The sequence below is a fragment of the Bufo bufo genome, chromosome 10, assembly GCF_905171765.1.
Source record: "Bufo bufo chromosome 10, aBufBuf1.1, whole genome shotgun sequence".
In the NCBI taxonomy this organism is placed as follows: Eukaryota; Metazoa; Chordata; class Amphibia; order Anura; family Bufonidae; genus Bufo; species Bufo bufo.
This window is the reverse complement of record NC_053398.1, coordinates 15,784,727-15,851,988: the sequence shown is the minus strand read 5'-3', so window position 1 is coordinate 15,851,988 and position 67,262 is coordinate 15,784,727. Positions and strand designations below refer to the sequence as shown.

The 67,262-nt window shown below is 44.6% G+C and overlaps 3 protein-coding genes across 5 annotated transcripts; 2 read left to right on the top strand and 1 right to left on the bottom strand.

Moving 5' to 3' along the window:
• The first annotated feature begins 9,104 nt into the window (after positions 1-9,104).
• Positions 9,105-17,943, top strand: RAG1 (recombination activating 1). Its single transcript, XM_040410397.1, has 2 exons — positions 9,105-9,189; positions 14,801-17,943. The coding sequence occupies exon 2, from the start codon at positions 14,812-14,814 to the stop codon at positions 17,941-17,943; it is 3,132 nt and encodes a 1,043-aa protein (XP_040266331.1). The 5' UTR covers positions 9,105-9,189; positions 14,801-14,811.
• An 11,692-nt stretch (positions 17,944-29,635) lies between these two features.
• Positions 29,636-31,201, bottom strand: RAG2 (recombination activating 2). The gene has a single exon (XM_040410340.1). The coding sequence runs from the start codon at positions 31,199-31,201 to the stop codon at positions 29,636-29,638; it is 1,566 nt and encodes a 521-aa protein (XP_040266274.1).
• Positions 31,202-33,541: 2,340 nt separating this feature from the next.
• LOC120980865 (intraflagellar transport associated protein) lies at positions 33,542-64,559 on the top strand. 3 transcript variants are annotated; one of them, XM_040410214.1, is made up of 7 exons: positions 33,542-33,613; positions 39,265-39,400; positions 46,739-46,857; positions 47,627-47,692; positions 48,611-48,680; positions 58,518-58,630; positions 63,013-64,559. In XM_040410214.1, exons 2-7 carry the CDS (start codon positions 39,283-39,285, stop codon positions 63,166-63,168), a joined length of 642 nt encoding a protein of 213 aa, XP_040266148.1. In that variant the 5' UTR covers positions 33,542-33,613; positions 39,265-39,282; the 3' UTR covers positions 63,169-64,559. The 3 variants fall into 3 exon arrangements, with proteins under 3 accessions (XP_040266148.1, XP_040266149.1, XP_040266147.1); XM_040410215.1 differs by having other exon boundaries at positions 33,570-33,613; positions 39,268-39,400; XM_040410213.1 differs by lacking the exon at positions 33,542-33,613 and adding an exon at positions 33,670-33,767 and having other exon boundaries at positions 39,268-39,400.
• The last annotated feature ends 2,703 nt before the right edge of the window (positions 64,560-67,262 follow it).

Here is a 67,262-nt window from a genome sequence, read left to right as displayed (position 1 = left end):
TCTTGTACATAGGAGGCAGTATTATAGTAGTTATAGTCTTGTACATAGGAGCAGTATTATAGTAGTTATATTCTTGTACATAGGAGGCAGTATTATAGTAGTTATATTCTTGTACATAGGAGGCAGTATTATAGTAGTTATACTCTTGTACATAGGAGGCAGTATTATAGCAGTTATATTCTTGTACATAGGAGCAGTATTATAGTAGTTATATTCTTGTACATAGGGGCAGTATTATAGTAGTTATATTCTTGTACATAGGAGCAGTATTATAGTAGTTATATTCTTGTACATAGGAGCAGTATTATAGTAGTTATATTCCTGTACATAGGAGGCAGTATTATAGTAGTTATACTCTTGTACATAGGAGGCAGTATTATAGCAGTTATATTCTTGTACATAGGAGCAGTATTATAGTAGTTATATTCCTGTACATAGGAGGCAGTATTATAGTAGTTATACTCTTGTACATAGGGGCAGTATTATAGTAGTTATATTCTTGTACATAGGAGCAGTATTATAGTAGTTATATTCCTGTACATAGGAGGCAGTATTATAGTAGTTATACTCTTGTACATAGGAGGCAGTATTATAGCAGTTGTGGGAGGAGCTGAGCGAGGAACAGAATAGGCATGCCTACATACCGTCCTGACCTAACTGGCTGGAGTGTGCCCGACGCCAGTGACGAGGTAAGGCCTGAATAAGTGGGCCACCCAAGAGGAGAGTAAGAAGAAGGGGATGGGAGGGAGGGGCAAGAACCGGGCGCCCTCCTGCTTGTAGGAGGGGGTTTAAATAGGCTAAGTGCGCTCCTCCCACAATTACAGGCTGCAAGCAGCCTTCAACATTTGTGGGAGGAGCTGAGCGAGGAACAGAATAGGCATGCCTACATACCGTCCTGACCTAACTGGCTGGAGTGTGCCCGACGCCAGTGACGAGGTAAGGCCTGAATAAGTGGGCAAAAAGAGAACTGGCACGTTGCAGGGTATGGAATATTTATTGAAGCATTGTGCCTACAATGCCAAGGAACAAAAGGCTCTGGATAGCTCAGCTCGTGGATTCGGTATGTACCTTGCGAAGCAGGACAACCTCCAATGGCCCATCTTGCGGATGATGTGCGCCGGTACCTGGTGACTAGAAGCTGCGGACGCGGCCCCTAAACGAAAGGAGAGCCCGGATATTGTGCTAGGGTTGGAACCCAACCCTGCGGCCAGGGTGCGGATGTTGGAGATGAACAGGGTTGAAGACAGGGGCTTCCGTTAACCGGGAGCAACGGGTCGTCTAAGTGGGAGATAGAGGGAGGTCAGGAGCTCCTGGAGCACCTTGATAGGACACCAACAGTTGGCCGTAGGGTAAAATTCCACCTCCATGGGAGGACCGGCTTGATTGGTCCTGGAGGACGGAATGGACAGGATGAAGTGGTCGGAGTGCCAGGCGAGATGTCGCCTGAGCAAGGTTGCCCGGGAGATGGCGCTGTAGGTGAACTTCCCGGGTCGGAGGAACCCATAGAACCCGAGGTACATGGCCGCTTGTAATGATGCTTGCTGATTGGCCAAAAGGGAGACCGTCTAGGCCTACAGACAATCTGTGAAACTCGCCTAACACTGGTTGCCTACGCACCCGGACCGCCGTGCTAACGCTAAGGGCTTGAGCGAAAAGCTGGAGCAACTAGCCCAGCCCGAGGGGACGCCCTGAAGTCCCCTGATCAGGAATCAGGGTGCAGACCGCCCAGGTGAGATTGAGCAAACCATGATGTAGCAAAGAACACAAGAATGCCGTTTGAGTGGGAGCAGAGTACAATACCTGATGTAACCATAGTTGTCGAGATAATGGATGACCATGCCCAAACCCCCGTGATGACCCGGATCCAATGCAATCAGGGATCCAAAATGCGGAACCCGAACCGGATAACAGAAACCACTGGATACTGCTGGAAACCCAGAGCGTCTCAGGCCAATGTATCGGATCCCGAACGATTCAGGCAAATGTGTACCAGCAGCGGGAAGAGACCTGAGTGATTTCAGGCAAATGCGAACCACCTGCGGGAAAAAGAGCTGAGAGAATCATGCAGATGCGAACAGCCTGTGGGCAAAAAGACCTGAGCGATTCAGGGAATACGTAACCTGGGTGAATCAGGAAAACATACGACCTGGAAATACTGCCAACCTGAAAGAGACAGGAAAATACAGAACCTGAGTGATTCCGGGAATACGTAACCTGGGGAAATCAGGAAAACATACGACCTGGAAATACCGGCAACATGAAAGAGACAGGAAAAATACAAAACCTGAGCGATTCAGGGAAACCTAAACCTGAGCGATTCAGGAAAATACCTGACCTGAGCGATTCAGGGAAAACACCTGACCTGAGTGAATCGGGGAAAACGTAACCTGAGTGACTTGGGCACATACACAACCCGAACGATCCAGAACATGAACCTGGGCGACTCTGGAACATGGACCCGAGCGATCCAGGAAACACGCAACCCGCGCGACTCCGGGGAATCAGACCTGGGTGAAAGGGTAATACGTGAATTTTGAGCTGATCTGGGAAATACATGGCCATGTCCAAACCCCCGAACCTGAGAATCATAAGGAAACAGGAATGAACATGGTATAGAAAGGATCGCAACCCAACCGAATCAACGGACAGCGCTGCCAACTCCCCGGCGATACCGGAGACCTAGGAATGGAGGTTCGTGATGAATAAAGGAAGGCTCTGAGCTGCGGAGAAGCGTCATGCCGCCACTCGGCTGGAACTTACCTAAACCCGGCACCGTGGAGTGACCGGGCATGGAGGAGCCCTGCGATATAACTGAGGATGGATCGACATTCCGGTGGCCTGAGGCCCTGCTTACAGGAAATAATAAGCTTGCGTCGGTACGAGACCCGGAGAGAGGTGTGATCTGGTGGCACTGGAAAGAGGCGATGGAGAATCGGGATGCAACCTGGGCATCATGGCCAACTGCTGGGTGACCCTGGACGGCCAGAATCAGAGCCTGAAGTCGCGCTGCATGCAATAAACCTGCGGAAACAGAAATCCAGAAACACAGGACACGAATCGAGTAACCAGGAACCAACCGGACGCTGCTGAACAAATCCCTGAGCGTTACAGGTTGATGCATAGAACCTGCGTCATTCGGGCGATGCACTGACTCCTGAGCGGTTCAGGCGACATGGAATCCTAAGCAACGCAGGCAATTACACGCACCTTCATGAAGATGACGGATACCCGGGAGGGTCGGGCAGTACCTTGAATCTGGTTGGACCTGGCCACTACCTACTCCCTGGGAGACCAGGGAAAACAGAGACCTGCGTGAATCAGGGGAATACATAACCAGACTTTTCAGGAAAATATGCAACCTGGGAACAACTGACCTGGAAGAGGAAGGAAAACAAAACCCGAATCAGGGAAAACATGGCACCTGAGCGATTTCGGGGAAATACATGACACCCGAGCGATTCAGGGAACACACCCCACCTGAGCGATTCAGGGAACACACAAGACCTGAGCGATTCAGGGAACACGCAAGACCTGAGCGATTCAGGGAACACGCAAGACCTGAGCGATTCAGGGAACACGCAAGACCTGAGCGATTCAGGGAACACGCAAGACCTGAGCGATTCAGGGAACACGCAAGACCTGAGCGATTCAGGGAACACGCAAGACCTGAGCGATTCAGGGAACACGCAAGACCTGAGCGATTCAGGGAACACGCAAGACCTGAGCGATTCAGGGAACACGCAAGACCTGAGCGATTCAGGGAACACGCAAGACCTGAGCGATTCAGGGAACACACCAGACCTGAGCGATTCAGGGAACCTCACCCCTTACTGACTAAGGGAGGCAAAACACCAGAGCGATTCAGGGACCTGACCCCTGAGTCACTTAGGGAAGAAATGGCACATGCGATTTTTGGGAACATGACACCTGTGAATTGGAGAAAACATAACCCTGAGTGATTCCGGGAAGACATGACACATGCGGTTCTTGGGTAAAATGACACCTGTAATTTGGAGAAAATCACGACGCCTGAGCGAATCAGGGAAGACAAAACCTGAATGATTCAGGGAAGACATGACACTTGTGACTCCGGGAACATGACACCTGAGCGATCTGAGGAAAACATGACACCTGAGCGGTTCAGGGACGACATCACACCTGAGCGATTTCAGGGAGGACATTACCCCTGAGTGATTCAGGGAAGACATTACACTAGAGCGATTCAGGGAAGACATTACACTAGAGCGATTCAGGGAAGACATTACACTAGAGCGATTCAGGGAAGACATTACACTAGAGCGATTCAGGGAAGACATTACACTAGTGACTCCGGGAAGACATTTACACTTGAGCGATTCAGGGAGGACATTACCTGAGTGACTTTTAGGGAAGACATTACACCTGAGTGACTTTAGGGAAGACATTACACCTGAGCGATTCAGGGAAGACATTACACTATTGAATCAGGGAAAATTTATTTATTTATTTATTTTATTTTTTCTTAGCAGTGCGGGCAGCATGCCAACAGCCGGCGACTCGCCCACACGGAGAAGCGGCGCCCACTGGACAGTGGCGGCTGTGCTGCTAGTCCTGCCGCCCGGACCTCCGCACTGGGTAACATGAGCAGGAAGGCACGACTGCCACAGACAATTTTGGGAACATGACACCTGTGAATGGAGAAACATCTGAGCGAAACAGGGAACAAAACCTGAGCGATTCAGGGAAGCCAGAGCACCGGCGTGCTTCAAGAAATACCACAAAACACAAGTGCCTGAGCGGTTCAGGGGACGTACGGCCCCTGACTGGTTCCAGGAATTCGCAGACTGAAAGAACCCTGGACTGAAACCACCTGCTTGGGTTGAGGCCGCAGCCGGCCGGCAGAACCCACCCCCTGATCTATGGGGGACAGAGGAACGGCGCCCGCCGGGGGCCGGCTGGCAGAGGACTGTGACTCGACGTGCCGCCTGCCAGCCACCCCAAGCTCCCCGGGAACAGCCTGCCCCCCCCCCCACGACCCCAGGTGACAGGACAGCCGAGGTGCTTGTGGGAGGACCAGGCATGGCCAGCAGGAGCGGCGCAAGCCCAGGAAGACAGGGATTGACCGGGACCCCGCCACCTGACTGGATAGTTAGGCCATATTTACAGAGAACCTGTCCCTCATTTGAGGACCGCGGCGTCGACTAGTGCCCCAGTGCTGCCGTATGCAGGAGACGCCGCGCGGGTCCCACGACCAGACCTGCTCTAGTCTGCAGGGAGAGAAGCGGGGTGAGTCCGCACTGCCAACAGGGCTCGGCTACCCAGCCGGGACCACTTACCGGAGGCGCCGCGGTCTGGATTCCACGAGGACGCGAAACCGGAAGTAACGTCACGGAAGGTATCGAAACCGGAAGTGGCGTCACGGACGGGCGGAACTTCACAGGCCCTGCTGGCATCTGTCGACCTATTGGAAAAAAACAAAAAAAAACATAGTGCTACAGCCCCCAGCCGCACAGGGACGCCGGCCGGGTGATACAAACAGCCGGGAGTAATGCGGGAGGAGGCCGCGGAAGCCAGGGCCTCAATTAGTGGCGTCCCCGGCGGCGCCCCGGACCGGAGAAGTTGCGCCAACACTGAAGGGCCTCTGGAGCAGCTGCCACCAGGCAGACCAACCCGCCGCCGACCCGCAGGGATCGAGGAGCGGTGCATGCTGCCGGCCTAAGAACGGGCCCCCCTTTTTTTTTTCTGGAAGCCAGGCGGTGGTCAGGACCCGAGATGACGACCGAAGACGCGACCGGAAGTGACGTCAGGTGCTGGTAAGGCAAGAACCGGGCGCCCTCCTGCTGGTAGGAGGGGGTTTAAATAGGCTAAGTGCGCTCCTCCCACAATTACAGGCTGCAAGCAGCCTTCAACATTTATATTCTTGTACATAGGAGGCAGTATTATAGTAGTTATATTCTTGTACATAGGAGCAGTATTATAGTAGTTATATTCTTGTACATAGGAGCAGTATTATAGTAATTATATTCTTGTATATAGGAGCAGTATTTTAGTAGTTATATTCTTGTACATAGGGGCAGTATTATAGTAGTTATATTCTTGTACATAGGAGCAGTATTATAGTAGTTATATTCTTGTACATAGGAGGTAGTATTATAGTAGTTATATTCTTGTACATAGGAGCAGTATTATAGTAGTTATATTCTTGTACATAGGAGCAGTATTATAGTAGTTATATTCTTGTACATAGGGGCAGTATTATAGTAGTTATATTCTTGTACATAGGAGCAGTATTATAGTAGTTATATTCTTGTACATAGGAGCAGTATTATAGTCGTTATATTCTTGTACATAGGAGGCAGTATTATAGTAGTTATATTCTTGTACATAGGAGGCAGTATTATTGTAGTTATATTCCTGTACATAGGAGCAGTATTATAGTAGTTATATTCTTGTACATAGGAGTAGTATTATAGTAGTTATATTCTTGTACATAGGAGCAGTATTATAGTAGTTATATTCTTGTACATAGGAGGCAGTATTATAGTAGTTATATTCTTGTATATAGGAGCAGTATTATAGTAGTTATATTCTTATACATAGGAGCAGTATTATAGTAGTTATATTCTTGTATATAGGAGCAGTATTATAGTAGTTATATTCTTGTACATAGGAGCAGTATTATAGTAGTTATATCCTTGTACATAGGAGCAGTATTATAGTAGTTATATTCTTGTACATAGGAGCAGTATTATAGTAGTTATATCCTTGTACATAGGAGGCAGTATTATAGTAGTTATATCCTTGTACATAAGAGGCAGTATTATAGTAGTTATATTCTTGTACATAGGAGCAGTATTATAGTAGTTATATCCTTGTACATAGGAGGCAGTATTATAGTAGTTATATTCTTGTACATAGGAGGAAGTATTATAGTAGTTATATTCTTGTACATAGGAGGCAGTATTACAGTAGTTATATTCTTGTACATAGGTGGTAGTATTATAGTAGTTATATTCCTGTACATAGGAGCAGTATTATAGTAGTTATATTCTTATACATAGGTTGTAGTATTATAGTAGTTATATTCTTGTACATAGGAGCAGTATTATAGTAGTTATATTCTTGTACATAGGAGCAGTATTATAGTAGTTATATCCTTGTACATAGGAGCAGTATTATAGTAGTTATATTCTTGTACATAGGAGCAGTATTATAGTAGTTATATTCTTGTACATTGGAGGCAGTATTATAGTAGTTATATTCTTGTACATAGGAGCAGTATTATAGTAGTTATATTCTTGTACATAAGAGGCAGTATTATAGTAGTTATATTCCTGTACATAGGAGCAGTATTATAGTAGTTATATTCTTGTACATTGGAGGCAGTATTGTTGTACAGTAATTCTATTCTTTGACAGTAGTTATGTTTTTGCACACTGAGGACAGTTTTATAGTAGTTGCACATACTGATCCTCACCTATCAGACTTTTATTTTTTTTCATTGAGGGGAAGCTTTTTAGCACAAATCTTCAGTAAACAAGAGAATAGCTATATCACTATATGCTGTGCGGGAGCTATGTATTCTCTATAAGAGTCAGCTTTGGCATTCTCCTATCTGTCTTTGTATACAAAAGATCAGGCTTGTTTCAATCCAAACTGCTCAAGGCTTTCAGGAACAGTGATGGCCAGTTCGCCAGCGAACACATGCGGGCTGCCATATTAACTCACAAGTCCGGCGATGCACAGGTAAGTCCTTACCTGTGCACGAGCCGGTCTGAAATCAAATGCGGTCTCCGGGAGCAGGCAGTTCCGAGAACAGCCCGGTGAAGGTCCCCGGCGGCTGTTCTCGGAACTGCCTGCCCCCGGAGACCGCATTTGATTTCAGACCGGCTCGTGCACAGGTAAGGACTTACCTGTGCATCGCCGGACTTGTGAGTTAAGATGGCAGCCCGCATGTGTTCGCTGGCGAACTGGCTATCACTGTTCAGGAACATTCAGGGGGCGCTCCATACTTATTAGATTAGCGTCAGCGGTTGTAAAACTGCAACACTACACACTTGCTTGTCGGTTCTCAGGGATCCCATACAAGTGAATGGAGCGAGGTGTGTGATTTGTAGGTTCACAGCAGCTGGAGTGCCGGAGGTCGCTGACCCCTGCATTAGAGGACTGGCCGGTCCCTCTGAAATCTAATCCTTCATCTAATATGCATTGCCACTAGTGATTAGCAAAGTATTAAAAAAATATTGATTTGGCTGCTTCGCCGAATTTAAAAAAAAATTCCGCTTTGTGACAAATTACTTTGTCATTTATTTGTAAGTAGCGGGTGTGGGTGCGATGAGAGAGATTGGCGATAGTGCCTCTACCCGTCATCTAATATAAATAAGATAGTGTACAATAAAAAAATAAATAATACTTGATCCATTTGCCTGCAACCGCATCTTGCTTGAAGGTCTGGCGAGAAATCTCGCGTGGCCTGAGATGACGTCATCATGCCGGCCGGAGTGATGACGTCATACATCACCGTGCACGGGATTTGAGCCGAGATCTTCAAGCAAGATGGCGGCGGCCAGCTCATCGAGAGCAAATGGATCAGGTAGGTATTATGTATGTTTTTTTTTTTTTTTACACTATTTCAGTTTAATTCGACTGACAAGGAAATTCGGCTTTGCGGCGAATCGCTAATTGCCGCCGTTAGTTAACTGTGCAGTGTTATCACATTCACATGCTACATGAGTGCCGTATACGCCATTAAATGCATTTACAGTACCTGGTGACAGCGGCGTTCTCTTGTTTGTCCTGACATGCTGAGGTCTGTTGACCCACAAAAACAGAAAACACAGAAATGTATATTTTTTTTTGAAGTGGCACGGAATAACACAGCTGTGCCAGTCATGCTCTGCCTGTCTCCAGCCCTATGAGAACCCGGCTCCGTAAAACCTCTGTGGCTAAACCACTGAGATTCTGCAAAACAGGGCGTCCCAGGTGCAGAGAGGAGGGACGGGCCTGGCCCCAGCTGTGGTAAAGGGGGTCAGCCGGCCTTTCTTCTTATTGGCTGCCAGGGCCATGTGCAATAATTGGAACCCTGGCATGAAATGATATATAGAGGCACAGAGAGCTCGCCATGCCAAGCAGAAAAGGCTGGCGCTCATCATCCAAGGTCGGGGATCTGACTGACACTTGTGTGCGTGGGCACTGACGAGCTGGCATCAGGTATGGTATCTACAGCTCTGTATAGTCCATTAGTCCTAGGCTTGTCTGTCATAACCTGGCCACATCCCGGGCCTATTATCTGACCAACACAAGGCTCATCATCGCCTTGCCTGCTCCTTTCTACAGGGACCTGCATTTCAGATTTTCCCATTCGAAATCCTGGCCAGGGGTGAGCATCTGTCACATTAGCAGGCATTAAGAGCGTGTGACAACCCTTGGCCGGGGATCTCCTGGGCACTGGTTTGCTGAAGTGTATTAAGTCTGCAGCTGGATATCTGTGCCGCCCCCGCACCGGCCCCGAGGGTCTGCTTTATATCCGACATTTCATAGAGTTTGGAGAAAAGTAGCCCCCGTCACATTTCTTGGAGCTGGATGGCGCGAACCCTCCCGCTGAATGCTTAAATTACACCCTCCAACATTTACTAAAAAGTCACGTTTTTTCCTAAATTTACCCGATCTCCGCTATATTTTTTTGCTGAATATTTTAAATGTCAGGCAATTCTTTCCAAGCCTGGACACAAAAATAAAAATGTTTCTAGACTTTGCGTTATGTGCAGGTTGTTATCCGGAGCTGTGAACTTTTCACGGAGCGCGAGGATACGCTTCCAAATCTTATGGCTGCGATGTTTTAAAATGAGGCTAAAAGAACCGTCTTTGATGCTTTCGGCCATAGGGAGAATGTGTTACCTGAGGGGTTTATGTGCCTATCACTGATATATGTGTTTATATTGTATTACGATTACTTTATTTTAACATTTTGTATTTATTTTTCTTTGTTTCCCTGATTAGGGGGCTCGGAGTGTTATATATTGTGGGGCTAGAGGAATGCATGGCCTACACAGTGAAACGAGGGTTATTTAATAATAATAATAATGAAAAATATATGATAATTGAAACAATGATAATATGTTATGTGGTAGTAATATGGTTCTTATCATAAATTGTATTATAGTAATGGAATGTATAGTATACTATCTATGGGCTCATGCACATAAACTTAGTTTTTGTCCGCATCCGATCCTCATTTTTTGCGGGTTGGACCCGGACCAATTCACTTCACTGGGGCCGTAAAAAAAAGAGGACACCATATCCATATGCCTGTTTTGTGGCATCCGCAAAAATATAGAACATGCCCTATTCTTGTCTGCGTTACGGACAAGGATAGGACTGTTCTATTAGGGGCGGCTGTTCCGTTCTGCAAAATACAGAATACACGCGGTGTCTGTGTTTTGAGGATCCACAATTTACAGACCGCAAAATATCCAACGGTTGTGTGCATGAGAAAACCCCTTTACCATTTGGACACCACTGATCAGATTAACCAATCACATTCTACTATTCCATTTACTATCTATCTCCATCAACGAGCTATTTACCATCTATCCAACATTGGAGTCACATCAGGAGCACATTTCACCTTAATTCAATACTGTTTCCGGTCACTGTGTAGCACCAGCCTTAGATTGTAATATGTTGGTTATTTTAGTGAGAATCGAATAATTCATCATTCAGTAATCCCGAATATCTGATAAACATCTCACTTGACACACGGCAACGTAATTTACAATTTCACAAGCCTGATCAGAAGGAACGAATTAGTGCAAAGTGAGGGGTTAATTTGCATATCATTGATGTCTGTCTTTATATTATGATCAGTGTTCAATCTAAGCCTCGGCGGCTGCTGAGCGAGGTCGGCCTCAGAGGTGGGCGATAGGAAAACCTAAGATAAATAGATAGATAGGAGATAGATATAATATGGATAGATAGATATAAGAGATAGATAGATAGATAGATAGATAGATAGATAATAGATAGATAATAGATAGATAATAGATAGATAGATAGATAGATGGTAGATAGATAGATAGATAGATAATAGATATATAGATAATAGATAGATAGATAGATAGATAGATAGATAGATAGATAGATGGTAGATAGATAGATAGATAATAGATATATAGATAATAGATAGATAGATAGATAGATAGATAGATAGATAGATGATAGATAGATGATAGATAGATAGATAGATAATAGATAGATAGATAGATAGATAGATAGATAATAGATAGATAGATAGATAGATAGATAGATAGATAGATAGATAGATAGATAATAGATAGATAGATAGATAGATAGATAGATAGATAATAGATAGATAGATAGATAAATAGATAATAGATAGATAGATAGATAGAGCAGTAGAAAAAAGTTACAAGGCAGCACTCTGGTCTTCAGTGGATCATTTATTCAACCCATGCCAAGCACTGAAGACCAGAGGGCTGCCTTGTAACTTTTTTCTACTGCTCTATCTATCTATCTATCTATCTATCTATCTATCTATCTATCTATCTATAATCTATCTATCTATCTATCTATCTATCTATCTATTATCTATTATCTATCTATCTATCTATTATCTATCTCATATCTATCTATCTATCTATCTATCATCTATCTATCTATCTATCACTGCTTGAGAAAAATCCCATTGAGAGGATTGAAACGTCGCATGCTTGGTGAATAAAGCTTCTTTTACTTCTTCACTACCTGGATGTGCTGCGGAGTTCATTTATTCTATACTGTTTGGAGGTGGATCGCCGACTCAGCCGCTGGCACTCCGTCTGTACTCTTCAGACAGTGGTGCTGCCACATTCCTTGATTTATTTATATCTATCTCTCTATCTATCTATTATCTATCTATCAATCTATCTATCTAATATCTATCTATCTATCTCATATCTATCTATTATCTATCTATCTATCTATCTATCTATCTATCTATCTATTATCTATCTATCTATTATCTATCTCATATCTATCTATCTATCTCATATCTATCTCTCTATCTATCTATCTATCTATCTATTTATCGATCTATTTCATATCTATCTATCTATCTCATATCTATCTCTCTATCTATCTATCTATTTATCGATCTATTTCATATCTATCTATCCATCTCCTATCTATCTATTATCTATCTATCTATCTATCTATCCATCTCCTATCTATCTATTATCTATCTATCTATTATCTATCTATTATCTATCTATTATCTATCTATCTATCTATCTATCTATCTATCTATCTATCTATCTATCTATCATTATCTATCTCTCTATCTATCTATCTATCTATCTATCTCTCTATCTATCTATCTATCTCTCTATCTATCTATCTATCTATCTATCTATCTATCTATCTCTTATCTATCTATCTATCTATCTATCTATCTATCTATCTATCTATCTATCTCTCTATCTATCTATCTATCTCTCTATCTATCTATCTATCTATCTATCTATCTATCTATCTATCTATCTCTTATCTATCTATCCAGGGCCATTGCAAGGATTTTTGCCAACACAAGCGAAGCTACATTTTGGCGCCCCCGCTGCCCTAGAAGTTGAACTCTATGGTTTTGAGTTGACCCATTGTTGTCCGTTTGTTGCAGCCGTAATACAGACGCTAAAATGCTCCAATAGTTCGGCCATGTGAAAGCGGAGAGGTTTTCATGTTTTATGTAAATATGGCTTAAAAATTGGATTATTGGATTATGCCGTAGGTTTATTGTGGCAATATATGTTCTTGTGATTTTATGTATTGCATGTGTGTCTATCCAGTGTTGCCCGTCTTATCTCTAAACCACAGATGTTTTGACAATGTTATATACGGGGCCGGCATAAGCACCAGGCAAAGCCCAGCAGATGCTGAGGGTTACTGTACTTGGGAGGGGGAATGTGGTGGCTGCGGTGTGAATCTGAGCGGGGGAGATAAGGGCTCTCGGATGGATGGATGGACAGACGGTGGATAGATAGTGAGATAGATAGATAATTATGAAATAGATAGATATCAGATGGATGGATGGATAGATAGATAGATAGATAGATATTAGATAGATAGATAGATAGATGATAGATATAGATAGATAGATAGATAGATAGATAGATATGAGATAGATAGATGGATATGAGATAGATAAATACATACATAGGTAGATACGACATAGATAGATAATGTCCAAAGAACAAAAATTGAGGCAGCACTCCAAAGAAGGTGAAGGTGATGGACCTATTTATTACCCATTTATTACCCCAGAGTGACTGTGGTAATAAATAGGTCCACCACCTTCACCTTCTTTGGAGTGCTGCCTCAATTTTTGTTCTTTGGACATTATCTGTGGATTCGTACCTGGAATCTGGGAGGGATTGCACCCAATTTCACTTTCTAGGAGAGTGTGCTGCTGTTGTTTTTTGTTTGTGTAGATATATAGATATTAGATAGATAGATAGATAGATAGATAGATAGAAAGATATATAGATAGATGATAGATAGATAGATAGATAGATAATAGATAGATAGATATAGATAGATAATAGATAGATAGATAATAGATAGATAATTAATAGATAGATAGATAGATAAATAGGATATAGATAGATAGATATTAGATAGATAGACAGATAAATAGATAGATAGATAATAGATAGATAGATAGATAGATAGACAGATAAATAGGATATAGATAGATAAGAGATAGATATTAGATAGAAAATAGATAAGATAGACATTAGATTGGACATAGATACCTGTAGATATGAAATAGAATAGTAGAATGTGATTGGTTAATGTGGACCTGTCACCTCTCCTCCGTTAATAAATATGCGCGTTCCCCATGTAATATTTCCAGAGAATCTATTCTTATGGATCTATGTTGTGCCTTTCCTTTATTTCCACTAGAACTTTACGAATGAATTGCCAGCAGCCTGCAGTAAAGGTGCAGAGTCAGACTCACCAGCTACTGGTAACACCCAGCAGTACCTTTACTACAGAGAGTTTATTTGTAAAATTCTAGCAGTTATATTAAAGGAATGGCATAACATAGAGTCGTAAGAATAGATGCTCCAGAACTGTTATTACATGGGGAATGCATGTAGTTACTAAAACAGACACGTCAGGAGAGGTGACAGCTCCTCTTTAATGTGGTCAAATTCTGAGCCGCTTAATTTCTTAATATATCTTTTTTGCAGTCCAAGTTCCATTTTTTCTGATACAGCGCTCCAAGTCCACCATATAGACATAAAGTTACATTGTCTAATTTTTGACTGCCTTCTGCTACCACTAGAGGGAGCTGAGGAACTTACTGTATACAGTTACATTTGCAGTAAGCTTTTCCACTCCCTCTACTGGTGAAGGCGGGTAGAATTTGATAATTTAACTCTATGTCCATGCAGGGGAGTTGTAGTTCTGTATTAAGAAAGCCCAGACCAAAATCATATATTAAGAAATTAATCAGTGCAGAATTTTGAACGTATTTAGGTTCCAAGGCAGACATTCACTTTAAAGTCTCTTAATGTAGAGATTATCAAAACTGGTGTTACGGAAAACTGGTGCAAACAATCAGATTCATTTTTCAGAGCTCCTTTGGAAAATGAAAGGTGGAATCTGATTGGTTGCTGTGGGAAAGTAAGCCAGTTCTACTTTACACACACGTTTTTAATAAATCTCCCCCCTGTGTACAACCAAAGCTGGTATAAAATTAGCCATATGTTTTTCATAGATTGTATAAAGAAGTCTTAACATGTATACTTCTCATGTCTTTCAGCACTCAAGGACATGGAGTTGCCATTGGTCAGCACTCCAGAAAACCCAGTGACAAATGAAATACAGCCCCCATATACCAAATTCTCAGAATGGAAGTTTAAGCTGTTCAGAGTGAAGTCCCTGGAGAGGACATCCTCACAAGAACACAATGATGACAGTGGGGTGTCTTGTACTAGCTCTCAGGGAAAATCCCCACATTTCAATGAGAGTTCTGATGACCTCAGCCAAGAGTCCTCAATGACATCACCTAGAAATGGCAAAGATCTGGAGGACAGCATCTCAGATAACAATGAGGCCCAGGTGAAGAGACTGGAAGAAGATGCCCACATAGCCATTTTACAACATTTATGTCGCATTTGTGGAGTCTCTTTTAAAATGGATCAACAGAACAGGAGTTACCCAGTACATGGACCAGTAGACAACGAGACTCAAGATGTCCTAAGACGGAAAGAGAAGAAAGCCACCTCCTGGCCTGAACTCATCTCCAAGGTCTTTAAGATAGATGTAAGAGGTGATTTAGACTCCAAGCATCCCACATGTTTTTGCCATAACTGCTGGAGTATCATGAATAAAAAATTCAGCAATTCCTGCAGTGAGGTTTATTTCCCTCGTAACAATGCCGTGGAATGGAAGCCTCACAGTTCAACATGTGACATTTGCAATTCCTCCAAAAACTGGGGTAAGAGAAAGGGAACAATCCACCAAAATACAATTATCAAAAAGAGAAAAATCAGCGTGGAACATGGAAAGAATAACAAAAATGGAAACATCTCATCCCTCTGGAAGAAGAATAAGACCCTGAATCAAATTAAGAACCAGTGCAAACATATCCATCTTGACCCCGGTTTACTGGTGGTGGACTATCCTTCTAATTTTATCAAGTCAGTCACATGCCAGGTGTGTGAACACATATTGTCTGATCCAGTGCAAACCTCATGCAAACATTTGTTCTGCAGGACTTGCCTCCTCAAATACTTCAAGATCATGGGTTGCTACTGTCCATCTTGTAGACACACTTGTTTTCCAACAGATCTTATAACGCCCGTGAAGTCCTTTCTCAGCATTTTGAACTCCTTGATCTTAAAGTGCATAGTGACCGGATGTGATGAAGAAATCCTGCTTGGAAAATACTCTCAACATATCTCCAAGCATAAGGAAATCAAAGGTAAAGATGCCTATGCTCATATCAACAAAGGTGGAAGACCCAGGCAACATCTACTGTCACTCACAAGGAGAGCACAAAAGCACCGTCTTAGAGAGCTCAAGATGCAAGTGAAGGCTTTTGCCGATAAAGAAGAAGGAGGTGATGTGAAATCAGTTTGCTTGACTCTCTTTCTCCTGGCCTTAAGAGCAAGGAATGAACACCGCCAGGCTGATGAGTTAGAGGCCATCATGGAAGGTAGGGGAGCAGGACTGCAACCAGCCGTCTGCCTTGCAATACGAGTAAACACTTTTCTGAGCTGTAGCCAGTACCATAAAATGTACAGAACAGTCAAAGCCATAACTGGGAGGCAGATCTTCCAACCTTTGCATGCTCTGAGAAACGCAGAGAAAGCCCTGCTACCAGGTTGCCATCCTTTCGAATGGAAACCACCACTGAAGAATGTGTCCACCATTACAGATGTTGGCATCATTGATGGCCTATCAGGACTAAATCGATCTGTTGATGAATATCCTGTTGATGCAATCTCCAAAAGGTTTAGATATGATGCTGCTCTGGTTTCAGCTTTGAAAGATTTGGAAGAAAATATCCTCGAAGGTTTAAAGTCCAAAGACCTAGAGGAATACCTCTCTGGGCCATTTATTGTGGTGATTAAAGAAGCATGTGACGGTATGGGAGATGTAAGTGAGAAGCATGGCTGTGGACCTGCAGTACCAGAGAAGGCTGTCCGCTTCTCCTTCACCATCATGAACATAAGTGTTACCGACAGCAAAAATGGATCTGTTAGAATTTTTGAGGAGGCTAAACCCAATTCTGAACTTTGCTGCAAACCTGTGTGTTTAATGCTTGCTGATGAATCAGATCATGAAACTCTAACTGCCATCCTGGGTCCTCTGATAGCCGAAAGAGAATCCATGAAATGCAGTGAGCTTCTCTTGGAAATTGGAGGAATACGTAGAAGCTTTAAGTTTATCTTCCGGGGTACAGGTTATGATGAGAAGTTTGTGCGTGAAGTTGAAGGACTTGAAGCCTCAGGTTCTATCTATATTTGTACTCTTTGTGATGCCACCCGTCTAGAAGCTTCTCAGAACTTGGTTTTCCATTCCATTACCAGAAGCCACGGTGAGAACTTGCAACGCTATGAAACATGGAGAGCTAATCCCTACCATGAATCTGTCGATGAACTTCGTGACAGGGTTAAGGGAGTTTCTGCAAAGCCATTTATTGAAACCCTCCCATCCATTGATGCTTTGCACTGTGACATTGGAAATGCGGCAGAGTTTTATCGAATATTCCAACTAGAAATAGGAGAAGTCTACAAAAACTCCAAAGCCACCACAGAAGAACGAAAGAAATGGCAGGCAACACTTGACAAACACCTTAGGAAGAGGATGAACTTAAAACCTATAATGAGAATGAATGGAAACTTTGCTCGAAAACTCATGACCAAGGAAACAGTTGAGGCCATTTGCGAGCTAATACATTCCGAGGAGAGAAAAATGGCCCTCACAGAACTTATGGAATTGTATCTCAAAATGAAACCAGTGTGGCGTTCTTCATGCCCAGCGAAAGAGTGCCCAGAGTTGCTCTGCCAGTATAGTTACCACTCTCAGAGATTTGCAGAGCTCTTGTCCACCAAGTTCAAGTATAGATATGAGGGCAAGATCACCAATTACTTCCACAAAACCCTAGCCCACGTCCCAGAGATCATTGAACGTGACGGTTCTATCGGAGCTTGGGCCAGTGAAGGCAATGAATCTGGTAATAAACTGTTCAGACGCTTCCGAAAAATGAACGCCAGACAATCTAAAACCTATGAGATGGAAGATGTTTTGAAGCATCATTGGCTTTACACATCTAAATATCTTCAGAAATTTATGAATGCTCATGCTACTCTGAAGAACCAAGGTTTTACCATAGATCTAGAACCCTTTCAAGAGCACGAGGAAGGAATAGATTCTTTAGAGTTAATGGAATTCTGAGTTCAGGTTCTAGAATGTTCTACTATGGTTTTGCTCCATGTGGATAAACTTGTGTCCACAAGCAACCTCAAGGAGACACCCAAGCTCCCGGTTGCTAGGACCAAGGTATAATGAGCCTATTCTCCAAAGGTGACTGGAGAATGCTCTATGTTGTGAGAAATATTATTAACATCTTGATAGCAGATGGTTAGGATAGTTCCATACTGTAATGAGAATGAAAAATGGTAGAACCGTATTATTTTTGCAATTATTCTTCAGAAATGGCTACATCTGTTTGGCTGGTATTCATCAGATTGTTTTAGAGTTTTACATGTTGAAGAATTGATGGTTGTGGTTTATATTTTTGTAGTCTCTTGTAACAGACAATGCTTGTTTTAAGTGAATTAAGACCTCATTGACTATTTGTAGCTAGGTACTTTTTACCTACCTCCTGGGGCCAAGTTTCCTTCATCTTGTCACCCCAACTCTTGCTTGCTATACCTGTCTCTATCTCTGTTTTCTTCCATTAATTATCATACAGGTATATGGGAACTATTTGCTTCTTTTTTTATATATTATTATACTAAAGCAATTTATATAGGATTTAGATATTCCTCTTTCTATAGTTATATAATGTGATAGCACTCAAGTTTTATATAGTTTACCCCCAGGTAAGAGTGTGTCACTGTTTTAGGGACTCATAAATGTTCCACTGAAAACTCTATTTTGAGAGTTCACATCTCAAATATGACCCCTTAAGGGGGTTGTCCGGGTTCTAGATATTGATGACTTATACTCAGGATAGGTAATCGCTTTCAGATTTGGGGGGGAGATCTGACATCCGATGTAGTGGACTGAGTCAGAAGCAAAAGGCTTCGTCCACTATGTAGTGGCTGGTGGGGTTATCGCAGCTCAGCACTCATTCAGGGTGACCTCACCAATCTGATGACCTGAGTATAGGTTGGACAGCCCCTTTAAAGTGAATGCGTGCTCATGGCCAAATAATGTCTTTATTCATTTCTTAATGAGTCTTTATAGAGGTTGAACCTCTGCGTCGAATCCACTGCATAGACATAGGATTAAATAATAAAATTCTGTCTGCCTGCAGCCACCACTAGGGTGAGCTAATGAGCTTACTGTATACTGTTTATACACTAATGGTGGCATTCATTTCGATGGTGTTTCTGAAAGATCTGGGCTATTTCCGCCAGTCTCCTAAAAGTGATCCACATACTGTATATATTCATATAAACTATTGACAACCAAAGAACATTTATAGCTAGTAATGAACTTTTATAGCTTTTGCACCAATATTAAAGCTCCATAATGCACCATGGAAGCCGGCGCAGCACAGAGATAAATTCTTGAGTCATGAGAAATGGATTCTAGATGTAATACCTCAATGGTGTTTTGCATACTTTTCACAGAACAGGACGTCTCCTATCTGCACGTGTTGTAAGGTTCCATCCCACACAGATCTGTTTTGTATGGATCCTTAATATAGCATGCATAGGCCGTGATGGGCTGATACTGCACCTCCATGTGCTCCATGGGAAACTGTGGCATGCTCCATCACATGCAATATTACAGATGCATTCTTCCCTAGAATTATTGCTTCTAGGGCAATCTATGGCACCTCATGCAATATATGGTACCCCATGGAGGTACAAAAGGAAATCCCATGGAGTGTCAGACTGCCACACATGGGCCTCACAGTGGCATGCATTACAAATAACCTATCTTTTGCACTTGTACATATCACAATTCTAGGCTTACCTCAGGCTTACCTCGTGACTTTGTCACTTTGAATTTTTACATTGGGCTACACTTTAGACAATCACAATTTAACATTGCAACCTGACATCTAAAACCATCCAATTGTGCATCTAAGTCAACCCAAGACAGCTCTGTTTATTCCCTGGAAACATTGCTATAGTTGACCATGGCCATTATGGTAGGTTCTAATTTTTGTGTTTAGGAGCTATATCGCATGAGGGTCTAGTTGTACCCCATTGTTATGAGTTCAATCCCATAGAGGTCTAGTCCTACCATACTGATGATGCAAACTCTATCTCATGAGGGTCTACCTTTACCTTACTAATGGTCCAAGCTTTATATCATGAAGGCCTAGTTGTCCACTACCAATGATAGGAGCTCCATCTCATTAGATGGTCTAGTTTTACCCTAATGATAATATGAGCTTCATCTAATGAGGTTCTAGCTCCACCCTACTGATGCTATGAGCTTCATCTCATAAAGGTCTAGATCTACTGTACTGATGATATAAGCTCCATCTTGAGCATCTAGTTATACTCTACTGAGGACATGAGTTACATCTCATAAAAGTCTGGTGGTAGTTACAGTAGTTCTAGCTCTAGTAGGAGTACTTCTACCCTACTGATGATACAAGCTCTATCACAAGGGATCTACTTCTACCATGGGCGGACTGGGAACTTAAAGTGGCCCTGGAAAATAACTAAAAGTGGCCCCATTTTGTAGGCTGGTCCAAATTAACAGAAGGCGGGGCAACATAAGTAGGTGGGGTCAACAATACCATGGTGCAAAATACCATCCCAGCAGAACCAAATAACACAGTGTAGCACAATATACTACCCCAAAAGCTGGCCCACTGTGTTGGCCATCAATAGCTACCATCTTCTATCCTCCTCCTCCTCCAGTTGTCTATGGAGCAGGAGGCTTAAGAGGTGAGGTGCGGGCCACAGCAGTTGAATTCAGGAGGGCATGTGCAGTCGCTGGCTAGGTACATGAGTTCCTGATTCTCACAGCGTTAATTACTGTTGAGAGCTCATTATGTACTCAGTCAGCGGCAGAAAGGAGGGCTTGGGTGGCCCTCTGGGGGCCTCGGTCCACCAGGAAATTTCCCTGTAGGGTCTATGTCCAATCCGCCCTTGACTTCTACTTTACTGATGATTTAAGCTCTATATATTATGAGAGTCTAGGTTTCCCCTACCTATGATAGGAGCTCCATCTCATGGGGGTCTAGATCTACCTTACTAATGTTATGACCTTCATCTCCTAAGTATCTGGTTCTACTGTACTGATAACATGAACTCTGCTTCATGAAGGTCCAGTTCTACCAAACTGATAATCTGTGATATCTCATGAGGTCTTCACAAAGTCCTGGGTTTGTGAGGTTGCAATGTTAATAACACTTAACACTCCGTTCTTCTACCTCATTTTTTTTTGCACAAAACAGTTTTTTATTTATTTTTGTAAAACCACTGAATTTTGTCTGTCAAGGCTCAGCTGCCTGTTCCAGTTAGTGGTGAGGGAAGTTAGGCTTATGTGTGAGTTTCTCGCCTTTTCTTGAGGTTTGTGTTTAGAAGTCATTTTTAAACTGACAATGTCACTTTTTATCAACGTTCCTGCCTCATTTCATTTTCTTTTTTAAAGAGACTACTGTTTAATACAAAATGCGTTTAAAGGAACGCTCCTTGCAAGACATATACACCATGGACTGAGGGGCGGTACATGACTCCTGAGGGTTTCAAATCCTGATATAGAGTCTGTGTGTCATGCTCCGCCCCTCAGTCCCTTCATTTTACGTATCAGTTTTGCCTGGAGTGCTTCTTTAAGTTTTGGGTTACATTGTGTTGTAACTATGAGAAATACTGTTTGTAGAGGTGTAACTCCTCTGCGGCTTTTGAGCCCCTCAGGCTTCTAGGCTCGGATAGAACTTCTACCTCTGAATCCCCTATAGTTCTGCTGTGAATTTTTTATTTCAGTTTATTAAAATGTTTTTTGAAATTTATTGTTTAAAATGGTAACACATGTATTTTTTATGTGGGACTGAACATATTGTGGGAAATGTATCAATACTGTCTAATGCAACCAATCACAGCGCAGCTTTCATTCTACCAGAGCAGTTTAAGAAATGAACTCTGAGCTCTGATTGGTTGCTAGGAGCAACAAAGGACAATTTTTTTGGTTAATACATCTCCCTATTGTCATGTTCTCTGCCGAAGATGATCACATCATGGCATTAATATTGGGAGAGTGAACAATGTAATTGTTTTGTGATATCTTATTGCATACTTCTTGAAATATGTTTTGTGTAAAAAAAAAATTTTAAGTTTCATACGCAAAAAATGTTAAAGTAAGATTAATGTTAAAATAAAACGTTTAATGTTTAATAAAGATTTGATGGCTAAAATCTTCTCTTTGTGTATTGTGTATGTAAAACATCATATAAGGTGGAATATTAGGGGAAATGTAATGAACTTTTAAAGCCACTAAGGTATTGATATACTGACCGCAGCATTTCTATGAAAAAGCCCTGTCCACTGCCAGAAACACAGAATGCTGGCTTTATCTGGGTAATTATTCCAACAATTCACATTTATATTCTTAAACATACAGTATTAGCAGTATTATAGTAGTTATATTCTTGTACATAGGAGCAGTATTATAGTAGTTATATTCTTATACATAGGAGCAGTATTATAGTAGTTATATTCTTGTACATAAGAGCAGTATTATAGTAGTTATATTCCTGTATATAGGAGCAGTATTATAGTAGTTATATTCTTGTACATAGGAGCAGTATTATAGTAGTTATATTCTTGTACATAGGAGGCAGTATTATAGTAGTTATATTCTTGTCCATAGGAGGCAGTATTATAGTAGTTATATTCTTGTACTTAGGAGCAGTATTATAGTAGTTATATTCTTGTACATAGGAGGAAGTATTATAGTATTTATATTCCTGTACATAGGAGCAGTATTATAGTAGTTATATTCCTGTACATAGGAGCAGTATTATAGTAGTTATATTCTTGTACATAGGAGCAGTATTACATTAGTTATATTCTTGTACATAGGAGCTGTATTATAGTAGTTATATTCTTGTACACAGTAGCAGTATTATAGTAGTTATGTTCTTGTACATAGGAACAATATTATAGTAGTTATATTCTTATATATAGGAGGCAGTATTATAGTAGTTATAGTCTTGTACATAGGAGGCAGTATTATAGTAGTTATATTCTTGTACATAGGAGCAGTATTATAGGAGTTATATTCTTGTACATAGGAGCAGTATTATAGTAGTTATATTCTTATATATAGGAGGCAGTATTATAGTAGTTATAGTCTTGTACATAGGAGGCAGTATTATAGTAGTTATATTCTTGTACATAGGAGGCAGTATTATAGTAGTTATATTCTTGTACATAGGAGGCAGTATTATAGTAGTTATATTCTTGTACATAGGAACAATATTATAGTAGTTATATTCTTGTACATAGCAGGCAGTATTATAGTAGTTATATTCTTGTACATAGGAGGCAGTATTATAGTAGTTATATTCTTGTATATTGGAGGCAGTATTATAGTAGTTATAGTCTTGTACATAGGAGGCAGTATTATAGTAGTTATATTCTTGTACATAGGAGGCAGTATTATAGTAGTTATATTCTTGTATATTGGAGGCAGTATTATAGTAGTTATAGTCTTGTACATAGGAGGCAGTATTATAGTAGTTATATTCTTGTACATAGGAGCAGTATTATAGTAGTTATATTCCTGTACATAGGAGCAGTATTATAGGAGTTATATTCTTGTACATAGGAGGCAGTATTATAGTAGTTATATTCTTATATATAGGAGGCAGTATTATAGTAGTTATAGTCTTGTACATAGGAGGCAGTATTATAGTAGTTATATTCTTGTACATAGGAGGCAGTATTATAGTAGTTATATTCTTGTACATAGGAGGCAGTATTATAGTAGTTATATTCTTGTACATAGGAACAATATTATAGTAGTTATATTCTTGTACATAGCAGGCAGTATTATAGTAGTTATATTCTTGTACATAGGAGGCAGTATTATAGTAGTTATATTCTTGTATATAGGAGGCAGTATTATAGTAGTTATAGTCTTGTACATAGGAGCAGTATTATAGTAGTTATATTCTTGTACATAGGAACAATATTATAGTAGTTATATTCTTGTACATAAGAGGCAGTATTATAGTAGTTATATTCTTGTACATAGGAGGCAGTATTATAGTAGTTATATTCTTCTACATAGGAGGCAGTATTATAGTAGTTATATTCTTCTACATAGGAGGCAGTATTATAGTAGCTATATTCCTGTACATAGGAACAGTATTATAGTAGTTATATTCTTGTACATAGGAGGCAGTATTTATAGTAGTTATATTCTTGTCCATTGAAGGCAGTATTATAGTAGTTATATTCTGGTACATATGAGGCAGTATTATAGTAGTTATATTCTGGTACATATGAGGCAGTATTATAGTAGTTATATTCTTGTACATAGGAGCAGTATTATAGTAGTTATATTATTGTACATAGGAGGCAGTATTATAGTAGTTATATTCCTGTACATAGGAGCAGTATTATAGTAGTTATATTCTTGTACTTAGGAGCAGTATTATAGTAGTTATATTCTTGTATATAGGAAGCAGTATTATAGTAGTTATAGTCTTGTACATAGGAGGCAGTATTATAGTAGTTATATTCTTGTACTTAGGAGCAGTATTATAGTAGTTATATTCTTGTATATAGGAAGCAGTATTATAGTAGTTATAGTCTTGTACATAGGAGGCAGTATTATAGTAGTTATATTCTTGTACTTAGGAGCAGTATTATAGTAGTTATATTCTTGTATATAGGAAGCAGTATTATAGTAGTTATAGTCTTGTACATAGAAGGCAGTATTATAGTAACATAACATGGTAACATAGTACATAAGGCCGAAAAAAGACATTTGTCCATCCAGTTCGGTCTGTTATCCTGCAAGTTGATCCAGAGGAAGGCAAAAACAAAAACAAAAAAACCTGTGAGGTAGAAGCCAATTTTCCCCACTTTAGGGGAATAAAAAATTCAGGCATCAGAATAACTCCCTGGATCAACGACCCCTCTCTAGTAGCTATAGCCTGTAATATTATTACACTCCAGAAATACATCCAGGCCCCTCTTGAATTCCTTTATTGTACTCAACATCACCACCTCCTCAGGCAGAGAGTTCCATATTCTCACTGCTCTTACCGTAAAGAATCCTCTTCTATGTTTGTGTACAAACCTTCTTTCCTCCAGACGCAGAGGATGTCCCCCCGTCACAGTCACAGTCCTGGGGATAAATAGATGATGGGAGAGATCTCTGTACTGACCCCTGATATATTTATACATAGTAATTAGATCTCCCCTCAGTCGTCTTTTTTTCTAAAGTGAATAACCCTAATGTTGATAATCTTTTAGGGTACTGTAGTTGCCCCATTCCAGTTATTACTTTAGTTGCCCTCCTCTGGACCCTCTCCAGCTCTGCTATGTCTGCCTTGTTTACAGGAGCCCAGAACTGTACACAGTCCTCTATGTGTGGTCTGACTAATGATTTGTAAAGTGGTAGGACTATGTTCTCATCACGGGCATCTATGCCCCTTCTGATGCAACCCATTATCTTATTGGCCTTGGCAGCAGCTGCCTGACACTGGTTTTTGCAGCTTAGTTTGCTGTTTATTAAAATTCCTAGATCCTTTTCCATGTCAGTGTTACCGAGTGTTTTACCATTTAGTATGTACGGGTGACTTGCATTATTCCTTCCCATGTGCATAACTTTACATTTGTCAGTGTTAAACCTCATCTGCCTCTTATCTGCCCAAGCCTCCAATCTATCCAGATCCCTCTGTAGTAGTATATTGTCCTCTGTAGTATATATACAGTATACTGTCCTCTGTAGTATATATATATACAGTATACTGTCCTCTTCAGTGTAAATTACTTTACACAGTTTAGTGTCATCTGCGAAAATTTATACTTTACTGTGCAAGCCTTCTAGAAGATCATTAATAAATATATTGAAGAGAATAGGGCCCAATACTGACCCCTGAGGTACCCCACTAGTGACAGTGACCCAATCTGAGTGTGTACTGTTAATAACCACCCTCTGTTTTCTATCCCTCAGCCAGTTACTTACCCACATACAGACGTTTTCTCCCAATCCGAGCCTTCTCATTTTATATACTAACCTTTTATGTGGTACAGTGTCAAATGCTTTGGAGAAGTCCAGATATACGACATCCATTGATTCGCCGCTGTCAAGTCTAGAACTTACCTACTCATAGAAACTGATTAAATTAGTTTGGCATGACCGATCCCTCACGAAGCCATGCTGATATGGCGTTATTTGCTTAATTCCGTTGAGATGCTCTAAGATAGCATCTCTCAGAAAACCTTCAAACTGTTTACCCACAACAGATGTTAAACTTACCGGCCTATAGTTTCCAGGCTCTGTTTTTGGACCCTTTTTGAATATTGGCACCACATTTGCCATAGTAGATATATTCTTGTACATAGGAGGAGTATTATAGTAGATATATTCTTGTCCATAGGAGCAGTATTATAGTAGTTATATTCCTATACATAGGAACAGTATTATAGTAGTTATATTCTTGCACATAGGAGCAGTATTATAGTAGTTATATTCTTGTACATAGGAGCAGTATTATAGTAGTTATATTCCTGTACATAGGAGCAGTATTATAGTAGTTATATTCTTGTACATAGTAGGCAGTATTATAGTAGTTATATTCTTGTACATAGGAGGCAGTATTATAGTAGTTATATTCTTGTACATAGGAGCAGTATTATAGTAGTTATATTCCTGTACATAGGAGCAGTATTATAGTAGTTATATTCTTGTATATAGGAGGCAGTATTATAGTAGTTATATTCTTGTACATAGTAGGCAGTATTATAGTAGTTATATTCTTGTTCATAGGAACAGTATTATAGTAGTTATATTCTTGTACATAGGAGGCAGTATTATAGTAGTTATATTCTTGTACATAGGAGCAGTAGTATAGTAGTTATATTCTTGTACATAGGAGGCAGTATTATAGTAGTTATATTCTTGTACATAGGAGCAGTATTATAGTAGTTATATTCTTGTACATAGGAGCAGTATTATAGTAGTTATATTCTTGTACATAGGAGCAGTATTATAGTAGTTATATTCTTGTACATAGGAGGCAGTATTATAGTAGTTATATTCTTGTACATAGGAGCAGTAGTATAGTAGTTATATTCTTGTACATAGGAGGCAGTATTATAGTAGTTATATTCTTGTACATAGGAACAGTATTATAGTAGTCATATTCTTGTACATAGGAGGCAGTATTATAGTAGTTATATTCTTGTACATAGGAGCAGTAGTATAGTAGTTATATTCTTGTACATAGGAGGCAGTATTATAGTAGTTATATTCTTGTACATAGGAGCAGTATTATAGTAGTTATATTCTTGTACATAGGAGCAGTATTATAGTAGTTATATTCTTGTACATAGGAACAGTATTATAGTAGTTATATTCTTGTCCATAGGAGCAGTATTATAGTAGTTATATTCCTGTACATAGGAGGCAGTATTATAGTAGTTATATTCTTGTATATAGGAGCAGTATTATAGTAGTTATATTCTTGTACATAGGAGGCAATATTATAGTAGTTATATTCTTGTACATAGGAGGCAGTATTATAGTAGTTATATTCCTGTACATAGGAGGCAGTATTATAGTAGTTATATTCTTGTCCATAGGAGGCAGTATTATAGTAGTTATATTCTTGTACATAGGAGCAGTATTATAGTAGTTATATTATTGTACATAGGAACAGTATTATAGTAGTTATATTCTTGTATATAGGAGCAGTATTATAGTAGTAATATTCTTGTTTATAGGAGCAGTATTATAGTAGTTATATTCTTGTACATAGGAGGCAGTATTATAGTAGTTATATTCTTGTACATAGGAGCAGTATTATAGTAGTTATATTCTTGTACATTGGAGCAGTATTATAGTAGTTATATTCTTGTATATAGGAGGCAGTATTATAGTAGTTATATTCTTGTACATAGGAGCAGTATTATAGTAGTTATATTCTTGTACATAGGAGGCAGTATTATAGTAGTTATGTTCCTGTACATTATGAGGCAGTATTATAGTAGTTATATTCTTGTACATAGGAAGCAGTATTATAGTAGTTATATTCCTATACATCATGGGGGACACGTCACTGCTGCAGGCAGTCATTGGCTGCAGTGGCGCATGTGACCCCTGTCAAACCAGATATTAACATGCCGAACTGACGCACGGAAGTGGGGGACCAAAGGAACCAGAACCCATGGGTGGGGAGTAGGTAAGTATGCTACCCTCTGCAGGTCCGGCTATGTTGGAGGAGGGGGGATGGCTGAAAGGCTCACCACAGTGGACAACCCCTGTAATGTCAGTGATGGATCTTTAGCTATAAATCTACAAATCACACAAGATTTATTCCAACAGTTTTACAATTTATTTTATTAATAGAAAAATACAACCAGGAACACTGCAAAAAAAAATAAAAAATTTGGGTCGTCTTCTTCTTAGGTCATTTTGGGGTAAGTGGAGCGCGGTCACCCTTGCGAAGCTGGAACACCAAGATCTTCTATTAAAACCAACCTGCAATTGATTGAGTAGACTAGGGCTCATGCACACGCTATGTATGATATAGAGCTGTCATAGAGCTGCAGTTGAGGTGCTGGAGCCCTCTTCTGTGCCTCTGATTTCATGGGGCATGCTGAGCCTTTTTTGTGTGACATTCCATAAGAATGCAACAGGAAATTCTCTGTTGGACTCCACAAGTGCAAAGGTCTGAGGAAGCATTGCTTCTAGGGGAAAATATGGATTATGTATGGCAGAGCACGGAGGCTTATGGTGCATGCTAAGGAGCCTTACAGCTGCAGTTCATTGTCGTGCCAGTGTGCATGAGCCCCAACTAGAATCAGTATATAGATTTTTAATGAATGGTTCTCAGGTACAGAAAGTTTTTTTTAGAAGGAAAAAAAATTTTTGCCAACCTTTTTGCCCAGTCAAAAATGGCGAAAATCTTGGCTGGAGCTGAGGTCAATGGTTATCTCTTGGATCCTAAAAGTATATATAAAAAAAAATATATATCATGCTGTTATTATGGATCTCATCCCTCTACTATTGAATATGTTGCATGGTGAAAAATAGCTTGGTGAGGAAACAGTTAATAGAGGGCAAGGCAAGGAAAACCTGCGGCCCTCCAGCTGTTGCAAAACTACAACTCCCAGCATTCCTGGACAGCCTACAGCTATCAGCCTACAGCAGGGCATGGTGGGAGTTGTAGTTTTACAACAGCTGGAGGGCCGCAGGTTGAGCATCCCTACTCTAGACTATGCGCAGGGGCGGGGTGCACCTAGCCTTTCTGCTGCCCGAGGCAAAAACTGAAACGCCCCCCCCCCCCCAAATGCCAATTTCTTAACCTACCACCTTTGCCACAATGAAAGCGCTCATTACCCATGACCCTTCGGCTGCCCCCCTCTTGCCCCTACCTGGTGCTGCCTGAGGTGATCGCCTCACCTGGCCTTATTGGTGGTGCACCCCTTCCCAGGGGGCAGTAAATGGTAAAGCATATCAGATCCACCCTAAGGGTAGGTTCACACAGAGGTTTTTTTCGCAAGAGGTTTTGAGTCAGATTTTCTTGTAGGTTTTTCAGTCAATGCCAGAAGTGGTTTCAGCAGAAAATAGCATAAGTCCTACCTTTATATTTCCAGTTCCTTTTGAATCCACTTCTGGCTTTGGCTGAAAAACCTGCAGGAAAATCTGCCTCGAAATCTCTTCCAAAAAACTCTGTGTGAACCTGCCCTTAAATGAAATGCATGAGAGTCTTTTACTCAAACAAGCGTCTGAGAAAAGACTTCTTTGCGGGTGACATTCTGCTGATAGATGGTGTTCGACCTACTCGCTTAATCGATGGTTTCATAACAGTGGTCATCTTCTTAGGTGTTTGCAGCCCCCTTTCCAATTTAATATGTTCATTGCAGAAATACTTGATGCTGTTTTCGGACAGATTGATCAACATATTTTCTGACAGGTCCACACATTGGGCATGAACCCAGTGGCCACCTTCGCTGGAGCAATAGATCATGGCTGGTTTGTTAAGTTCTGTAGAATAAAAAGGGACCCAAGTGTTAATATCTAGATTACAGTCAGAGCAGCACTTGATCCAGTACCCAGTTTCTGACTCATCTTCTTCATCGTCCTCGTTATACATGTCTTCATCAGAAATTAACCCATCTGTGTTGAACATGAACTCCTCCGAGTCTTCAAGCAGCATGGAGTCCTCTTGGTCTTCAAGAGATCCTTGACTGCATGACTGAGCCATCAAATTGTCCTCTTCCCCATGACTGATTAGGTAGAAAAAGAAGTTACTATCTGAATGTTGGTTCTTGTTGTCCCCTGGGATGACCATAAGTACAGTTCCATGACCCATATCTGCCCCAAACCATGTCTTGCTGTGCCTAATTTCCCCTGTCCAATCAGGAGCCTCAACTTCCTTGAATTCAATGTCGTCATTACTTAGAAAAACTTTGTGAGAAGTCATCTTCTTCTGGCTGTCGGACTCATAGCCGCCAACAATAAAAAACTCATCTGGACAGGTACTGGTCACAATAGAGCTTGAAAAAGACAGGAGAGATTGGAGAATGTTACAAGTTATGGCTGGACTTCCGAGAAGTAGATCCACATTAATCTTGTAGATCTTTGGAGATCTTACATTATTTTCAAGCAAGTGTCCACCAATAATGTAGACTGTATCATTGCGGGCTATAGAGACATGAAAAGAAACTCCGTCTTGAATTTCCTTGACAATGTGCATAGTAGAGCAACCAAACTGGAGGTCGATGAGGTAGATGAATGGTTGACAGTCAACAACACTATTCCATTTTTCTGTGGTTCTTTGATTCAAGGGCACATAGGACCTTCCACCAAATATCAGGACTGCCTTTTTGCCTCTGCTGTGGACTACATTGATGGAATGGCCATACCTTGCTTCAGGAGTATCCCCTACTAAATCCTTCTCTGTACAGCAGAGTGTTATTTTTTTGTTGACCGAGGAGGCCATTGAGATGACGTAGAGTTTTTGAGACACCTCATTGTTTGGCGTCTTCCCTCCATGGATCAGATATTGGATGACTTCCCCGTCTGAACTATCCGAAAGGCCTGTCACGGCTGGATGCCTTAATGGTGGGAGGTAGCAAGATTCATTGTTGAAAGTGGAGGGACGAAGTTTCAACTCATTGTTTTTGAGATTCACCAGGAACACACCTGTGGGGCAGGAACGTTTTGGCCATCCCTTTTGTCCGAAGAAGAAGACATGTCTTCCGAATCTAAACAGGGAGAATCCTGGCTGGATCAGGGATGTGTTATTGGAAGCGACTAATGTCTGAAGGGCCATCACACCTGCAATGCAAAATATTCAGGTAAGCTCATGGATCATCGCAAATAATGTCACTGACTAAACTCTGGAGAGCTGCTTTAAATGGTTTATCATGACATCATCAAACCCAACACCATATGCAACCATGAACTGTCTGCTCATCTGTATATATTCTCCCTAAGATGATAATCTGTATCTGAGGAGGCTTTTTTTCATACATTCTGTATGACCAGGTGATTCATGACACCACTCTGTCTAGGTGACAATGGTGAGATGAACCGCTCAATGAAAACTAAGGTGATGTCTAGAGGTCTCCATAGTATGGAGCCTAAAGGTTGCACATATGCATTTGGCTTGTTGCACGTGTTGACGCTTGGCAGAACAAAAGGATCAGGCAAAAAAATTCTGATTCCAATGGGGCTGAGATGCAATGCCACACACAACTCATGGACAGCGGTAGTGCTGTTTTTGGCAGAAAGCAGCCATGTTGGCATAATCCTGGACCACGCCTTTAAAGGAGTCAGATCAGCTGTTAGAAGCCAGCGCTCTTCCTAGGCCATGTGACATCATCGTACATCAGTCACATGGCCTAGGATTTAAAGGGCTGTCCTAGGAGCTGCACATGCATAAAAAAAACTAAAACTTATAACTACTTTACCAATCCCCTGCAGCTGCAATTTCAGACCTCCCAAGTGTTCCTCTTTTGGAGGGACAGTCCCTCTTTTTGACCCAAGTCCCTCTGTCCCTCTTTGTTCATAAGGGTTCATGCACACAAACGTATTTTCTTTCCGTTTTGTTTTGCGGACCGTATACGGAACCATTCATTTCAATGGGTCCGCAAAAAAAACGGAAGGTACTCCGTGTGCATTCTCCGTATCTCCATTCTGCAAAAAAATAGAACATGTCCTATTATTGTCCGCATTACGGACAAGGGTAGGACTGTTCTATTAGGGGCCAGCTGTTCCGTTCCGCAAAATACCGAATACACACGGAAGTCATCCGTATTTGTCAGTCGTGTGCATGAGCCCTAACTGTCCCTCTTTTTGATCTGAGGTATAGATTAACCTTTTTACCTTCACACTATTGACCCATAAAGTGTTTCTCTGGTTCCTCTCTGTATATGCGAGTCCATTTCGTCTATTTTTCCATTACTTGATGCAGTTGGGATTTTAGAAATTTCTAAATTCGGATTATTTTTGCGCCATTTCGTAAGAGAAAACTGTTAAAGTGTATAGCTCTATATATAGGAAAATAGATCTTTCACACAATGAACCATAAGTGTCCCTCTTTAATAGTCCGAAAATATGGGAGGTGTGCGACTCTGAGGTCCCCGCCGCACCCCAATTCCTGCTACTGTCTCAGCATCTCAGGAAATGGCTGTGAATGGTGCTCCGTAAAATCACTGGCTTCAGCCATGACCTGCCTCAGGCGGTGATTGGATCTTTCCCATAATGAGCCGTAAGGCCCCTTGTAGACGAGCGTGTCCGGGTTAGGTCTGGATACGTTGCGTCTGCGATCAGGGAAAATCGTGCTAGTAGGTACGCAATTGCAGTCAGTTTTGACTGTGATTGCGTTCCGATGTTCAGTTTTTATTGCGCGGGTGCAATGCGTTTTGATAAAAAAAACTGACTGTGGTACCCAGACCCGAACCCGGATTTCTTCACTGAAGTTCGGGTTTGGGTTCGGTGTTCTGTAGATTTTATTATTTTCCCTTATAACATGGTTATAAGGGAAAACAGTAGCATTCTGAATACTGAATGCTTACAAAAATGTGGCTTTAGGGGTTAAAAAATAAATAAAAATAACTCTCCTCATCCTGTTGTTCGCGCAGCCGGCATCATCTTCTTTCTTCTTCTTTCGGGACCTGCAAAAGGACCCTTGACGTAATCGCGCTCACCATGTGGTGAGCGCGGTGACGTCAGCGCAGGTCCTGCTGAATGAAGATCTAAATCTTCTATCTTCATTCAGCAGGACCTGCGCTGTACATCAAAGGTCCTGCTGACATAACTTTGCTTGGGCCCCGAGAAATACCAAATCTGCCCCTGTTTGTGACTGGTGGGGCATGCTGAGACTTGTAGTACTGTAGGTACTTCTTATTACAGTCAATTATAGATGTAAGTTCAGTTCTATGCTGATCACAGAAGGAATTTAGGGCTCATTTAATCTAATTTCTTCTAATTCTAACATTAAACTACTTCCTTCCAGCATGTAAAGCGTTAACCCAGCCGTTGCCTGGCAACAGTAATGCTCTAAAGCAGACTACCTGGCGCAATGCTTCCTGGGAGATGTAGTTTTTCCCCGCCTCTTTTCCCTGTGGCCCTGATTACCGAGGAACTACATTTCCCGTCAGCCCTTTCCTCTCCCTTCCTCACAGACGGCATTTCCTTCCCGTTGCTTTCTCATATCGCCTTCTTATGGCTGAGCTCTCAGGTAGGTTATGGAACCAGGGGTGGCTGCAAGGCATGCCGGAACCTTATCTAATGAATCATTTAATGCACCCACTTTACTGTGTAAGCGACAGAAATCCCCAGAAATTAGAGAAAAACGGTGCGGCGAGGTCAGGAGGTCCATGGTCCTAAGCAATGTAAGGGGATACTTTTAATATTTTATATTTGAAAAATATTTTGTGTTTCCGTTTCTGTTTTCAAGATCCCTGCTTGCTGTCGGCGAGAGGAAGTGTTCTAATTGACATCCAGGGTTGAACCCCAAGACTTCTCTTAAAGGGGTATTCCCTTCTCAGACACTGATGATATATAGCTGTGTCAGATGGGTGGGAGTCTCTCCCCTGAAGTGAATGGAGCGCACACCGCTACGGGAGTGCTCGCTCGGCCACTTCCACCAGTCTCATAGTGGTGAATGGTGGAGGTGGCTGCGCATGCGCTGTGTACTTTCCTTCACTTGGGGGGGCAGCATTCTGGAGATAGGAGCGACCCCCTATCTGTCCTAGAGATATCCCATCAATGTCTGAAGTCGGAATACTCCTTAATAGTGTTGAGCGAACTTCTGTTTTAAGTTCGGCGTCTAAAGTTCGGCTTCCGGTTAGCGGAGAATCCCGATATGGATTCCGAATTCCGTTGTGGTCCGTGGTAGCGGAATCAATAATCGACCATTATGGATTCCGCTACCACGGAACACAACGGAATTCGGAATCCATATCGGGATTCTTCGCTAACCGGAAGCCGAACTTTAGACGCCGAACTTAAAACAGAAGTTCGCTCAACACTACTCCTTAGGCCTCATGCACACGACCGTATTTTGTTTCCGTGTCCGATCCGTTTTTTTTGCGGATAGGATGCGGACCCATTCATTTCAATGGGTCCGCAAAAAACGCAGACAGCACACCGTGTGCTCTCCGCATCCGTATGTCCGTTCCGTTGCTCCGCAAAAAAAATAGTGCATGTCCTATTTTTTTCTAGTTTGCGGACAAGGATAGGCATTATTACAATGGATCCGCACGGAACTTCATCCGTTTTTTTTTGCGGATCCGCAATTTGCGGACTGCAAAACACATATGGCCGTGTGCATGTAGCCTTAGGCGGCTCGGATGTGGACCCATTCACTTCAATGGGGCCGCAAAAGATGCGGACAGCACTCCGTGTGCTTTCCACATCCATTGCTCCGTTCCGCGGCCCGCAAAAAAAATATAACATGTCCTATTCTTGTCCGCAAAACGGACAAGTATAGGCAGTTATATCAATGGCCGCCCGTTCCATTCCGCAAATTGCGGAAGGCACACGGGCGGCTTCCGTTTTTTGCGGACCGCAAAAAACGTCGCGGTCATGTGCATGAGGCCTTAACTTGAGAGTTTGTTACAGTTGCATCCGGTCTTGACAATCCTTTGTGAGATGGATCTATTGGCGGCACAAACCTCTTTCCTGTTCTGGTAGTTTGTTACAGTGTGTCAGTGCAGGTAAAATGTATCAATCTGGAATCCAGGTTGTTTGGTTCACAGGCTAGACCGGATACAATTGTAGCAACCTATCGGGTGTCTGTGGGTTTTTAGAATGTTACTATTCATTGACAGTAAGCAAAGATATTGAAAATCTGATATGGAAGCGCAGCCATTTCTGTCTCAAATAAAAAATACTTGTCAGCTCCTCTCATTTTTTGTGTTGTGCTTTTCCGTCAAGATGAGGCCACACAACCGTATTTTGCATCCGTGTCCGATCCACATTTTTTGCGGATTGTGAACGGACTGATTTATTTTTATGGGATTCTGTCTGCGTCCGTCTGTCTGAAGAGGGGGGACTAAGATACAACATTTTGCACCAAAATTGCATCACAGTTGTCTCAAAGTAATAAGGCTCCATTCACACGTCCGTGGTGTGTTTCGGATCCGCAATACACCCGGCCGGCACCCCCATAGAACTGCCTATTCTTGTCCGCATTTGCAGACAAGAATAGGACATGTTCTATTTTTTTCCGGAGCCGCGGCCCGAAAGATCGGGGGCGTGCTCGGGAAATGCGGATGCGGAGAGCACACTGTGTGCAGTCCGCATCCATTCCTGCCCCAAAGAGAATGAATGGGTCCGCAATTTGCGGAACGGATGCGGACCCATTCTGCTGACGTGTGAATGGACCCTGAGGGCTCATGCACAAGACCGTCTCTATTTTACGGATCCCCAAAAAAAATATACGGATGACGTCCGTGTGCATATTGCGGAACGGAACAGCTTGGCCATAATAGAACAGTCCTATAGATGAAGCGTACGTGGCTCACCTGGTTACGGGCTCCCCTCCGTATGGTCCTCCAGCACCGAAGTGAACGTGCGAGGGGCTTCTTGTGTCAAATCCCACACGGCAGATGTGCCCCAGCGTGATGTGGGTAACCGTCTGTGACCGCTTCACTCAAAGTTTACACTGTTAACCCTTTCCTCCCCCCACAAACTGTCAAAGTGCAACAAAATAACAAGAACAAACTTAAAGCAACAACAGAAAAGCCAAAACAACTAAAGCAATGAGCAAATAAAAACCAAACCAATAAACAGAAAATAATGGGAAAAAAAATAATATTGAAATGAATTGCAAGTCCTCCGACTCCCATACAACAGCGCGTAGGGGTTGGGGGTGTATTCACACGTGCAGAAGAAGAGAAAGCCTAGAGAACAGATGCCATGTCTTCTCTTTCGCTGACTGCACTCCTGGCTTTGGCTTCAAAAACGGCATCCAAAAACCGTAAGAAAAACCTGCACGTGTGAATGTGTACATATGTGAGATCTCGTGCAGGGAGCCCCCTCTTCACAGGCCCTGAATTCTTCTCAAATCAAGGCATTGAAAATGAACCCAAGCCATGATGGAGAAGGAGTCAAACAGCAGCAAGTCCTCCTGCCCCAGGGGGTTAGGGATGCAGAAAATCTGCAGGTGAAATCGTCTGTGAAAACCTGCAACAATAATTGGCATGCAGCAGATTTAAAGGGAACCTGTCGCATTGAACATGGTGTCTGAGCTGCAGACGGCAGGTTTAGAGCAGGAGGAGCTGAGCAGATCAGTGTATTGTTTTATGCGAAAAAATTCAGTAAAACTTGTAATTTATACATTTAAATCCCTCATCCATCTGGACTTTGAAGTCCAGGAGGCGGTCCTATCAGTGATTGACATCCTTCCCTCTATGACTGTGTATACAGAGATAGCTGTCAATCACTGATAGGACCGTCTCCTCATAGAGGGAAGGCTGTCAATCACTGATGGGACCTCCTCCTCATAGCGAAGGCTGTCAATCACTGATAGGACCGTCTCCTCATAGAGGGAAGGCTGTCAATCACTGATAGGACCGCCCCCTCATAGAGGAAAGGCTGTCAATCACTGATAGGACCTCCTCCTCATAGAGGGAAGGCTGTCAATCACTGATAGGACCGCCTCCTCATAGAGGGAAGGCTGTCAATCACTTATAGGACCTCCTTCTCATAGAGGAAAGGCTGTCAATCACTGATAGGACCGCCTCCTCATAGAGGGAAGGCTGTCAATCACTGATAGGACCTCCTCCTCATAGAGGGAAGGCTGTCAATCACTGATAGGACCTCCTCCTCATAGAGGGAAGGCTGTCAATCACTGATAGGACCTCCTCCTCATAGAGGGAAGGCTGTCAATCACTGATAGGACCGCCTCCTCATAGAGGAAAGGCTGTCAATCACTGATAGGACCGCCTCCTTGACTTCAAAGCCTAGAATGAGCAGGGATATAAATGTGTACATTACAAGTTTTACTGAATCTTTTCCCATAAAACTATATATTAATCTGCTCAGCTCCTCCTGCTCTATAACATGGTGCCCGCAGATTACACTGCATTTTCATGGTGACAGGTTCCCTTTAAGGCTACTTTCACACCTGCGTTCGGGTGTCCGCTCGTGCGCACCGTTTGAAGGGGCTCACGAGCGGTCCTGAACGCAGCCGTCCGGCCCCAATGCATTCTCAGTGGACGCGGATCCGCTGAGAATGCATCCGCCTGCCAGCGTTCAGCCTCCGCTCCGCTCAGTGAGCGGACACCTGAACGCTGCTTGCAGCGTTCGGGTGTCGGCCTGGCCGTGCGGAGGCGAGCGGATCCGTCCAGACTTACAATGTAAGTCAATGGGGACGGATCCGCTTGAAGAGGACACCATATGGCTCAATCTTCAAGCGGATCCGTCCCCCATTGACTTTCAATGTAAAGTCTGGACGGATCCGCTCAGGCTACTTTCACACTTAGAAATTTTTCTAAGTTATAATGCAGACGGATCCGTTCTGAACGGATGCGAACGTCTGCATTATCGGAGCGGATCCGTCTGATGAAACATCAGACGGACCCGCTCCGAACGCTAGTGTGAAAGTAGTCTAAGTTTGTGTGCTGATTGCGCATGGATGTATTTTTTTTTTATGGGAAAAAAATGTATCAGTCTGGAATCCAGGTTGTTTGGTTCGCAGAGAGATTGCCTAGACTGGATACAATTGTAGCAACCTATCCGGCGTCTATGGATTCTCTTTATTTGCGGGCTCGTGGAACAGACCTACGGATACGGACGGCACACCGCGTGCTGTCTGCGTCTTTTGCAAACCTATTGAACTGAATGGGTCCGGATCCGACCCCCAAATAATTCAAAATGGTTGCCGACTGAAACTACTGTGGTGTGAATGCTTCCTTATGTGGAGGATTTCCACCACAAGCAATGTATAGGATTTCACCATTTGCAGTGTATAGGTTGAAATGTGCAACAAATCCAAAATCTGCCACGAATCCACATATAATAAATCATGTCGATTTTATACCAGTTTACATCCCGCGCGATGGATCTTCCACTCCATGTGCGTTTCCAACACCAAAATCCATGCACCTTGTTCATTCTTGGTCTAGATTCCTTAATGGAAACCCCATAGAAATCAATGGTAGGCCTAAAAAAAACAGATCAAAAACCGCCTGGAATTTTGACGCGTCCAAATTTTCTGCGTGCCGATACAAACCCCCGTAGGGAGAATTCACAGGCGGCAGCTTTGTTGCAGAAGTCGGTATACTAAAACTGAAACCGCCCAGTTTAGATCAATGGAAATGATTTCTGCAGCCTTGACCCCCGACTCCGTCTGTCTGGTAATCTTTCCTGTGCACATGCAGCGAGGGGCCACTAACCACATGCAGCGAGGGGCCACTAACCACATGCAGCGAGGGGCCACTAACCACATGCAGCGAGGGGCCACTAACCGCCGTATTCTGGAGCCTGGAAAAACAAAAAGAAAACATGGCCTTCATTGAAACCTCACTATTTGCATATAAACCACCAAGTCGCTGTGGTTAGTGCAGTCTGGGCCCCCGGGGACCATAAACCCTGACTAGTGGGTGGCGAGGAGCAAGTGGCTCTTTCCTGTTTTTTAGGATACAGAAGGAGGTGGGAGTCGGGGTCAACAAGTGTGACATGTGGCAGCTTTGTAATATGTCTTTATTTCCTCTTGTGTTTTTTTTTTCACTTTATGTTTTGATTATTTGTATAGTGGCGTCTTCCTAGAAAGGGTTTCCATTCATGAAAAGCAAGCCATGATTTTGAAAAGGGGGCGAGGAACTGAAACATACCTGTAGTTATGATGCATTTTCCTTACATTTTCTGCACGTGATCCCCCTGCAGGGTGAAGCTCCCATCATGCCGTCCCCTGACGTAGCAGAGGAGGGAATGGCGAACAGCGTTTTAACTCGTTTCATCGGCATCCCAGAACAGACGTACGAAGAATTCCTGTCCACCTTTACCTGCCTTCCTCAAGGTACGGTCACTATACCAGGTCTGCAGGCTTTTAAAGGGCATCTGTCAGCAGTTTTGTGCCTATGAAACTGGCTGACCTGTTACATGTGCACTTGGCAGCTGAAGGCATCTGTGTTGGTCCCATGTTCCTACGTGCCCGCATTGCGGAGAAAAATGATGTTTTGTTATATGCAAATGAGCCTCTAGGAGCAATGGGGGCGTTACCATTACACCTAGAGGCTCTGCTCTCTCTGCAACTGCTGTACCCTCTGCACTTTGACAGGACCAGGCAGTGTAAATGTCATCATGCCTGGTCCTGTCAATCCAAGTGCAGAGGGCACGGCGGTTACACAGAGAGCAGAGCCTCTAGGTGTAATGGTAACGCCCCCGTTGCTCCTAGAGGCTCATTTGCATATATTAAAGCTTAATTTTTCTCAGCAATGCGGACACATAGGAACATGGGACCAACACAGATGCCTTCAGCTGCCGAGCGCACATGTAACAGGTCAGCCAGTGTCATAGGTACAAAACTGCTGACAGATGCCCTTTAAAGGAACAGTCTGGATCTTCAGCTGCGCCATGTGCAAGATATTTAGGTTGTGTTCACACGGGATGGATATGATGTGGATTTTCCATCTGGAGTTTGCAGGCGAAAAACCAGCAGCGTATATCGCAATACCAGCAACATGGATTTACCCGCACCCTGCGGAAAACATCTGCATGGAAATTGACCCGTGTTGTGGAGGTTTAAATCCGCAGCAGGTCATCCTATGTTGCAGATTTTACAGCGACGCATAGAATAAAACGTGCAGCAAATTTTTGATCCAACCTTCTGAGCTGGTTTATGTTTTATTTGTCTTTATATTGGTCAGAGCTCTGCATTTCCAAAGCCCACTTAGACATAAATGATAACATTTTATCTGTCTGCAGCCACCACTAGAGGGAGCTCACTGCATACTGTGTTATTGTGTTCCATACATGGACAGTCTGCAAATGCTGCCCTCTAGTGGTGGCAGAGTGGTCAGATCTTTTTGTTTTATCATATAAAAGACCTCAGAGAGGTGGCCGACCCACTGTGAGGTTCGTGACTGCCTGGTTCTTGCTGCTGGGTTCTGTTTCCATTGCTCCCCCGCCATCTCTGCAGGTCCGCAGTGCTCTGACATCAACATCCTGTTGACGGGCACCACATTTTGAAGAAATTAATCTGCGCAGAATTTACCATCTATTGAGCTTTACAAAATGGAGTTTGAGGGAGCATTTACTTTAAAGAGGCGATTCTGATATTGACGGCCAATCAGTCAGCTTAGGGAGGCCGCGGGGTCTACTCGCAGCGTACCAAGCACAGCGCCGTCCATTGTATAGTGGCTGTGACTGGTATTGCAGCTCAGCCCCATTCACTTGAATGAGAGTTGGCTGCATGACCGATGAATGTGACGTCACTGGCCTAGGAAGAAAATGCACGGGGTGCTGTCCGCATCTTTTGAGGCCCCATTGAAGTGAATGGGTCCACACCCGAGCCACAAAAAAATGCGCCTCGGATGCGGACCAAATGCCCTGAATGTGTGCAAAAAAACAAAACAAATGCACCTTCCTGACCCACATGTGAATATTTTACATTATTTTGGAGATTTGGGGCGTATAGAAATGCGTTGTCCTAACGGCCGAGGTTTGAAGGGGAAATATTGCTCTGTGTAAAGATCGCCTATAATAAGTAGCGTCCGTTGTTTTCGAAGCATCATTCCTGAAATGTGCAGAGGGGGCGGCCAGCTGGGGAAAGTTGTGGTTTCCCGGTCTGAGCAGATAGAGCCCCCCCCCGGGAATATCTCAGGTTGTTTTTAGTTCGCAGCCCCCTGGCCGACATCTGCGCCTTCTATCTTAATGTTGTTATTGTCATGTTAACCAGGCATAGAATACGGTAACTAGAAAACCTGCGCTAACCCCAACCCCCCCTACCCCAAGTGCAGCCCGAGAACATCACCAGGATTCTGCCTTCCAAATATACAAGGGTAACGAAATTGGTTCCAAGCTTCATCATTTCATCATTTTGGATTATAGGGGCAGGTTCACACGGAGGAGAAGCGCGCAGCGCAGTACAGTGGCAGCAAATTAACAAATTGCAGAAAAGTTCATTGGCGCAGATTTTAAATCCACAGACTGCCAATTCCTTCTTTGGATTTTCACGGCGGATTTCATCCCATCCGATGCAGCGGGGGGGGGGGGGAAATCGGCGGGAAATCTGTAGCGGAATTTGTGGCGCAATCTGTAATAAAAGTAATAAAAAATAAATTAAATCTTGATCCGGGTGGAGTTATTTAAAATATATATTTAGAAATATTATTTCAAGATTACAGGCAGTGTAAACATCACCACACCTGGCCCTGTCAATCAAAGTGCAGAGGGCGTGGCAATTGCAGAGAGAGCAGAGCCTCTAGGAGTAATGTCCACGCCCTCGTTGCTCCTAGAAACTCATTTGCATATATAAAAAAAATCATTTTTCTCAGCCATGCGAGCAGATATGAACACAGATGCCTTCAGCTTCCAAGTGCTCATGTAACAGGTCAGCCAGTGTCATGGGTGCAAAACTGCTGACAGATGCCCTTTTAAAGGGGGTGGCCCATCTCTCACATCTTCAAAAATGTTGGCTGGAGAAAAAAAAAAAAAAAATTCTCATGGGTGCCCATTTGTAGCCCAGTACGGAAATTTCTTTGGGGGGGAAAAAAATAAAATCTTCCCAAGAGCTTCATATATCTAAAATACACCATAATTTCATCATCTAAAACATGGAAACAAAAATACTTTAATTTTTATGGGACGACTTCAGTTAGTTTTGAGTTCCCTCACTAAAGTCACACGAGAACCGTGATGTCGGATTATAATATCATGGTGACGTCCTCTAAATAATGCAATATGTCCTCCTTAAGAATACATTAATATCCTTCTTTTTTTTTTTTTATATAGAGGCGTTAAATAAAACCCTCTCGGCCGCCATGAGTTAAGTCATTCACCTGATTTTACTTGAAGGGTGAAGAGAGACGTAAAGAGGGGGACGTCAGTAAGAAAGGTTAAAACTTCTCATAGTATGGCTGAAGAAGCGAAGTGAAAAATAGTTTGCCGTTTTGTGTACGCAGCTCCTATGCTGACTCGTACGTCTCCGTATCTTACTCTCTTTGGTCTGCCCCCCCCCGTCTCGTAGCGTCTGTCGCTTAGCAAGAGGCAGAGGGAAAGTAACACAAGGCTGCACGATCACAGGACACGCTGTTTGTAGTCTGTTACCATGACAACACATAGGTCTGCACTGACGCTGTATACACAAAATGATACGAGATTAGTCATGATGATTCGTCACGTCATTTAAATAAAATGCATTGGCGCAATAAAAACTACTGCAAATGGGTACATATCCTGTAAGTGCCCCAACCAAAATGTATTGCAAAGGTAGACCCCACTCCTTACCCATAATGGGGCTCTTTGGTTTCGGCAGCCCCCCACCCCCTTCTCAGAAGTGTCCATGCTTGGACACATAGTGGCAGACACCATTACAGTCAGTGATTGGCTGCAGTAATCACATGTCCATGACATCATTGGTGGAGGCCAGGATTTAGAGACTGGCGGGGGAGTGGGAAGAGTTAGAACAGGACAGGTGGAGGATCGGTAAGTATGACTTCTTTTACTAGTTTAAAGCACAGCACGTTTTCCAATAACTAGACAACCCCTTTTAAAGGGGTATCCGATTGATGACCTATCCTCAGGATAGGTCATCAGTATCTGATTGGTTGGGGTCCGACTCTAGGCACCCTCACAGATAAGCTGTTTGAAGAGGCTGCGGTGCTACGGTGAGCGCTGCGGTCTTCCATTGTAATAGCAGCTGTGCTTGGTATTGCAGCTCACCGCCTAGGTCATGTGGCTTATAAACGTGACGTCACCGGCCGAGTGGGGCTGAAATGCAATACCAAGCACATCCGCTATCCAATGTACGGAGCTGTGCTTGGTATACTGCTAAGAGGCAGCAGCGCTCACCGGTGAGCCGCAGCCTCTTCAAACAGCCGAGAGTTGGACCTCCACTGATCGGATACTGATGGGTCATCAGTTGTAAACATTTGGACAACACCTTCAGGTCCCCGAGTGTAAAAAGAAAACTTCCTTCTAGAGTTGAACTGGACCATCGGAATACAAGAAGATATTCTGGTGGGCTTCAGCTCTGACAACTGGTTCCCAAAGCTCCAGCAGAAGACAACCCCATTTGGAGGTGACCTTGGAGCCAATGACGTGTGGTGGTGGGTCAAATACAACCTATTAGATATGTCCTGCTTGTATACATTATGTATCGGTGGAGGGCGGACCCCAAGGAGTAATTTCCTTTGGTGGGACCTTGGGGTGTCCTTGTTTGTGGTCCTTCTACTCTAAAAGTCTTCCTCCACTCATGAAATATCCAACGTCCTCACCTGACTTGGATTTTCTCTTGACTTTAAATCTGACCTATTCCCCCTCCCCCAAGATAATTTCACCAGACTTTATCCTTAGACTTTTTCACTTTACCTCTGTCCACCAAGAGTTAAAACCTTCACCTTCCCTGCCGGCATCGGCAAACAACGTTCCACATTTAGAAGCCTCTCGAAAAACGCAACGTGGTCTAATTCACAGCAGGAGCAGCAAATGAAATTTTCCTTTTAACCTTTTAGAGTTTTTTTTTTTCCCTCTACAAGGGCCCCATGTTGGTAAAATAGAATAATATATAAATATAAAAAAATATATAAGGACGAGATTTCCTTTCAGCGACGAGTGAAACGTCATGTTGTAAGATCCTCAACAAATCTTTTGTTTCACGAAGAAGCTAAGAAGGAGCTTCGCTCTTGGGTTCCTCATTCTTTCCCCTCTTCTGTAAAAGCCCCACAGAGAGATTACCAAAAAGGTATTCTGTTCGCCTTTGTGCGCTAGTAGCAAGATTAGGCGCCACATAAAAGGTAGGTGAGAAGGGCACCCGGAAAAATAAAAGTGTCAAATAACACGAAGCCGGCTCTTACATGGCCAGACGCTGATTAGTAATTGATGTTGGCTTGAGTCTCGAGGATATAGGCAATAAGCTCGGAATTGTCTTCTCTTCTGGAGACCATATACACCCCATTAGAATGAAAGATTCCCTTTTATTGTTTGATGTGAAGAGCTAAGTTTGAAGACCGCAGGATTTTTTTTTTTCCATCTTCAGAGGAATATTATTTTCATAGCTGATACATATCCGGCTGTGAAGGGCCATCTCGGAACAGATGTCCCTTTGTCTTGACGAAAGGAGCTTAAGCAAGGATGAAACTTTTATGAGGGGTTTAGCAGAAGGTAACAAGCAGCGGGGAGAGAGAAGGAGTAGGGGGCCAGGAGCCCATGCATCTCGCTACAGCATAAAACATTTTTTTATTTTTTTTAATCATGCCGTCATGCCCCCTAGTGTTTAATTCCAGAGGACGTTTGATCAAGCGCTTCACGGCACATGTAGTGGAAAGGTAAAAATAGGCCTCCATTCAGATGGCCACCACCGGAGGTATGGTAATCAGCAAGCAAGTGAGAGGATATATCTCGAAAGGAGCATCTGCGGCAGGCAGGGTATTATTTAGATGAAATTTTAGGAATGATATGTTTGTAGTAGGCGTGAAAATAACCGAGAACCTCATCGGCATTTGATATTTTCTTGACATTCGTAGTAAGAAACCATTGATATTCAATTCAAGATCTACCTAGAGAATCTATCTAGAAGAATGCTGATAAATCCCAGGATTGATGACCAATGTCTGGCGTCCTTCTTGTACACCACGTGAGAATGGTATGAAGGCAAAACTATGTCCTTGTCATGAGCATCTATGCCTATTTTGATGCATCCCATAATTATATTCGCCTAGGCAACAGTCACCTGACACTGGTTGCTAGAGTTATGCTTACGGTTAAAGCAGTTATCCCTTGGTTAAAGGGGTTGTGTCATCTCAGACTTTGATGGCATATCTCTAGGATATGCCTTCAGTGTCAGGTGTGGATCCCAGCTAGGTGGACGGAGAAAAAAGGAAAGGAACAAACAGCAGGTGGCGCTATACCAATACATTTTATTGGATAACTCGGTGGCTATGCAAACTTTTTAATTGCATGCATTTAAAAAAATTATTCGGATCCAGGTGCTGGTTTGAAAAAAAAAAGTTGAATATTATTCATGGCACAGACAACCCCTTTAAGCTTACCAGTATCTCCAAATGGTTTAAACAGTAATTTAATATGTCATTGTAAATGTCACGGATCAGCTGGTGTGAACCCACTGTGCCACTGACTGGCTATACTCTGGAGGGGCATGTCTAAGCAACTACTTTGTTTTCACTAGAGCCTCAGATGGTGAGGATAGGCTTGAGCCGTTAAGGTAGTTACCAGGGGCTACTCCAGAGCAGTTCCCGAGTCAGTGGCTGTTGGTCCAGGTGGACCAGGAGGTACCGGAAGTACCAGCGTAGTCAGGTGGGCAGAGATGCTACCAGGAGCAACTGTGCAGGACCAAAGGATAAGGCAGAGAGACGTGGTCAGGCAGGCAATAGGTCAGGGCAGGCGTCACAGGTACAGGTCAGGCAATCCGGGTCGGCAACAGGAGAGACAAAGCAAGCAGGCAGACGATAAGCAGATTCCAGGGACGAAGTGTAGATCCGGAGCACACGAGAGTATCGGGAACCAGCAAACTCAAGGACCTTGACACTGAGGCATCTGGGAACGGGGCTGAGCCACTTAAATACCTGCAGGAGAGCCAGAGTTGGTCAGCGAGGTCACCTGACCTAACCCAGACAGCTCCGCCCATCGAGCAGTGTAACACGAAACCAGCCGAACTCATGCTGTGTCCAGGGCTGAGTGGAAGCTGTGGAGCGGAATCCACAAAAGCAATAAGGCTAGGTCTAAACGACAACATTTGTCGCACGACAATTTTTATAATGATAGTCTATATGGTGTCGCACTGCGTCATGCTGCGACTGTGACGCAACAGTCGAAAAAAATCCATTTGAGATGCATTTTTTACTAGCGTCGCATCGCAGCATGTCGCATTGCGACACCATAGACTATCATTATAAAAATTGTCATGTGACATCGGTGCAACAAAATGTCGCAGTGTAGTTGTCCCCTATCTGTCGGGCGACTAGCCTAACACCTACAGGAACAGAGCCCAGGACCGCAGCTGTGAAAAGGAAGCATCGGCCACAGGTCACCGCTGAGCGCGGCGCCCCCGGGACCGCGGAGATAAGCGGGGGAACAGCGGCATACAATGTACATTAAGCTTTAAACTTAATTTGCCACAGAGCATATCTATTTTTTTTTCAGATAGATCTTTCTCACCATTGTATTTACTTACTAGGAGCTCGTAGGCAGCTTCCGGAGGTCATGTCTGATGGCTCCCAAATACAGAAGGTACAGACCACACACGGGACACAAGATACGACAGATGTAGACCACGAACAAGATGAACCCGAGCAGGTACGTGGTCACTCCACTGTCATCCTTGCGTCCTCTGCTCAGCCTGTTTCAGAAATTCGCGCTGCTTGACCCTGAAGTCTGTGAAGGTCAGACAGTATTAGACCGGCTGTTACCTAACAGGGTTTTCAATGTGTTTAAAGGTGTTTTTCCGGGCTTTTAATATTGATGGCCTATCCTCAGGATAGGTCATCAGTATCAGATCGGCGGGGGGTCCGACACCCGGCACCCGCGCCGATCAGCTGTATGAGGAGACGGCGCGCGCAGTGTGCACGTGTCGTCTCTATTCCTGCTCGTTGCTGCTTTGCCGTAGACATAGCAGCACCAAGCTGGAAGAAAGAAGGGGTGCCGTGTGTCGGACCCCCGCCGATCTGATATTGATGACCTATCAATATTAAAAGCCCAGAGAACCCCTTTAAATATTTGTAGGAATGACCATCAATACTTGATTTCTGGGTGTCCCAACTCCCAGGACCCCAACGATTTGCAGGCCGAAGCCACCGAGCTGCAGTACCATGTGCAGCCACAACCCTCCTTTTTGGTGCTGTGTCGGGTAATTAAAGTTGGGGGGCCCCTTCATTCCATTGATTCAGACCCCAGCAATAAAATCTGGATGCTCTGTCCTAAGGGTAGGCCATCACTCTTAAAGGGAACCTGTCAGCAGTTTCATGCTGCCCAACCAGTTGGAGCTCCTGACTTATGGAGCGTGTGTTCTCCATGTTGGTGTATTTTTTGTAGTTCTTTTTTTTTTTTCTTTTTTTTTTTTACACAGTTGACAATTGGTGAAGGGACTACTGCGGGTCATTTCCACAGCCTTACCTATTCTGGCAGAGTACAGGTAAGTGTTCCTGGGTTTCTCTGAGCTGACACGTTGTCCTGGCATCGAGCCATGCTTCAAATGCCCAGTCACTGGCTCATGCTGCCCCCAGAAAGGGCATCATGATGTTTCCCACAGGTTCTCTTTAAAGAGGACCCGTCACCTCTCCTGACATGTCTGTTTTTAGTAAATAATTTTATTCTCCCATGCAATAAAGATTCTGGAGCATATTTTCATATGTTCCTCAATTACTGCTACTAGAAGTTGATTAATACATCTGCTGCTCTGTGGCTTTCCCCAGTTCAGTCTGACGCTGTCCAGTCAGAGCAGGAATCCGATAGAACAGGGGTAGGCAAGCTCCGGCACTCCAGCTGTTGTGAAACTACAACTCCCAACATGCATATTTACTCTCCTCTTCTCAGAACTCTCATAGAAATGAATGGAGCATGCTGGGAATTGTAGTTTCACAACAGCTGGAGTGCAGAAGGTTGCTAATCCCTGCGATAGAAGAAAGATGACTTTCATCCAGAGCTTCCTCCAAAGATCGTTCGCTTTATTAAAACCACAGTTGTGGGTGCATAAAAACCACAAAGGCCAAGTAACGTGGGGCTGTGCCCGTTCGTCAGTGCTGCCAGAGTGACCCAGTTGCAGATCCATTAATAAACTTTTAGTAGGCATAATAGAGGAATGGACCAACACAGAGTTCTATGAAAAGACTCTGCAGAATTGTTGATGCACAGGGAATACAGACAAGTCAGGAGAGGCGACGGGTCCACTTTAAGTGAGTTCCTTTCATTTGCACCCATACTGTCCTGTGGCCCCCCAGCTCCACGAGGCGGGATACGTGGTTTTGCCGTGAGTCTACAGACTGCTGCCGTCTTCATTGCTATTGACCTTGACGAATACAGATTTCCGGTCGTCATCTTATTTTTCTCCCAGGTGGACAATTATTTCAACTCTTCAGATATCGACCCCGACTCGGACAACGACGAGACGAGTCCAAGTGTTGGTACGTTCTTATTCTTGTCTTTAGAAATAAGGCGGTCAGTACCCGGCAGAAGCTTTGTTCATTGTGACGTGCCTTTAAAGGGAATGGGAGCAGCGCCGCATTGACCAGCCCCGTGCGCCGCATGGTGGACAGAGCTGTGAAGTCCCGGTGCTGGAGCTACTCCTGAACTGCCGATCGGCTGGGGATGGGTGTCGCAGACCCCTGCCGATCTGATATTGATGACCTATCCAAGGGTTAAATCCTGGAGAATCCCCCTTTTTAAAGGGATTCTCTGGGAATGATTTAGAATGGCTACCAGCACCCTGTCCAAGAATATCGGCAAGACTGGTTGCCACGACTTGCAGAGCTGCCTAGTGATTGCGCAGGGTCTCATTACACACTGCGCTGCTCTACCATAGATGGTGATGATGCAGACCCGCCTGTGATATGCCATCTTGGCTGAGCAGCCTGACAGGCAGCAATTCAAGCCAAGGCAACCATCCTGCTTACATTCTAGGACCAGTTGCTGGCAGCCATTTTAAATCATTCCAGGAGAACCCCTCTAAGCTGCAGTGGAACCTCAAAACAAGACAGCGCCCCCGCAGGAGAAATATTGCATGATTCATGTTGAAAGAACCGGGCTGTCTTTGTAATGTATGGAGACGCCGAGTCCTCCGGAGAGACTCTCTTTGCAGTTACTCTATAGAGGTCTCGAATGAGGGACTCCCTTCTACAAGCAGTCACCCCTAGAGTAAGTTTACACAGAGTTTTTTGTGTGGATTCCACCCGATCATTGTTTTCAGTGGGAGCCAACGTTTTATGTTAAAATTTCACGAGTGTTGATTAAATAGCTAATTGGTTTTGCAAAGTAGGGCTATAGATCCACTGTACTACACCACACAGCAGAGCTGACAGATCCTCTATACTACACCACACAGCAGAGCTGACAGATCCTCTATACTACACCACACAGCAGAGCTGACAGATCCTCTATACTACACCACACAGCAGAGCTGACAGATCCTCTATACTACACCACACAGGAGAGCTGACAGATCCTCTATACTACACCACACAGGAGAGCTGACAGATCCTCTATACTACACCACACAGGAGAGCTGACAGATCCTCTATACTACACCACACAGCAGAGCTGACAGATCCTCTATACTACACCACACAGCAGAGCTGACAGATCCTCTATACTACACCACACAGGAGAGCTGACAGATCCTCTATACTACACCACACAGCAGAGCTGACAGATCCTCTATACTACACCACACAGCAGAGCTGACAGATCCTCTATACTACACCACACAGGAGAGCTGACAGATCCTCTATACTACACCACACAGGAGAGCTGACAGATCCTCTATACTACACCACACAGGAGAGCTGACAGATCCTCTATACTACACCACACAGGAGAGCCGACAGATCCTCTATACTACACCACACAGGAGAGCTGACAGATCCTCTATACTACACCACACAGGAGAGCTGACAGATCCTCTATACTACACCACACAGGAGAGCTGACAGATCCTCTATACTACACCACATAGGAGAGCTGACAGATCCTCTATACTACACCACACAGGAGAGCTGACAGATCCTCTATACTACACCACACAGGAGAGCTGACAGATCCTCTATACTACACCACACAGCAGAGCTGACAGATCCTCTATACTACACCACACAGGAGAGCTGACAGATCCTCTATACTACACCACACAGGAGAGCTGACAGATCCTCTATACTATACCACACAGGAGAGCTGACAGATCCTCTATACTACACCACACAGGAGAGCCGACAGATCCTCTATACTACACCACACAGGAGAGCTGACAGATCCTCTATACTACACCACACAGGAGAGCTGACAGATCCTCTATACTACACCACACAGGAGAGCCGACAGATCCACTATACTACACCACACAGGAGAGCTGACAGATCCTCTATACTACACCACACAGGAGAGCTGACAGATCCTCTATACTACACCACACAGGAGAGCCGACAGATCCTCTATACTACACCGCACAGCAGAGCTGACAGATCCTCTATACTACACCACATAGGAGAGCTGACAGATCCTCTATACTACACCACACAGGAGAGCTGACAGATCCTCTATACTACACCACACAGGAGAGCTGACAGATCCTCTATACTACACCACACAGGAGAGCTGACAGATCCTCTATACTACACCACACAGGAGAGCTGACAGATCCTCTATACTACACCACACAGGAGAGCTGACAGATCCTCTATACTACACCACACAGGAGAGCTGACAGATCCTCTATACTACACCACACAGGAGAGCTGACAGATCCTCTATACTACACCACATAGGAGAGCTGACAGATCCTCTATACTACACCACACAGGAGAGCTGACAGATCCTCTATACTACACCACACAGGAGAGCTGACAGATCCTCTATACTACACCACACAGGAGAGCTGACAGATCCTCTATACTACACCACATAGGAGAGCTGACAGATCCTCTATACTACACCACACAGGAGAGCTGACAGATCCTCTATACTACACCACACAGGAGAGCTGACAGATCCTCTATACTACACCACACAGGAGAGCTGACAGATCCTCTATACTACACCACACAGGAGAGCCGACAGATCCTCTATACTACACCACACAGGAGAGCTGACAGATCCTCTATACTACACCACACAGGAGAGCTGACAGATCCTCTATACTACACCACACAGGAGAGCTGACAGATCCTCTATACTACACCACACAGGAGAGCTGACAGATCCTCTATACTACTCCACACAGGAGAGCTGACAGATCCTCTATACTACACCACACAGGAGAGCTGACAGATCCTCTATACTACTCCACACAGGAGAGCTGACAGATCCTCTATACTACTCCACACAGGAGAGCCGACAGATCCTCTATACTACACCACACAGGAGAGCCGACAGATCCTCTATACTACACCACACAGGAGAGCCGACAGATCGTCTCTATACTACACCACACAGGAGAGCTGACAGATCCTCTATACTACACCACACAGGAGAGCTGACAGATCCTCTATACTACACCACACAGCAGAGCTGACAGATCCTCTATACTACACCACACAGGAGAGCTGACAGATCCTCTATACTACACCACACAGGAGAGCTGACAGATCCTCTGTACTACACCACACAGGAGAGCTGACAGATCCTCTATACTACACCACACAGGAGATCTGACAGATCCTCTATACTACACCACACAGGAGAGCTGACAGATCCTCTATACTACACCACACAGGAGAGCAGAGCTGACAGATCCTCTATACTACACCGCACAGGAGAGCTGACAGATCCTCTATACTACACCGCACAGGAGAGCGGACAGATCCTCTATACTACACCGCACAGGAGAGCTGACAGATCCTTTATACTACACCACACAGGAGAGCTGACAGATCCTCTGTACTACACCACACAGGAGAGCCGACAGATCCTCTATACTACACCACACAGGAGAGCTGACAGATCCTCTGTACTACACCACACAGGAGAGCCGACAGATCCTCTATACCAGTGTTTCCCAACCAGTGTGCCTCCAGCTGTTGCAAAACTACAACTCCCAGCATGCCCGGACAGCCTTTGGCTGTGCGGGCATGCTGGGAGTTGTAGTTTTGCAACAGCTGGAGGCACACTGGTTGGGAAACACTGCTCTATACTACACCACACAGGGGAGCTGACAGATCCTCTGTACTACACCACACAGGAGAGCTGACAGATCCTCTATACTACACCACACAGGAGAGCCGACAGATCCTCTATACTACACCGCACAGGAGAGCTGACAGATCCTCTATACTACACCACACAGGAGAGCTGACAGATCCTCTATACTACACCACACAGCAGAGCTGACAGATCCTCTATACTACACCACACAGGAGAGCTGACAGATCCTCTATACTACACCACATAGGAGAGCTGACAGATCCTCTGTACTACACCACACAGGAGAGCTGACAGATCCTCTATACTACACCACACAGGAGAGCTGACAGATCCTCTATACTACACCACACAGGAGAGCTGACAGATCCTCTATACTACACCACACAGGAGAGCTGACAGATCCTCTATACTACACCACATAGGAGAGCTGACAGATCCTCTGTACTACACCACACAGGAGAGCTGACAGATCCTCTATACTACACCACACAGGAGAGCTGACAGATCCTCTATACTACACCACACAGGAGAGCTGACAGATCTTCTATACTACACCACAGGAGAGCTGACAGATCCTCTATACTACACCACATAGGAGAGCTGACAGATCCTCTGTACTACACCACACAGGAGAGCTGACAGATCCTCTATACTACACCACACAGGAGAGCTGACAGATCCTCTATACTACACCGCACAGGAGAGCTGACAGATCCTCTATACTACACCGCACAGGAGAGCTGACAGATCCTCTATACTACACCACACAGGAGAGCTGACAGATCCTCTATACTACACCACACAGGAGAGCTGACAGATCCTCTATACTACACCACACAGGAGAGCTGACAGATCCTCTATACTACACCACACAGGAGAGCTGACAGATCCTCTATACTACACCACACAGGAGAGCCGACAGATCCTCTATACTACACCACACCACACAGGAGAGCCGACAGATCCTCTATACTACACCACACAGGAGAGCTGACAGATCCTCTATACTACACCACACAGGAGAGCTGACAGATCCTCTATACTACACCACACAGGAGAGCTGACAGATCCTCTATACTACACCACACAGGAGAGCCGACAGATCCTCTATACTACACCACAAAGGAGAGCCGACAGATCCTCTATACTACACCACACAGGAGAGCGGACAGATCCTCTATACTACACCACACAGGAGAGCTGACAGATCCTCTATACTACACCACACAGGAGAGCCGACAGATCCTCTATACTACACCACACAGGAGAGCCGACAGATCCTCTATACTACACCACACAGGAGAGCTGATAGATCCTCTATACTACACCACACAGGAGAGCTGACAGATCCTCTATACTACACCACACAGGAGAGCCGACAGATCCTCTATACTACACCACACAGGAGAGCTGATAGATCCTCTATACTACACCACACAGGAGAGCTGACAGATCCTCTATACTACACCACACAGGAGAGCTGACAGATCCTCTATACTACACCACACAGGAGAGCTGACAGATCCTCTATTATACTACACCACACAGGAGAGCCGACAGATCCTCTATACTACAGCACACAGGAGAGCTGACAGATCCTCTATACTACACCACACAGGAGAGCTGACAGATCCTCTATACTACTCCACACAGGAGAGCTGACAGATCCTCTATACTACACCACACAGGAGAGCTGACAGATCCTCTATACTACACCACACAGGAGAGCCGACAGATCCTCTATACTACACCACATAGGAGAGCTGACAGATCCTCTATACTACACCACACAGGAGAGCTGACAGATCCTCTATACTACACCACACAGGAGAGCCGACAGATCCTCTATACTACACCACACAGGAGAGCTGATAGATCCTCTATACTACACCACACAGGAGAGCTGACAGATCCTCTATACTACACCACACAGGAGAGCTGACAGATCCTCTATACTACACCACACAGGAGAGCTGACAGATCCTCTATACTACACCACACAGGAGAGCCGACAGATCATCTATACTACACCACACAGGAGAGCTGACAGATCCTCTATACTACACCACACAGGAGAGCCGACAGATCCACTATACTACACCACACAGGAGAGCTGACAGATCCTCTATACTACACCACACAGGAGAGCTGACAGATCCTCTATACTACACCACACAGGAGAGCTGACAGATCCTCTATACTACACCACACAGGAGAGCCGACAGATCATCTATACTACACCACACAGGAGAGCTGACAGATCCTCTATACTACACCACACAGGAGAGCCGACAGATCCACTATACTACACCACACAGGAGAGCTGACAGATCCTCTATACTACACCACACAGGAGAGCTGACAGATCCTCTATACTACACCACACAGGAGAGCTGACAGATCCTCTATACTACACCACACAGGAGAGCTGACAGATCCTCTATACTACACCACACAGGAGAGCTGACAGATCCTCTATACTACACCACACAGGAGAGCTGACAGATCCTCTATACTACACCACACAGGAGAGGTGACAGATCCTCTATACTACACCACACAGGAGAGCCGACAGATCCTCTATACTACACCACACAGGAGAGCTGACAGATCCTCTATACTACACCACACAGGAGAGCTGACAGATCCTCTATACTACACCACACAGGAGAGATGACAGACCCTCTATACTACACCGCACAGGAGAGCTGACAGATCTGTCTATTCATGCTGAGCCTTGTAGTTCCACGTTGGCTAGATGGCCTTAGGTTGCTTGGCTCAGTTCAAGGTTTACTCTGTCTTAAAAGTGGCTTTTGAACCGGGGAACTTGTAAAATAATTTGCAGACTGTCTAGCATCAGACGTCAATACTTACTCAATTATCTCTGTCTCATTGCCGCCATTGGCAGCCTGCAAAGCACTCCTGTTGCTCATTAATCACCTCCTCCGAGAATGTAATTAGCAGCTTAATTAGGATCATCATGGGCCCATGCCGCTCAAGTGCCAACAGCCAACTTCATGGTGGTACGAACGGTTTATGTAGACCCCCAACTCCCACCCCGTCTCCTCCTCAGCAGCTGCCTGGAGAAAAACTATATTGAGACATATAGAAGAAACGGAAATTATTCAGGTCAGTATAGGCAAGAGAGCTGCGCGCGTGCTGGGATCAAATATTCACGAAGGCTGAGGGAGATGGGAGAGATGTGGATCTGCAGTTATTTGGTTCATGGTAATTGGGCTGCATAATGAATGAACGCCAATTAATTTTCTTGGTATTTGCAAAAATGTTCAATTGGTGCGAATCCGCTTGTAACCTGCAAAGTACTGTGACCGTCTGAAGGAGCGGAGCTCTGCAATCATCGGGGAACGCCATCGAAAATCAGTGTTTTAACTAGTTTTACAGTATTTTATATGGTGTCATGGTAATTAAGCTCCCTGGTTTTCGTCTTCCTTGGTCGTCGGGTAGACTCTGAGGATTTTACTTACTTTTGATTTTTTTGCATGTTTTGACCCTGCCCATTGGCTCCAGGATATCAAGCCCCCGACACAGCCCCTGATTGTACTGGGAGTGAATACCGAGTGCTAGATATATCGTTTACTCATTCATTACTGTGTCTATTGTGCCAGTATATTCCTCAGCAATGCGTGTATTTTACCAACCTGGTCCCCAGCAATGCTCACAATCTGTTTTCCCTATATCTTAAAGGGCATCTGTCAGCAGTTTTGTACCTATGACACTGGCTGACCTGTTACATGTGCGCTTGGCAGCTGAAGGAATCTGTGTTGGTTCCATGTTCATATGTGCCCACTTTGCTGAGAAAAATTGGGTTTTAATATATGCAAATTAGCCTTTAGGAGCAACGGGGGCGTTGCCGTTGCACCTAGAGGCTTATCCGCTCTTTCTGCAACTGCCACGTCCTCTGCACTGTAATTGACAAGGCCAGACGTGATGTTTTCACTGCCTTTCAACTAAAGTAGAGGGCACAGCAGTGCAAAGAGTGACCAGAGCCTTTAGGTGTAACGGCAACGCCCCCATTGCTCCTATAGGCTAATTTGCATATATTAAAACTTTTTTCAGCAATGCGGCCACTCAGCTCAGTACACTCCTGTGTTCTAGACATACAGGTCCATCCCTGCAAGTGAAATGTGTGATCATCCGCAGGTTGCTGGGGTGATAACCTGTGGAGCAGTACCGCGGCCTCCCAGGAAGTTGGGGGGGCATTGCGGCCTCCCAGGAAGTTGGGTGGGGGCACCGCGGCCTCCCAGGAAGTTGGGGGGGGGGGGGGCACCGCGGCCTCCCAGGAAGTTGGGAGGGGGGGGGGCACCGCGGCCTCCCAGGAAGTTGGGAGGGGGGGGGGCACCGCGGCCTCCCAGGAAGTTGGGAGGGGGGGGGGCGCCGCGGCCTCCCAGGAAGTTGGGAGGGGGGGGCACCGCGGCCTCCCAGGAAGTTGGGAGGGGGGGGCACCGCGGCCTCCCAGGAAGTTGGGAGGGGGGGGGGGGCACCGCGGCCTCCCAGGAAGTTGGGGGGGGGGGGGGGCACCGCGGCCTCCCAGGAAGTTGGGGGGGGGGGGGGGCCCCGCGGCCTCCCAGGAAGTTGGGAGGGGGGGGGGGCACCGCGGCCTCCCAGGAAGTTGGGAGGGGGGGGCACCGCGGCCTCCCAGGAAGTTGGGAGGGGGGGGGGGCACCGCGGCCTCCCAGGAAGTTGGGAGGGGGGGGGCACCGCGGCCTCCCAGGAAGTTGGGAGGGGGGGGGGCACCGCGGCCTCCCAGGAAGTTGGGGGGGCACCGTGGTGCCACGGAGTTTGGGAGCCCCAGACAGACCCATGGAGGGACCTCAGAGTTGGGGAGCCTCGTGAAATGCCACGGCGTTTGGGAGCGCCACGGAGTGACCTCAGAGTTGGGGAGCCCTGCATTCTTCAGTGAGTTCTTACAGGTCTTTTATGAAGTTGGGGGGGGGGCACCGCGACCTCCCAGAAAGTTGGGGGGGCACCGTGAGGTGCCACAGAGTTTGGGAGCCCCAGACAGACCCATGGAGGGACCTCAGAGTTGGGGAGCCCCGCGAAATGCCACGGCGTTTGGGAGCCCCACGAGGTGCCACGGAGTGACCTCAGAGTTGGGGAGCCCCGCGAAATGCCACGGCGTTTGGGAGCCCCACGAGGTGCCACGGAGTGACCTCAGAGTTGGGGAGCCCCGCATCCTTCAGTGAGTTCTTACAGGTCTTTTATGAGGTTGAGTAAACCAGGACCGGACTGACTCCTAGATGTCCGCTGTGAAATCCGTGTGGACTGCCCCGAGAGCCTGGGACTCTGTGCCGCTCTCCTCTTCCTCCCGCCGTCTGCCCCTCCTGATTCTTGCTGTCAGGCTTTTCGCTGGTGAAGTCGCTGCTTGATTAAACATTACCCGGCAGAATGAAGCCTGCAGATTAGACGCTTTCATTTACTGTCACACGGGGCTAAATTTAGAGCGGAGATGTTCTCTACCTGACACGTCTCCCGGTAAACACCGGCTGATTGCTCCGCTCTTGCGGCCTCCACCGAGGAGAATTGCAAACATGTTTATGTTACTTAACTTGACTTTAAAAATAGGCCCTGACAATTTTTGAGCCGCGCTCTCCTATTCTCTGCTTGGCGTTTATTTGCCTTAGTCGCTGCTGCCATGACTGAGACTCTTTTATGGTTATTATAGTCTGTCTGGTCAGTGGGATTTGTTTTTTAGTGTCCTATTTAAAGATGGAAGCTGTAAATCCTTTTGGGTTGAGTTGCCCTTTAAAGGGGCATTTTCATCCACTGCATATGCCATAAAGGTGTGGTAGGTGCGGGTCTCCGCTCACCTATTTGGTGGCCGCTCCCCCCCCCAGCTCATTCATCATCTCCTTTCATAACTCTTGGCTGTTTCCACTGAGATCGATAGGATTTGGCAGACATTCATCTAATAAGTAGGGCACCTTTTAGAGTATTTTCGATGGTTTTGCATTTCTGATATTCTAATGATGTACCAGGAAGCTCAGGATGCGCAGTGTTATAGACTCGTAAATATAAATTCACTGCAGTCCCCAAAAAGTGTTGAATGGTAATTAATTACTAAAGCTCGTTCTGTTTTTTTCTGTTTGTAGTTTTATTTCCTGGAGAGGCCGACCTGGCGCTGGCTGCTGGTAATGAGCCGATAGTAAGAGAGACGTGTGTGCAGAACCGCGCTTCCTCCGCGGCGGAGAGTGCAGCAGAGGAGGTACACTGCGTCACCCCTTTATAGTGTGGGATATACTAAAGTCTCCTTCCATCTGCAGGCATGCTCAACCTGCGGCCCCCCAGCTGTTGCAAAACTACAACTCCCATCATTCCCGGACAGCCTACAGCTATCAGCCTACAGAAGGGCATGGTGGGAGTTGTAGTTTTACAACAGCTGGAGGGCCGCAGGTTGAGCATCCCTGATAAATGCATTTTGCGTCGGTCTGTCCTCTGTGCTTATTGCTGAGTATGTTCTTGTTATCTTCAGTTCCTTTGTACTCTGCCCATCCCACCCTTTGTGCTCTGTTCTGTGCCACCCTTCAAAACTACTCCTACCCTCCGCACCGCACCGTCCCCTGCACTCTGCTCCGCGGCGTCTACTTTGTTCTGCTCCACAATGTCTCCTGCGTTCTTCTTTCAGGCTCTGCATCCTCTTATGCTGTATGTTACACCCTCTGCAGGGTTTTTATTTTTGTACTAGTCGTCTTTGTCTGTAAGGTCTTGCTGTGCATGTCTTGTACTGTTATGTAGACACGGTCAACACCCTTTTCTCCTTACTGGTCTGCACGCTCTGTTTTTGCAGCATCCTGACAATTATGCTCTGCACCCTCTTCTTTATGCTCTGCACCCTCTTCTTTATGCTCTGCACCCTCTTCTTTATGCTCTGCACCCTCTTCTTTATGCTCTGCACCCTCTTCTTTATGCTCTGCACCCTCTTCTTTATGCTCTGCACCCTCTTCTTTATGCTCTGCAACCTCTTCTTTATGCTCTGCACCCTCTTATTTATTCTCTGCCCCCCCCTTTTTATTGCTCTGCACCCTCTTATTTATTCTCTGCACCCTCTTATTTTTGCTCTGCACCCTCTTATTTTTGCTCTGCGCCCTCTTATTTTTGCTCTGCGCCCTCTTATTTTTGCTCTGCGCCCTCTTATTTTTGCTCTGCGCCCTCTTATTTAGCCTCTGCATCCTATTTATGCTGTACATCAGTGGCATAACTAGGAATGACTGGGCCCCACAGCAAATTTTGCAACGGAGCCCCCCTCCTCCCATGCAACCCTCACTCCTGTGGCTAATCAACGTCGCTCTCAGACGAGGCCCAGCAGCCTCTCCGTCTGTTTGTTTCCTACAGTGCCTCTGTATATAATGTCATTGTATAATACTGTTGAGGGGCCCTGACAAAATCTTTTAGTCCTCCTCCTGGGTGGGCCCCTTCTGGGTTCAGGCCCCAATAGCTACGCCCCTGCTCCACATCCTGTAATTTATGCTTTGCACCCTCTTATTTATGTTTTGTACCCTTTTATTTAGCCTCTGCGTCCTATTTATGCTCCACACCCTCTTATTCATGCCCCACTTCCTCTTTATCCTCTGCACCCTCTTTTTTATGCTCTGCATTTTCTAAATTATGCTTTGCACCCTTTTAAATAACCTCTGCATCCTATTTATGGTCCACAACTTCTAATTTATGCTCTACATTCTCTTATTGATGCTGTGCCCCCTCTTATTGATGCTGTGCGCCCTCTAATTGATGCTGTGCGCCCTCTAATTGATGCTGTGCCCCCTCTTATTGATGCTGTGCGCCCTCTTATTGATGCTGTGCGCCCTCTTATTGATGCTGTGCGCCCTCTTATTGATGCTGTGCACCCTCTTATTGATGCTGTGCGCCCTCTTATTGATGCTGTGCGCCCTCTTATTGATGCTGTGCGCCCTCTTATTGATGCTGTGCCCCCTCTTATGCCTTCTGTTTTGCGCCTTCTCGTGCCTTCTGTTTTGCGCCTTCTCGTGCCTTCTGTTTTGCGCCTTCTCGTGCCTTCTGTTTTGCACCTTCTCGTGCCTTCTGTTTTGCGCCTTCTCGTGCCTTCTGTTTTGCGCCCTCTTATGCCTTCTGTTTTGCGCCCTCTTATGCCTTCTGTTTTGCACCTTCTTATGCCTTCTGTTTTGCACCTTCTTATGCCTTCTGTTTTGCACCTTCTTATGCCTTCTGTTTTGCGCCTTCTCATGCCTTCTGTTTTGCCCCTTCTTATGCCTTCTGTTTTGCACCTTCTTATGCCTTCTGTTTTGCACCTTCTTGTCCATTATACCTTGCACCAACCATTCTGTTTGGATTCTGCTCCCCTTCCAGTCCTGCCCTCCGGTCATCTTTCGCCCTCCTCTGCACTGTGTCCTGCCCCCTGTGGACCACCCCCTCCTGCTTGCCGCTGCATACGCTCCTCCGCGCAGACCTGCACACTTTCCTCCTGGGGTGTAAACTCCAGCTGACTCCTCTTTCTTATTTACAGTAGCTCAGATTTTCCAGTCGCCGGCGTCTGGCACACTCCATAATCTTACCCTAAGCTCACTAGATGGAGTGTCTGAACAAGCAAAGCAGAGAGGTTCATAAATTTCGAGAGCACATTTATTGCATTTCTCTCTGCATAATAATATCCTGGCAATGATACAAATGGATTTATGCACTATTTATAAACAGGCCATTTTCAGATGGAGGTCACTCAATTTGCAGAACTTTCATTTTGCTTTTTGAATTGCTTTCACAAAACAAGGAGACCAGATACAACCGAAACTGGTTCCAGCGCTGGCTCGGAGCTGTCCAATGGCAACCAGTCAGAATCAGAATCCAGCTATTTCTAGAGCAGGTGGGAAAAGGAAAGAAGAGATCTGATAGGAGACAAAGCGTTCCTATGATAACACTGATCTGCCAGAAAACGGGGTCACAAAGTTTTGTCATGGGGGCACAGAAGCTTTGCAAAAATGGAAAACAAAATCTGTATTTAAAGCCCTCGCCAATTACTGGGCCCTGTTGCTGCAACTCTGCTCACATTCAAGTAAATGAAAAACCCATTTAAAGGGGTTGTCTAGGATTTTGATATATATATTTGCCTATGCTGAAGATAGGTGAGGTCTGACATCCCGCAGACCCACTGATCAGTTGTATCATGGTGGCTGTGGCGCGGAAACTATACAACTCTGTCCATTCCGCGGTGGACGGAGGTGGTAACTGCAGCTCTGCACCCATTGAAGTGAATGGCAGTAGTCCTGCAGTTACCAGCTCTGTCCACTATGCAGTGTAGTTCCTGTGCCAGAGCCACAAACAGCGGATCAGTGGGGGTACGGAACGTCGGACCCCAAACTACCTGACATTAATGGCCCTATATTGAGGATAGGCAATCAATCTCAAAATCCTGGGCAATTCCATCTGGGACACTGCCATCAGGGGCAATTCCATCTGGGACACTGCCATCGGGGGCAATTCCATCTGGGACACTGCCATCGGGGGCAATTCCATCTGGGACACTGCCATCGGGGGCAATTCCATCTGGGACACTGCCATCGGGGGCAATTCCATCTGGGACACTGCCATCGGGGGCAATTCCATCTGGGACACTGCCATCGGGGGCAATTCCATCTGGGACACTGCCATCGGGGGCAATTCCATCTGGGACACTGCCATCGGGGGCAATTCCATCTGGGACACTGCCATCGGGGGCAATTCCATCTGGGACACTGCCATCAGGGGCAATTCCATCTGGGACACTGATGGCATATCGTTAGGATATGCCATCAGCGTCATATGTGTGTCCTGCTCCTATATCCAGAACAGGGCCCCCAAGGTGAAGGAAAGCAGCCTTGCACACGTAGTCTACCCCCCCCCCCCCCCCATTCACACTGTTCGCCACTATGGGAGTTCCGAAAATAGCCGAATGCTGGCTCGTCTATTTCCAGCAGTCCTATAGCAGTGAATGGAGAACAAGCCATGAATACGCAGTGCACTGCCCGTTCATTTCGGGGTCCCTGTCCTGGAGATAGGAGCGGGCCCTGTACCTATCTGATACTGATGGTATATCCAAGCGATATGCCATCATTTTGCCATATAGGAGGACCCCTTTAAGTACCGTACATTCAACTTTTTATATATTCCCCCTTTCTTATGTCCCACACACTAGGGCCCAATTTATTGAAGCCAATTAAAGAGGGTTCAAAAGAATAGAACCCCCCCCCCTTAAAATAAATAAATAAATAAATAAATAAATGGCGCCCTCTCCTCCATGGGTTGTGTCTGGTATTGCAGCTTAGCTCCATTCTGCCCACGGTCAGGAGTAGTGCCTATTTTTTAGACAATCCCTTTAACCTGTCAGTATTTTTTAGGAATGTGGGAGCTGTGGGTACCAAACATGACCAGGACATTCGAACACCATGCAGATTTTGCCAAGATTTGAGCGGCTACCCTTCCTATAGTCAGGGTTTTTGCAGGATAGCCCTGCCCACTCACAGAGGGAGTTTGCTGTGGAATTCGGGGCAGTGCTTAAATGCCCCACGATGTGGGATTCACTTACGCCTGTGTTTTTTGGAAGCCACCCTTGACCTCCTTTCCCTCGTTTCTCTCCCGCAGCATCTCGGCGACGACATTCAGCCCTTTTCTCTTGATCAAAGCTTTGACTACGACCGCGTTGTGCTGACCTCTAAACTTTCCGCGGAGGAGATGAACTTCTTGAAGCTACGCGGACCTCAGAAGGCGGAGGAGACGGGGATGGCAAGGGAGACCTGACGGGGGAACTTCCAAGTCTCCGACCTTCCCATCCCCAAGTCTTGTGTGCAGAGGAGAGAAATGAAGTCCCGCATATTCCTTCCCAGCCTGTGTTTTGAAAGAAACGTGCTAAAAGAGATCAAATGCAATTAGCGAGCGGCAGATTGATGGCGAGATGTTCACCATATTGACTTCATATAATGTAATTAGTACTTGGCGTATGCTCGGCTCGGGTGATGCTTAGCAGCCGCCGCTGATTCGGGTTGTCAGGTGTGTAGACAGTGCTCTGCGAGTGTCGGCCTTGTGCTGCTTCTTTTGACTTCTGTCTGTATGTGTTTTGTAAGGGACAAGCCGTCAGGACCGCCATCTTCTGCAGTAGGCACCACCGCACACCAGACTCCGGCCAACTGAAAGCCATCCATTGAACTCCTTGACTTGTCCACCCTTTAGCTGACAACAGATATGGCCACCATTACCGCCTACACAGGCACCTAATTGCTCCGTAACGAAGCAGATTTGTAGCTCAGGAGCATGGGAAAGCTGGGTGACAGACCATAACGTAGCTGTAATGGCAGACACATTGGTTGTCAGGGAGATTTAGGGAATTCAAAGGCATAAAAGGACGTAAAAAGACTTGGGTCTCATGCACAAGACCGTATCCGTTTTGCGGTCCACAAAATACAGATACGATTCATGTGCCGTCTGATTTTTATTTTATTTTTTTCCGGCCCCATTGACTTAAATTAGTCAGTGGTCCGTATTTTTCGGACATATTCTATCATTTTTTGTGGAACGGACATACAAATGTGGAAAACGCACAAATAATCCATATGCTATCCATATCTCAGCAAAAATATAGACCATGTCCTGTACTTGGCCGCACACCCACTCTTAAAGGGATAACAGCAGACATTTAGGTACTGGCTTTGCCAGGTTCTGACTGAAGCGGTAATTTACAGATGTTAGAGAGGTGGATCCTGTACTTGCTACACCCCATCGCTTTAAGGCGTACCTCTCACTCTGGAGAAACTGGCTCGTCCATGTCATCAACTCATCCACAGGATAGGGGATAATTATTAGATTGGTGGGGGGTCCTACCTCTGGTACCCCCACCAATCACGAGAACCAGGACCCCAAACCCACTGGAGCCCCCTTGAGATGAATAGAGCGGGTGATCGGAAATGTCCGTTAAAATGTCAATTAATTTCTATGGGAGTTCCAGAAATGGCAAAGTACAGCGCTCTCCTACCTCCCATAGAAATGAATGGAGTGGCTGTGTGCATGGCCAGCCGCCCGCTCCGTTAATTTCTGTGGAGCTCCATGAGGTTTTGGGCCCCTGTTCTCGTGAATGTTGTGGTCCAAGCAGTAGGACCCCCCACCTGACTAATAGTTATCTCCTATCCTGTGGAATACCCCCTTAAGAAAAATCCCTCTCATTTCCTACTATGTGGGTTTTAAAGGGGATGTCCTCCGAAATATATTCTACAGTTTTCAAACCAGCAGCTGGATCTGAATACTTTTGTAATTGCATGTAATTTAAAATGTAGCATAGCCCCTGAGCTATTCAATAAAATATATCTGTATAGCGCCTCCTGCTGTTTTTTTCTTATTTCTTTGTCCTGCTCACTGAGAAGGCCGCACATGCTCAGTTTCATCCTTCAACTACCTCCTGAGCTGTCATAGGCAGAGCTGAGACACGCCTCCTGAGCTGTGATAGGGAGAGCTGAGACACGCCTCCTGAGCTGTGATAGGGAGAGCTGAGACACGCCTCCTGAGCTGTCATAGGCAGAGCTGAGACACACCTCCTGAGCTGTCATAGGCCGAGCTTGGACACGTCTCCTGAGCTGTGATAGGGAGAGCTGAGACACGCCTCCTGAGCTGTGATAGGGAGAGCTGAGACACGCCTCCTGAACTGTCATAGGCACAGCATGGACACGCCCCTTGAGTTGCCAGAACAATGAATCTAAGAGATCTCTGCATCCATGTGAGGTACAGGGCTGGTTCTAGCTTTGTGAGAAAGAGGTTGTCATGTACTATATGGTATGATTTTCATTTTTTACAATGGTCATGGGACAACCCCTTTAAATACCTTTCTAGGACCTTCGGATCTCATTATGCAGGGGTGGGACTCCTGTTATTCGGTCACTCCCTCTCTTAAAGGGACAACAGCACACTTTCAGATTCTGGCTGAAGCGGTAATTCCCAATTTAAAAAATTCACATCATGGGCTTCACCACGTGTGAAAATGCCCGTACTATTAAAATCTAAAAATATTTATCCCATACAGCAAACAGCGAAACAGAAGAAAAAAAAGTCAATATGGCCGATTTCAAATTTTTTGGTTGCTTCACCTCCAACAAAGAATTGAATAAAAAGTGATCAAAAAGTCATACACCCCAGAGAATGGTATTAATGAAAAGTACAGATTATCCCACAAAAAAATGAGCCCTCATACAGCAGCGTACACCTAAAAATAAAAAAGTTATGGGGGTCAGATAATGATAATGCGAAGGAAAAATTTGTTTTTCCAAATTTTTTTTTTTCTGTATTAAAACGCAAAAAAACGGTACATTTGGTATCGTTGTAATCGTAATGACCCAGAGAATAAAAGTAACAGGTCAGTTTTACCACATAGGAAACAGTGTAAAAAAACGAAATAAAACAGTGGCAGAATAGTGTTTTTTTTTTTTTTGTTTTTTTTTTATAATTCCACCCCATTTGGAATTTTTATAAATGGTTCCATTAGAAAGTGCATCTTGCCCCGCAAAAAAAAGCCCTCATACAGTTATTTGAATGAAAAAATAAAAAAAAGTTATGGCTTTGGGAGGGCTGGGAATAAAAAATGAAAATTAAAAAAATTTCAATGACCCGGTCTTGAAAGGGTTAAAGGGGTTGTCTGTTTTCAACTTTCCAATCCATTCATCCAACAGCGAACTGCAGTGTAATATGGCGTTTCATAAGCTCCGATACCAGAAACCCGGGGTATTCCTCCTATTTCTTAGTGGACGGTTGTATGTACCTTTTCTAGGGCCGTCTGATAGTCCAGAATCTCTGATCATCGAGAACCTGCAACAAATCGCCCATGAAAGGACAGTTACTGTAACATTCAGATTGTTACGACTGGAAACCGGGGCCTGGGAACCTCGCCGCTCGCAACGTATCTATCATTCTCTGTTTGATTTTCTCATCTCTCGTCCTTAATGAAATCACAAGAAGTGGACAAATATTTGGTCCCTTATCAAAATAACATTTCCTAAACTCCCCCCGACCTCCTTCGATTAAACCCACTGCTATTCCAGTCTAAGAGCTTTCGGTTTTAATTCTCCGCACCCTTGCTAGTAATTACCACAGAAATCAAATCGCTAATTCAACTGCTAGTTGGAATCGATAATCTGTTCATGAAAGAGTATTGACTTTAGCCTTCAATTAAAACAGCACTCGCGGACAGGGCTCCACTGGCGCCACGCGATCACTTCCTGCTTACATTGTAGTTGCTGGCGAGAAGTTTAACCCTGTCGGCAGGGAAGGAAAACAGTGGCCGTCGGAGGCACTTAAAGGAACAGGACCCTTTCTATTAGGGTATTTTTCTAGATGTTCTAATCACACCGGTTAGAAGGCACACATTTTACAGGTTGACATAGGCATTTAAAGGAACCCCCAAGGCATTTTTTTAAAGGGTCTCTTCCAGATCTGCCAATGGTGCCGTCACTGTCATATGGCCAGCGCTGCGGTTGCTTGAGATAAAAGCCTGAAGGAAGAGGTCAAAATGGTGAATGTGGAACATGCATTTGGTTTTGGGCTTGTTGAGGTGACCCCAAGGAATGTTCCTGCACCCAACAGTTTCCAATGTTTGTTCTTCACCAGGAGCTGACAGTGGAACGGTGGACCACTTGTCACGAATTCGACATTTCAGTGGTGGGTTAATGTAAGTGTCCTACTGCTGAAATGTTCATTCCTAGCATGGTGGCCCTTCCTCTACTCTCATATGGTTTCTAAACTGCTAGATAAGGGCTCATTCAGATGGCCGTATGTTTTTTTTTTTCCCCCCCGCACCCCATGGGACCGCAAAAGATGCGGACAGCACACTGTCCGCTGTCCGCGTCTGTTGTTCCATT

Bases quoted from the DNA above. Each gene is read 5' to 3' on its own strand.
- RAG1 (XM_040410397.1), top strand. From the start codon at position 14,812: ATGGAGTTGCCATTGGTCAGCACTCCAGAAAACCCAGTGACAAATGAA.
- RAG2 (XM_040410340.1), bottom strand. From the start codon at position 31,201: ATGGCCCTTCAGACATTAGTCGCTTCCAATAACACATCCCTGATCCAG.
- LOC120980865 (XM_040410213.1), top strand. The intron at 47,693-48,610 runs GTAAGTGTTCCT...TTTTTCTCCCAG, and splicing joins CCTATTCTGGCAGAGTACAG to GTGGACAATTATTTCAACTC. The intron at 48,681-58,517 runs GTACGTTCTTAT...TTCTGTTTGTAG, and splicing joins CGAGACGAGTCCAAGTGTTG to TTTTATTTCCTGGAGAGGCC.